We start from the raw sequence: 72,089 nt of genomic DNA on the forward strand, positions 1-72,089 counted from the left end.
GATATGTCTCCAAAGGCAAAGGAAACAAAAGCAAAAATGAACTTTTGAAACTTCATCAAGATCAAAAGCTTCTGCACAGCAAAGGAAACAGACAACAAAACAAAGAGGCAACCCACGAAATGGGAGAAGATATTTACATGACAGTACAGATAAAAGGTTGATATCCAGGATCTATAAAGAACTTCACAAACTCAACACACACAAAACAGATAATCATGTCAAAAAATGGGAAGAAGACATGAACAAGACACTTCTCCAATGAAGACATCCAAATGGCTATCAGACACATGAAAAAATGTTCATCATCACCAGCCATCAGGGGGATTCAAATTAAAGCCACAGTGAAATACCACTTTACACCAGTTAGAATGGCCAAAATTAGCAAGACAGGAAACAACATGTGTTGGAGAGGATGTGGAGAAAGGGGAACCCTCTTACACTGTTGGTGGGAATGCAAGTTGGTACAGCTACTTTGGAGAACAGTGTGGAGATTCCTCAAGAATTTAAAAATAGAGCTTCCCTATGACCCTGCAATTGCACTCCTGGGTATTTACTCCAAAGATACAGATGTAGTGAAAAGAAGGGTCATATGTACCCCAATGTTTATAGCAGCAATGGCCATGGTCACCAAACTGTGGAAAGAACCAAGGTGCCCTTCAATGGATGAATGGATAAGGAAGATGTGGTCCATATACACTATGGAGTATTATGCCTCCATCAGAAAGGATGAATGCCCACCTTTTGTAGCAACATGGACGGGACTGGAAGAGATTATGCTGAGTGAAATAAATCAAGCAGAGAGAGTCAATTATCATATGGTTTCACTTATTTGCGGAGCAGAAGAAATAACATGGAAGATGTGGGGAGATGGAAAGGAGAAGGGAGTTGGGGGAAATTGGAGGGGGAGATGAACCATGAGAAACTATGGAATGAAAAACAATCTGAGGGTTTTGAAGGGGTTGGGGGTGGGAGGTTGGGGGAACCAGGTGGTGGGTATTATGGAGAGCACCTATTGCATGGAGCACTGGGTGTGGTGCATCAACAATGAATTCTGTTATGCTGAGAAAAAAAAAGAAGAAAATAAAATGAAAACAGTAAAAAATAAATAAAGTGCATTTTAGTGATTAAAAAAAAAAGTATGTTTCAACCAAGATACTGAGAGGTCACAGATAAAGGATCAAGAACCCACACATGAGTGAACTGAAGTGAGAACATTTTCTTCAGGAAGGATTCTCTAACAATATCAATATCAATATCAACAATAATACCTAGTGCTTAAATATATTGGAATGGTGTTTTTCAGATTTTAAAGCACATAGATAAAAAACATAGTACATGAACTATATGTGTGTATATGTCGCATATTGTTTTTTTTTAAACCATAGGGAAACTTAGGGTAAGGTTAGGCAGGTATTTGACTCCATTTTTCATATGGAAGATAAATTTCAAGGCATTCAAGTCACTTGGCCAAGGATGGTACAAGTTCTGCCATGTTCAATCTTGGTAGGAATCAAAATTTTAAAGGATATTTAATTTTTATTCTTCAAATGCAAAGGTTTTTCAAATGCAGTTAGTTTCTGAATCTACAGATGGATCTGGGAAAGGCTTGGGCTTTTGCAGATTTACAGAAATTCACAGAGGATTAAAGGCAGCCGAGGTGGGGCGCCCGGGTGGCTCAGTGGGTCAAAGCCTCTGCCTTCGGCTCCGGTCATGATCTCAGGGTCTTGGGATTGAGCTCTGCATCAGGCTCTCTGCTCAGCGGGGAACCTGCTTCCTCCTCTCTCTGCCTGCTTCTCTGCCTACTTGTGATCTCTGTCTGCCAAATAAATAAATAAAAATCTTAAAAAAAAAAAGGCAGCTGGAGGTATCATAACATGGAACAAAAAGAAGGGTTTCTGAGGTCAGCCCACTAGTCTTCCCATGATGTCACGTCTTTTCTTCTCTTTGCAGATTAAACCCTTGTCAAGTGAACCTTACCTGCAGCCACTAGTAAGGTGATGAGTAACAGTCTGACTGAATTCATTCTGTTTGGGATGACACAGGATGCAGGAAAGCGGAAAGCAGTATTTGCGGTCTTCTTGATGTTTTACCTTATCACACTGTTGGGGATCTTTCTTATTATAGTGACCATTAAAACAAGCAGGACCCTTGGGAGTCCCATGTACTTCTTCGTATTCTATCTGTCCTTTGCTGATGCCTGCTTCTCTACAACCACAGCCCCCAGATTGATTGTGGATGCCCTTTCTCAGAAGAAGACCATTTCCTACAATGAGTGCATGACTCAGGTCTTTGCAGCCCACTTCCTTGGGTACATGGAAATCTTTTTTCGTTTTTGTTTCTTTTCTCTTTTCTTTTTTCTTTCTTTTTCTTTTTTTTTTTTTTTTTGATTTTATGTAGACGTGAAATCATCTGCAACAATGAAGACACATTCCATACCATTCTATACAGATCTAACTCCTAGTTTTTCTTGTACTAGGTAATACTGCCTTATAAAAATATACTGAAATTAATGCATGCATTTCTCTTTGGATTGTTGCTAAACTTTCAGTATGACAAAGAATTTTGCAATACATATATGTTTTTGAATAAGTGCAAAGATGAGTTCCTAGCAGTAGAGTTGTTGCTACATGTATTTGAGTCAATCAATGGTCAGACTGCTAAATCTCATTGTTCACAGTTATTGCCAAACTGCCATCATTGAGGTGGTACTTACAGCTGCACTGCGGCATCTGAGAGGCCTTCTATCCACATTCTCAAGAACGTGTACCTATACATATTTCAGGCATAGAACAATCTGATTAGAATTATTTTATTTTATTTTTATCCTCTAATCAAAATCCTTTTCTTCAAAATCCTTTACATATAACTGAGGTTGAATAATCTGAGTAACATTATTTTATTTTTTACACTTTAATCAAAATCCTTTTTTAAAAAATTCTTTTTGTATAATTGAGTTTCAGCATCTTGTCATATATTTAACTTGATTTGTATTTCTTTTTTCTGTAAATCATCCATTAAGGTCTATTTCAGGGGCACCTGGGTGGCTTAGTGGTTTGAGCCTCAGCCTTTGGCTCAGATCATGATTTCAGGGTCCTGTGATCGAGCCCCACAGAGGGCTCTCTGCTCAGCAGGGAGCTTTCTTCCTCCACCTCCTCTGTCTGCCTCGCTGCCTGCTTGTGATCTTTGTCTGTCAAATAAATAAATAAAAATTTTTAAAAAAATAAAGTCTATTTCATTCAATTGTTGATGTCTCCCATGCTGATTTTTATGATCCTTTCTACTATTGTATTTATAATTGTTATTTTTCTGACTTTTGATATTTTTAACTTTTTAATGCTAGGTATATGTGGTATTTTTGACTTTTGTATACTACTTCTTTTTTATTATATTCAGTTAGCCAACATGTAGTACATTATTATTTTTGATGTAGTGCTCAGTGATTCATGAGTTGTATATAACACTAGTGCTCATCACAACATATGCCCTCCTTAATACCCATCCCTGGGCTACCTCATCCTACCTGCCCCTTTTCTGTAACCATCAGTTTGTTTCCCAGAGTCCAGAGTCTGTATTTTGTCTTACATTTTACATTTAATGTTTTTTTTTTTTTTGCTTTGTATCTTGCTTAAAAAGACTTTCCTTACTTCATTCATGCCAAAATATTCTTCAGCTATTATTAGCACTTAATTTTTAAGTACTTCTTTTGGTCTTATATTAAAATTGTTGATTCATTGGGAATTTATTTTGATATAGGGATTATTTGGGGATTGAATTTTTTGTTTTTCTAAATTTTAGTTGTTTCTTTTTAATAGTTGCATAATTATCTTTTTACCCTTGACCTGAAATCATGACTATTATATTCTAATGTCCCATTGGTATTTGGATCCAATTTAGGACTATTCTGTTTTATTGATGTCTTTATTCAAGTCCCAATTGAGATACAATATATATTTCATATATATAACACATATTGATATGTGGTGAGCCTAGCAGTCTCTATTTCTGCTCTTTTCAGATTTATAATTAGTCTTGCACATTTATGTGTCAAATTCAAGTTTAAAATAATAAGTTTACATGTAAATAAGATAAATGTTTAACATTAAAAATATTGATAATTAAGTTAAAATAAGTTGAACATGGTTTAGTTACAAAACAAAGACAATTATTATGTTCCGGATGATTCAGCTTAAGATCAATTTAGGATGAGTTTACAGCTTTCCAGTACTGAGAACTGTTATCCATGAGCAGCTTTCTTCATTCAACAAGTCATCTTTCATGACTTTGGGTATTGCTTTCATTTTCTTCCTGTGTGACTTATGCCTTCTAGATATCTCCTGTTTTTCATCTATGACCCTGAAATGCTTTTTGGCAATTTAGCTTTAAGAAAAACCATCTTTTTCAGGAAGTGTGTGACTGATGTCTTTGCTGACTATTCATGTGGCCATCTGCAAACGCCTGTACTATGGAATCATTACAAGTGACAGGGATAGGGCTTCTTCTTTCAGGTGATATGTACTAGAGGCTTTGTCCTTGCTACCATTCAGGTCCTCCTCACAGTGTGGCTGCCTGTGTGTGGCTCCACTGTCATAGAACACTCGTGCATGGCATAAACCTTTGGCTGAAACTCATCTACATGGATGCTCACAACCTTGGTGTCTTTGTTGCTGTCAAAAGTGGGTTCATCTGCTTGAGAAAATTTTCCTCTTGATGGTCTCCTAGTTGGACATGATATGCTCACCGAGGACCTGTAGCTTGGAGTAGAGACACAAAGCCGTGTCCACCTGTGTCTCTCACATCACTGTGGTGGTCTTAGTACTGTGTCCTGAATATTTATATATTTGCAACCAGTCACCACCTTCTCCACTGATAAAGCTGTGGCTGTGTTGTATAGCATGGTAACTGCTTTGTTAGACTTAAACTTGCAGACTCAGAAATTTGGAGGTGAAAAATGGAATTAGGAGAAGTTCTTGGGTAAAAATGGTAAGTGTAAGAGTTATCCATAACTTTATAAGATAAATTTGTCTCTTAAATGGAACAGAGAAAAGATAATTTCTATGTTACAGAGGCACATGAGCACTATTTATCCAAAGTATATTTATTTTGACCTATGGACGCCAGGAACAATTTATTTCTTAATGTAAAAATATCCTATTTTGATATACATATTGTCCAATTGACTGTAAAAGTTCAATATACTGACAGAATTATATTTCTTATAAAATCCAGATTGTCAGGACACAGCTCTGGAGATTTTAATTTACCAGTTTTTACTTTTAGAAAAATTACTTGGGTATCTCTGTAGCCAGTATCTTTGCATATACTCTAGCTGTTATGCTATAATTAATGTTCACAACATGAACCTGTCAGTGATATCGACTTAGTTCTTTTTTTTCTGCTACTCTAATTTTTTCCCCTATTTTTTCTGTATTTTTGAATTTCCAGTATAATTAACATTTAGTGTCATATTAGTTTCAGGTGTACACTGTAGTGGTTCAACAATTCTATACAATACTCAGTGCTCATCACAATAAGTGTACTCTATATCTCCTTCATCTATTTCACCCTTCACACCACACACCTCCCCTTTGGTACCCACCAATTCTCTATATTTAAGAGTCTGTTTTGTTTATCTCTTTTTTCCCCATTGCTCATTTGTTTTCTTTCATAAATTCCACATGGGTGAAATCATATGGTCCTTGTCTTTCTCTGACTGCCTTATTTCACTTAGCATTATAACCTTTAGATTCATCTGTGTTGTTTCAAATGGCAAGATTTCATTTTTTTATGGCTGAATAATATCCCATTGTATATACACATACCACTTCTTTATCCATTCATCAATAAATGGACAGTTCCATAATTTGGGTATTGTAAATAATGTTGCAAAAAACTTAGGGGTGCATTTATCTTTTCAAACTCATGTTTTTGTTGAGATGCCTGGGTGGCTCAGTCAAGTTACCCATCTAACTTTGGCTCAGGTCATGATGCCAGGGGCCTGGTATCTAGCCTTGGGTCAAGTTCCTTGCTCAGCTGGGAGCCTGCTTCTCTCTCTCTCCCAGCTCATGCTCTTTTGTTATCTCTCCATCTGTCAAATAAATAAATAAATAAATCTTTAAAAAATTGTGTTTTCATATTATTTGGGTGAATACTCAGGAGTAGGAGTACTAGATCACATGACAATTCTATTTTTATTTGTTTAAAGAACTTCCATGCTATTTTCCACTATGGCCACACCAGTTTGCATTCTCACCAACAGTTCCCTTTTCTTCACATCCTTGCCAACACTTGTTATTTCTTATGTTTTGATGTTAGCCATTCTGACAGGTATGAGTTGATATATCACTGTATTTTTGATTTGCATTTCTCTGATGATGAACGACGTTAAGCATCTTTCCATGTGTCTGTTGGCCATCTTTATGTGTTCTTTGGAGTAATAGCTGTTCATGCTTTTGCTTATTTTTAGTTGGATTATTTGTGCTTTTCTGGCATTAAGTTGTATAAGTTCTTTACATATTTTCAATATTAACCCATTAATAGATATGTTATTTGCAAATATCTTTTCTCATTCCTAGGTTGTCTTTTAGTTTTGTTCATTATTTTTTTCACTGTGCAGATTTTTATTTCAATGTAGTACCAACAGTTTATGCTTTTCTTTCTCTTGCTTCAGCATGCTGGGGTTTCAGAATATAGGTGAAATTTGGTGGGGAGTTCTGGAGCTGTCAGCCAAGAAAGAAATCTTGAGATGTCTCTGGTGCAAAAAGGTGGTTTTATTAAAGCATATGGACAGGACCCATCTGGAGAAAAATCTGCCCAAGGTTTGTGAGGTGTGGCTGATTATGTACTTGGGAATTGGGGGAGGTAAGGAAAAAGGTGGTTTCAAAGGATTTTTGTATGTTAAAGAAGACTCACAGGATACCAGAGACCTTACCATTGTGAAATTAAAGTTGTTTTTCCTTCTAGTAAGTCATTAACATTAAAAGAGTTGGGAGCTTCCTGGAGGAACAAAAATTTCACTGTGCCTGCTTCAAGTATTTGTCAATGGGCTGCAGATTTTAAGGACCTTTAACTGTATTTACATTTCCTTCTTGAAGATAGGCCATTGATAGAAATGTTTTGTTGTTGTAAATAACTAAGATTTTTGTAAATTTAGGGAGACTCATGTCTTATAGGATTGTAATCTCTGTAAATTAATTTGTTTTTCCTTTAGGGCAGCCAGGAATGCTTGAGGACTGTCACATATATCCCATGGAAGGGTGGACTGTGGACTGTCAGCTTCTGCCTATCCTCAGTGAGTCTTCTGCTCCCTCATCAAGGAGACATATTTAGAAAAATGTAACTGTGGCTAATGCCAGAGACATTACTGCCATTACTCTGTTTTAAGGTTTTTACATTTTCAGGTTTCACATTTAGTTCTTTAATCTATTTTTAGTTTATTCTTGTGTATAGTGTAAGAAAGTGGTCCAGTTTCATTCTTTTGCATGTAGCTGCTGTCCAGATTTCCCAGCACCATTTACTGAGGAGACTGATTTTTTCTCACAACATATTCTTACCTCCTTTCTTCTACAAGAGTTTATGAGTTTATTTCTGGGTTCTCTATTCTGTTCTATTGATCTATGTGTTTATTTTTGTGCCAGTAACATACTGTTCTCATTGCTACAGCTTTGTAGTATATCTTCATAGCTGGGATTGTGATACCTCCAGTTTTGCTCCTCTTTTTCATCATTGCTTTTGTAATCTGGGTCTCTTGTGGTACCATGCACATTTTAGGTTACTTAGTCTAGTTCTGTAAAAATGCTGTTGGTATTTTGATAGGGATTGCTTTCAATCTGTAGAGTTTGTAGGGTTAGAATGGACTTTTTAGCAATATGTATTCTTCCCATCCATAAGCATCAAATATCTTTCCATTGTTTTTGTCATTTTGAATTTCTTTCATCAGTGTTTTACAGTGTATAGAACTTTCAGCTCCTTGGTTAAGTTTATCCCTAGGTATTTTATTATTTTTGGTGCAATTGTAAATGGGACTGTTATTTTCTCTTTCTGCTACTTCATTATTTGTGTAAAAAAATGCAACAGATTACTGTATATTGATTTTGTATCCTGTGGCTTTAGTGAATTCATTTATTAGTTCTAGTAGTTTTTTTTGTAGAGTCTTTAGGGCATTTTATATATATAGAATGATGGCATCTAGAAATAGTGAAACTTTTACTTTTTCCTTACAAATTTGAATATTTTTATTTCTTTTTGAGCTTTGACTTCTGTAACTAAGACTCTCAGTACTATGTTGAATAAAAATGGGGAGAGTGGGCAGCATGGTCTTGTTCATGATCTTAGGGGAAAAACTCTCAGTTTTTTACCATTGAGTATGATGTTTGCTGTGGGTTTTTCATATATGACCTTTATTATGTTAAGGTATGGACCCTTTAAACGTACTTTGTTGAAGGTTTTTATCATGAATGAATGTTGCACTTTGTCAAATGCTTTGTCTACATCTACTGAAAGGATTATGTGGTTTTTATCTGTTCTCCTATTGTTGCTATTTATCATTTTGATAGACTTAGGAATATTGAACAACTCTTTCAACCAAAGAATTAATCCCATTTGATCATGGTGAATTTTTTAAATAATTATTTAATTATTGTTGGATTAGGATTGCTAACACTTTGTTAAGGATTTTTTCATCTATGTTTATCAGAGATGTTGACCTGTGGATTGATCTCTCTCTCTCTCTCTCTTTTCTAGTGTCTTTATCTGTTTTTGGTATCAGGATACTGCTGGCCTCAACAAATGAATTTGGAAGTTCTCCTTCCTCTTTTCTTTGTTTGTTTGTTTTTTGTTTTTGTTTTTTTTGTTTCGAATAGTTTGAGAGGAATAAATATTAACTTTTCTTTAAATATTTGGTATGATTCATCTGTAAAGTCATCTGGTTCTGGACTTTTGTTTGCTAGGTTTTTTGATTACTGAGTCAATTTTATTGATGGATATTTGTTCAAATTTTTCTCAGAAAAGATGTATAATATGATTTCAGTCTTTCTGAATTTGTTGACTTGTTTTGTGGCCTAATAAGCAATCTCTTCTGGAGAATGTTCCATGTGCACTTGAAAAGAATGTATATTCTGCTGTTTTAGGATGGAATGTTCTGAATATGTCTGTTAGATCCATCTGGTCCAATGTGTCATTTAAAGCCACTGTTTTCTTGTTGACTTTCTCTTTGGACGATCGTGTTAAAGTCCCAACTCTAATTGTTGCATTATTTATTACTTCCTTTATGTTTGTTAATAGTTGCTTTATGCATCTGGACGCTCCCATGTTTGGTGCATAAATATTTACAACTGTTATGTGTTCTTGTTGGATTGTTCCCTTTGAGTATGTAGAGTTCTTTTTGTTTCTGTCAATAGTCTTTGTTTAAAAGTCAATTTTTTCTGATAGAAGTATTGCTGCCTGGCTTTCTTTTCACTTTCATTTGCACGGTAAATGTTTTTCTATCCCTTCACTTTCAGTCTGCCTGTGTCTTTAGGTCTGAGATTAGACTCATGTAGGCAGCATATAGATGGGTCTCACTTTTTTTTGTTTGTTCTTTCACTCTATGTCGTTTGATTGGAGCATTTAGTTCATTTATGTTCAAAGTGATTACTGAGAGGACGTACTTATTGTCATTTTGTTACTTGTTTTGTGGTTGCTTTAGTGGTTCTTTTCTATTCCTTTCTTCTCTTGCTCTCTTCTCTCATGGTTTGTTGGCTTTCTTTAGTGATATATGTGGATTCCCTTTTTATTTTTTCCATATTTATTACTGGATTTAGTTTTGTGTTATATATAAACCATTAGGTTTATATGTAATATCTTATGCCTGTAGCAACCTATATTAAAGCAATGGTTGCTTAAGCTAGAACCCCCTCTAGAATCATTACATTTTTACTCTCCTCCAGCCATGTTTTAGGTATATGGTATCAGACTTTATGTACTTTTATTTTGCAAATCCCTTGACTGATTTTTATAGATACTTAATTTATTGCTTATGGAAGTTATCTTAGTTTTCAAGTTTAGCTTTTAAATTGTGGTAAACTATATGTGGCAAATGTAAAATTTTAGCCATTTGTAAGATCACAGTTCAGGGGCATTAAATTTCTTCACTATGTTATAATAACATCACCACCATGTGTTTCTGGTACTTATTCATTTTCCCAGACTGAAACCAGACACCCATTAAATACTAATTGCCATTCCCTATCCCTGAGGCCTAGGCAACCACCTTTCTACATATGATCTGTGAATTTGATATGCTAAGTACATCTTGTAAGTGGGAACAGACAGTGCTTGTCCTTTTGAGACTGCCTTATTTCACTTAGCAGAATCTATTATAGGTTAGTATGTTTTGGCATGTGTCAGAATTTCCTTTATATTTCAGGGCTGAATAGTATTCCACTATGTGTATACACATCATTTTGTTTATACAGTTACCTGCCAGTAAGTGCTTTGGTTGCTTCTTCTTACTGGCTATTGTGAATACTGCCATGAAAATGAGTGTAGCAATATTTGTTTGAATTCCTAACTTCCATCACTTTGGTTATATACCCAGAAGTGAAATTGCCAGGTCATGTAATAATTCTTTAAGTGTTTGAGAACTACCATAACATTTTCCATAGAGCGATATCATTTGACATTCCCAACAGTAATGCACAGTTATTCCAGGTTTTCCACATTCTCTCCTACATTTATGTGTGTGTGTGTGTTCTTTAATAGTTACCTGTGTAAGTGGTGTTTCATTATGGTTTTTAAAATCCATTTTCTAATGATCAGTGATATTGAGATCTTTTCATGTGCCCACAAGCCATTTATACATTTTCTTCTGAGAAATGTCTATGCGAGTCCTTCATTTTAATCTGACTGTTTATTTTAATGTATTTATATTTTTATTTATTTATTTTTCCTTAAAGTCTTTTTATTTATTTGAGAGAGAGAGCGAGCACACAAGCTAGGGGAAGAGGCAGAGCAAGAAGCAGACTCACCACTGAGCAGGGAGCCTGAGGCAGGGCTCAATCCCAGGAGCCTGGGACCAGGATATGAGCCAAGCCTAAGGCAGATGCTCAAACAACTGACTCAACTCCTAGATGCCTTTCATTGTGTTGTAAGATGCAGAAATTCTTTATGTACTCTGGCTATCGATACCTTATCAAATATAATACTTGCAAATATTTTCTCCACTTGTGTGCATTGTTGTTTCACATTATTGGTGGTGTTGCTTGATGCATAAAAGTTCTTAATATTGATAGAGTACAAATTATCTATTTCTTTTTGCCAATGTTTTTGAAATCATTGCCAAATCCGAGGTCATGGTTTTTCTTCTATGTGTTCTTGTAAGAGTTTTATACTTTTAGCTAGATTTTAGGTCATGATCCATATTGAGTTAATTTTTGCATATGGTATGCATTAGGGGTTCAATTTCATTCCTCCTATATGGATATCCAATTTCACAGCACCATTTTTTGAACCACCTGTCTCTACCCCATGACTACTTTTGATATCTTTGTTGAAAATCATTGAGTATATATGCAAAGATTTATTTCTAGGCTTGAATTTTATTTCATTATGATGTCTGTTTTTTTGTCAATATCACACTCTTGATTATCATAACTTTGTAGTAAGTTTTAGAACCAGGAAGTTTTCCATTGTTGTTGTTGATGTTGTTGTTGTTTTCTTGCCAATATTATTTTCTCTGTTTGGGTTCCTTGACATTCCATGTGAATTTTTGGATGGATTTTTCTATTTCTCAAAAAATTTATTATTTTTTTTTGTATTTTTATAGGGTTTACACTGAATTTATAGATCAGATTAGGTAGCATTAACATCTTAATGACATGAACTATATAAGTTCATGATAGTCTTTCCATTTCTTTGTGTCTTTCAGATTATCTTTCAGCAACATTTTATAGTTTTGCACTATAGAAGACTTTTGTCTCCTTACTTATGTTTATTCTTAAATATTTATTTCTTTTAATATTGTTGTAAAAGGAATCATTTTCCTAATCCTCTCTGGTTTGTTCACTGGTAAGAGAGAAATTCTATGTATTTTCATGAAAAAAGTTACCTTTCAAAAATTGGGTAGAGAAGGAATGTACCTCAACATAAAGGGTCATATATGACAGATCCACATGTAACATCACACTCAGCAGGCAAAGGTTGAAAGCCTTCCCATCACAATCAGGAATAAGATGAGAGTGCCCAGTCTCACCCCTCCTTCTCCCAAAAGCATTGAAAAAAAAAATCCCCGTGATATTTTTAGCAATTTCTACTATAGATTAGGCCAATAATAACTTAAAGTTATTAGCTATGACAGTGTTTCTGATGGTAGCAACTATCTCAGTTTAAGCATCATCTTTGAAGAAAAGCCTTCACTGATCATATTCTTCCTAGTAGAATTCTCCCTGAGTACCTTGTTTGTCTTCTTATTAACACTGAAAAGATTATGATTCATATATTGAATTGTCCCTTTATTTATTGTCTGATTCTATTATGAGAATATAAGGTCCTTAGAGGAAGACACTTTTGCATATTTTTTGCCTATTTCATTAATTGCTGTGTCCTCACTCATAGCAGGGTTCTTGGCAGTAAATAAGCACTCCAAATGTAAAATTTTAAATTTAAAAATAAAAAAAAATTGGGTAACTATTATGTCTAAATCAGTGAATAAATATGCAGAACATCTAACCACACTGCAAGGTAACATAAATTGACTATTAAAAGAAAGGAAAGAAAAACTTGCTATGACAAGTGGGGAAATACATGATAAATTAATCTTCCTTAACACAACATGGCGGAGCTGAAATTTTATTCTTGACTGGTGGTAGTCTTACAATCGTTCTCATGATATATTTCTTTTTATGTAATATCTTGCTGACCCTAACTATGTGATCTGACCTAATACTTCTTCCTATAGATACTTTTAAAGTTTTCGTGGAAATTCCCATTGAATTTAATTAAGCAAGAATTAGTCCTGGACACTTCCCAATTCTAGAACTTAATGAGGTGTTTGGTTAGAAGGCATAAAATGCTCAGCAATCTTTGCTTGTGTTGGGAAGAAGATACTATGCTCCTAACAACTGATATATATTTTTTAGGGGAGTTCTGTTAGGCTTACAGCATTACCTAAAGAAAAGCACAAGAATGTCTCTTAAAATATCAAGTCAGCTAATCTGAGCAAACCGACAGGACAGAATGAAGTTGACTAATGAGTTGAACGGTATTTTTCTATTTAGACATTAGTAGGAAAGAAGTTACTTGAGAGAAGTCTTCCTCGGGAATGTCTGGTTGCTATCACCTTGTGTAAGGATAGGAATTCCTTGTCTTTTTGATGAATTCTCCTAATTTGCTAAATTTTTGATTTCTGTGTGGACCCTGGACGTCCTAGGAAGTAATTTACAGTACAAATAAAATCAACTTTATGAATAACCAGAAGACTCCACAGAAAGAATGGACAGGCAGTTGAGTGAAATAAAATATGTCCTCAAGTAATAATGCAGCTTTTTACCCTCTCTTGTCAGACTGGATGATAGAAGAAGTCCACATTCCTGTGAATGAGTAAAAAGTGTTCCTTTTCATAAGGTAAGAACAACAGTAAATAGTGGATACCAGGCTTTGCAATTGTGTATCTTTATTATGTTAAAGATTACTTTAGATAAAGCAAATTTGGATTGCAGTTCTAGATTTATCATAAAGATTTATCTTAAAAATGAATGACTTTGGAAAAATTAACTAGATGTTCTGAGTCTCCATTTTTCAACTATGAAATGAGGATTATAGTTCCTGTTACTGTAATAGAAATGTGATTCCTTAAATTGTGAGCCTGTGAATGGAATCCCCTGTAGTTGTTGTGAGCAGTGGAATGATCAGATCAGAATCAAATCTAAAAAGGATCATTTGGACTGCATCAGGGCCACAAACTGATGGAAGCCAGAATGAAAGGGGAGGGATGTTGTGGGAGGCTAGTGCAGTGGACCAGAAGTGGTGCGGGGAGGGGAATGATCAAGTTAGTGTTCTATTTTAGAGGGGGTTAATAAGATTTATTAAAGGTATCAGTAAGCGATACAAGAGCAAGAATGGCATGAAGGACATGGTGATATTTCTTGTCTGAGCAATGGTATGGGAGGTGGTACTATTTAATTAGATGGGAAACCTGTTTCTTGATGAACATTAAAAATTTCGTTTCAAAAGTACTGAATTAATATCCAACTGGAAAAGTTCAGAGTTGGAGATCATATATATATATATTTCAGTTTTCCTTTGCTACTCAGTTAAAGCGTTGCTTCCTCTGGGAAGCCTTCTCTGACTGCTGTTTGCTTGTGACCTTCACACTGTGCAACTATTTGTATAGTATCACTTAATACATTGGTGAGTATTACCTATGTTATCACTGAGTGTTGAAAACCATGGCTTATTCAACTTGGAAATCAGAATGTCTGTGATACATGTGACATAAACAGGTACTCCTGCCACAATCTTTTCATTGAATGAGTCAATAAAAGATTAATCTTATAATGCATTTAAAAGTTTTGCCCCTTGTTTTGTAGACCACTTACTTCTATTAGGAGACGTCAGCTCCTACGAAGGCTACATGGAACCAAGAAACAATGTAACTTACTTTGTCCTCTTGGGCCTCACCCAGGATCCAAAGGAACAGAAGATCCTTTTTGTTATGTTCTTGCTCTTCTATATTTTGACTGTGGTGGGAAACCTGCTCATTGTGGTGACTGTAACTGTCAGTAAGTCCCTGGACTCACCTATGTACTTTTTTCTTGCTAGCTTATCATTTATGGATGTCATTTATTCATCTTCCATTTCTCCCAGATTGATTTCAGACTTGTTGTTTGCAGAAAATACCATATCCTTCCAATCTTGTATGACTCAGCTATTAACAGGACATTTTTTTGGTGGCTCAGAGGTCTTCCTTCTGCTGGCAATGGCCTATGACCGCTATGTGGCCATCTGCAAGCCCTTGCATTATTTGGTGATCATGAGGCAGTGGGTGTGTGTTGTGCTGCTGGTAGTGTCCTGGGTGGGAGGTTTTTTGCATTCAATAACTCAAGTTATCACTATTTATAGGCTCCCATTTTGTGGCCCCAATGTCATGGATCATTTTTTGTGTGACATGTACCCCTTATTGAAGCTGGTCTGTACTGACACGTATGTCATTGGCCTGTTAGTGTTAGCCAATGGAGGGCTGATCTGCAGTATTGTGTTTATGCTCTTGCTCATATCTTATGGTGTCATCTTGAACTCTCTAAAACACCTTAGTCCAGAAAGGAGGTGGAAAGCCCTCCAGACCTGTGGTTCCCACATCACTGTGGTGGTCTTCTTCTTTGTTCCATGTATTTTCATGTATGTACGACCTGCTAAGACCTTCGCCATTGACAAATCATTGAGTGTGTTTTATACAGTCATAACTCCCATGCTGAACCCATTGATCTACACCCTGAGAAATTCTGAGATGTTAAATGCTATGAAGAAGCTTTGGGGAAGAAATTTTATATCTTTGAGTAGATAAATGTATCATTCACCATGAAGAGAAGTATTTGACATTAGGGTCCATATCTTTGGATTGCAGAAGTCCTCCTTTTATTTTTTTAAATATTTTATTTATTTATTTGAAATAGAGATCACAAGTAGGCAGAGAGGCAGGCAGAGAGAGGGAGAAGCAGACTCCCCACTGAGAAGAGAGCCTGATGGGGCCTTGATCCAGGACCCTGGGATCATGACCTGAGCCGAAGGCAGAGGCTTAACCCACTGAGCCACCCAGGCGCCCTTCAGAAGTCCTCTTAAGTTTGATCGGACTTCCTTTATTTGTAAGAATTTAAGTAAATTATAATTAAAGTATGAAGAGTTTCCCTTGTGGCTAGAATGTAAGGTCCATAATACCTTGTTAATCTCTTCACTTAGAAATGTGTAATGCCTCTATAGCAAAGAATCCATGCTATGTAATGAATCACTGAGGACATTTTTTTTTATGATTACATTAATTTTTAGTTATTTAAAAATTTTTTAAAAACATTTTTTCTGAGACAGTATTATTTTGTTAGAGTCTATCAGTTAAATTTATCCTTTTTGTTATATTATTTGTAATAATGCTATGTAGACTTTTCCTTATTAATTTTTGGTTGCTTTAGATAAACATATTTAGACTAATACTTTTAGCTTACATAAGAAAAATTGAAGTGTAATAGATAAAAATAATAATATTGAAAACCTTACAGAAAGAGATAAAGTATAGAATAAAGTTCTGTTTAACTCTCAGCATTGTTTCCAATTCTCTTACCCAGAGGCAGTTGCTTGATCTGTATCTTTAAGCTCCTCAGGGAATAATCTGTACAAATTCAAGAGTAAATATCTATGTGTGAGTCTTCTATGTGTATGCAAATGCCTTACTATAGAACTTTTATTAAAAGATTTTATTTATTTATTTGGCAGAGATCACAAGCAGTCAGAGAGGCAGGCAGAGAGAGAGAGGATGAAGCAGGCTCCCCGCTGAGCAAAGAGACTGATGCAGGACTCCATCCCAGGACCCTGGGATCATGACCTGAGCAGAAAGCAGAGGCTTAACCCCCTGAGCCACCCAGGCACCAGTATTGATTTATTTTTAATTGAAATATAGTTGACATAAAATATTACACTAGTTTCAGGTTTATATCTTCGTGATTCAACAGTTAAGTACACATGATAGTCGGTGGGATTAGGGAGGGAGAGAGGTCTTGAGCAATTCCTTGGAGAGCCCTCATTTTTCCAGACCCCTTGACTTGGGCTCCCTCTGTTTTTCATGGCAGGAAGCCTGGCCTCTGACTTGGCATTCTTGTATCCACAAGGGGATGGGGGTGAGGGATGGGTGGGAAAGCCTAGAGCACTACTGGGTTAAGCCTCTCACCTGGCTGACCATCCTTTATCCTCCTGGTGGGTCAGGAATAGAATCAGAGCTGTGGCCAGATGTGGAATTTTGGGGGATTTCCCTATGTCTCCCTGCCATATGAGTTCTGCAGAGGGACAGCATACCGTAGATATCAGGTTAGGGTGGAGCGAGTGCTCCTAGGCAGCCTCAAGACCTCTCAATGGGAGGGCAAGCTAGGAACTGAAGTGGAAAGCCAGCTCCAAGGATGCTTTTCTTGAGCAGAGGAAAAGCTGGAGATTAACCCTGCAGAGTCCCAGAACATCAAAGTTCTGCAGAAAGATCTGGAATGATTTGCCAAGCCCTGAGGCAGAAGAGGATCACTCTAAGATATACCCAGGCCCACGTGTGGCTCACCCTGAAGATTCTTTTGGGAAGGTGTTTCACCAAATAACCTTATCTGACCCTTTGAGCCTCAGTACCTCAGTTTCTACAACACATGTAAGCTTTGGCCCCTGCTACAAAAGTGGATAGTGGAAGCTGACAACAACGAAAATCTGCAGGAGATATACAAAGTAGGGATCCTTGTGCAGACCCGAAAGAGCAAGTGAACAAGTCTGGAGAACCCTGTGAAGTAACCTGGAGAACATGCTCCTGTAGTGCCTGAAACTCACCCACGTGCAGATCAGCCCCATTGCCCAGCAGCTGGGGCATGAGAAGAATGTGGTCTGACTGGACTTATGCAATGGTCATCAGCAGGGACTACTGGCCAGGAGAGGATTTTGAGGCTGCTGGGTCTCTTTTTTCAAGGGTACCAGTATCCTTTCTTCCAGGACCAGGGCCCAGCTAGGTACCCCTGCCTATGGGACTCACACTTCACTACCCTATACTCCTTGATTCATTTCCCTGAGGGTGGAGCCTTTCCCTCAGGGTCTGTCACCACTCTAGGCTCTCCCATGCTTTCAAACTGAGGTGTTGGCCCTTCCCAGGAATAGGGGTGGGGGACAGAGGAGAGGGGAGAGCTAGGGAACAGTACCTGGGGTTTGTCCCAGGGCTTTGGGATCAAGTTCTTCATTCACTGAGAAAGGATTTGGGAACACAAAAGATGTAGGGGCTAGGAGTTTGGGGGGATTAGTTGGAGGCAATTCAAAGTTCAAGGATCCTTTTTTTTTAATCCTTGAATCACTCATCACTTTGTTCTTAAAGAAGCCTGGGACACAATAAACCAAAAAGTCCATTACAGAATGCTGGTCATGAAAAGTGTAGCTTCCATCTGTTACCATCCATGACCAGCCAAAGTCCCCACAATATTATTGATTATTCCCGCTAGGCTGTACTTTTCATTCTTGTGAGTTATTTATTTTATTCGCCAGATATTGTACCTTTCAGCCCCTTCACCTACTTCCCTGATCCCTCCACTCCCTTCCCCCTGGAAGCAGGTATTTATCTCTGTATTTATGAGTCTGTTTTTGTTTTTTGTTTGTTTCAGTGTGTTGATTAAATTCCACATAAAAGTGAAATCTTTTGCAATGTCTTAAAGATATGCCATACTAGTCCATATAGATCTCTTTGTTTTTCTTATACTCCATGTACTCACTTAAATATATACTAAAATAAATATCTCCATTCCTCTTCATGTTATTACTTTTTTCTGTAATGAAGAAATTTATAATTGTGTGTTTGTGAATATGTGCAGGTATGAGTTGATAGGAGAGGAATTGTTAGGAATGTATTTGAGTCAATGGTCAGATAGCTAAATGTTGAATTTCATAGTTATTGCCAAATTGTTGTCCTTGAGATTGTACTAATAGCTACCCTGCTGCTCAGTCTGTGAAAGTACTTCTGTCCATATTCTCCACAACCACTCACAGATACATATTCATGGTATAAGGCAACCAGAAAAATTGCAATCTTTCTCATATTATTGAGTTTGGGTAACTTTTCATGTGTTTAAGGAATCATCTATTTTTTTTTTGTCTATTTTGGGTAATTGTTGATCTTTTCTATACTGTTATTAGTGAGTACTGTCCTTTACTGAAGAAATTATCTCCTCCACTGTTGTATAAGTATTTGATATTTTTCTGTTATTGAACTTGTGATGTGTTTTAATACTTGTATACATTATAGAATGCTTTTGGCATGTGAGTAATGTCCTTATTAATTTAATATTAAATTATTTTTGGCTTATATATCTTCCTTAAAAAGACTTTCCCCATTTCATTCATACCAAAATATTCTTCAATTGCTTTTATAGCTCTTAATTTTAAAGCTTTGTTAAGCTCATATAACTTACATTAAAACTTTTGATCCATCTAGAATTTATTTTTTTATAGGCATTAAAGAGGTATGGATTTTTTAGTTGGTTTTCAAAATTGCAGTGTTTTTAAAGTTTCATAATTTTCTTTTTGTCATTGACTTGAAGTCCTATTATATCTAAAGCTCCATATACACTAGGATCCCATCTAAGATTTAATTCTATTTCATTGATCTCTATTCCTGTCCCAGTTGGTACACAATAAAATTGCTTTCATATGTAAAACATTTTGTATATACCTCATTTTTTATTCAAATTTATGTCTATGCTTATATATTTACATTTCAAAGAAAAGTTTAAAATAAAAAATGGTTTTACGCTGAAATAAAATAAATAAGTTTAACATTAATGGAGGGCATGTATTGCATGGAGCACCAGGAGCGGTGTGTAAACAATAAATTCTGGAACACTGAAAAGAAAAAAAACATAATGGGAAATAATAAATTGACAAATTAAAGTAAGTTTAAATAAAATAATTTTAAAATAAGTTTAAAATAGTTTAGATACAAGACAGTATTATTTTAAATAAATAATATTTGCATGGGATCTTCTTAAAAATAATACTGTCTTGTATCTAAACTATTTTAAACTTATTTTAAAATTATTTTATTTAAACTTACTTTAATTTGTCAATTTATTATTTCCCATTATGTTTTTTTTCTTTTCAGTGTTCCAGAATTTATTGTTTACACACCGCTCCTGGTGCTCCATGCAATACATGCCCTCCATTAATGTTAAACTTATTTATTTTATTTCAGCGTAAAACCATTTTTTATTTTAAACTTTTCTTTGAAATGTAAATATATAAGCATAGACATAAATTTGAATAAAAAATGAGGTATATACAAAATGTTTTACATATGAAAGCAATTTTATTGTGTACCAACTGGGACAGGAATAGAGATCAATGAAATAGAATTAAATCTTAGATGGGATCCTAGTGTATATGGAGCTTTAGATATAATAGGACTTCAAGTCAATGACAAAAAGAAAATTATGAAACTTTAAAAACACTGCAATTTTGAAAACCAACTAAAAAATCCATACCTCTTTAATGCCTATAAAAAAATAAATTCTAGATGGATCAAAAGTTTTAATGTAAGTTATATGAGCTCAACAAAGCTTTAAAATTAAGAGCTATAAAAGCAATTGAAGAATATTTTGGTATGAATGAAATGGGGAAAGTCTTTTTAAGGAAGATATATAAGCCAAAAATAATTTAATATTAAATTAATAAGGACATTACTCCAACATGGGGGCTTAAGTGGGTAGGAGAAGAATAAATGAAACAAGATGGGATCGGGAGGGAGACAAACCATAAGTGACTCTTAATCTCACAAAACAAACTGAGGGGTGCTGGGGGGAGGGGGTTTGGGAGAAGGGGGTGGGATTATGGACATTGGGGAGGGTATGTGCTTTGGTGAGTGCTGTGAAGTGTGTAAACCTGGTGATTCACAGACCTGTACCCCTGGGGATAAAAATATATGTTTATAAAAAATAAAAAATTAATTAAAAAAAAAAAGATCCCATTTAAGAAGATTAATTTAGGAAGAGTTTACAGCTTTCTCGTACTGAGAACTGTTATCCATGAGTAGGTCTTTTCATTCAACAAGTCATCTTTCATGACCTTGGGTACCGCTTCCATTTTCTGCCCATGTGAGTTAATACTTCTAGGTATCTGCTGTTCTCCATCCATGGCCCCTGAATGCTGCTTTGCACTTTTGCTTTAAGGAAAACCATCTCTTTCAGGAAGTGTGTCTGAAGTCTTTGCTGAGCATCCATGTGTTCATGTGCAAACATCTGTACTATGAAATCATCACAACTGATGGGGATAAGGCTTCCTCTTTCAGTTGGCATGTGCTAGAGCCTTTGTCCTTGCAACCTTTCAGGTCCTCTTCACAGTGTGGCTGCCTTTGTGTGCTTCCACTGTCATAGACCACTCATGCTTGACATAAACCTTTGGCTGAAACTTATCTGCATAGACACTCATTCTCTTGGTCTCTTTGTTGGTGTCAACAGTAGGTTCGTACCCCAAATAGCCAAAAGAATGTTGAAAAAGAAAACCAAAACTGGAGGCATCACAATTCCAGACTTCAAGCTGCATTACAAAGCTGTAATCATCAGATCAGTTTGGTGCCTGCATAAAAACAGACAAACAGATCAATGGAAGAGAATAGAGAACCCAGAAATGGAGCTCAATGCTTTGGTCAACTAATCTTGGACAAAGCATGGAAGAATATCCAAGTGAAAAAAGACAGTCTCTTCAACAAATGCTGTTGGGGAAATTAGAGAGCCACGTGCAGAAGAATGAAACTTTCTTATACCATACACAAAAATAAACTCAAAATGGATGAAAGACCTAAACGTGAGGCAGGAATCCATCAAAATCCCACTGGGCAGCAATGACCATTGTTCATCATCCTTGGCCTCTGATACAGCAACTTCTTACTAGACATGTCTCAAGAGGCAAAGGAAACAAAAGCAAAAATGAACTATTAGGACTTCACCAAAAGCATCTGTAAGCTAAGGAAAAAATTGAAAAGGTAACCTCTGGAATGGGAAATGATATTTATATGTGACATATCTGATAAAGGGTTAATGTTGAAAATCTATAAAGAAGTTATCAAATTGAGCACACAGAAAATACTCCAGTCAAGAAATGGTGAGAAGACATCTAGATGGCTAACAGACATATGAAAAGATGTTCAACATCCCTCATCGTTAGGGAAATACAAATCAAAACCATGATGAGAAACCACCTCACACCTGTCAGAATGGCTAAAGTGAACAACAGGTGTTTGTGAGGATGGGAGAAAAGGAACTGTCTTACAGTGTTGGTGGAATGCAAAGTGGTGCAGTCACTCTGGAAAACAGTATGAAGTCTTCTCAGAAACTTAAAATGGAATTATCTTATGATACAGCAATTGCTCTACTAGGTATTTACCCAAAGGACACAAAAATACTGACTTGAAGGTACACATCCATCCTGATGTTTATAGAAGCATTATCAACAATAGCGAAATTATGGAATAAGCACAACTATTCATTGATTAATGAGTGGATAAAATAGATATGGTGTGTGTACACACACATACACAGACACAGACACACACACACACACACCCTGAAATATTACACAGCCACCAAAAAGAATGAAATATTGCCATTTGCAGTGAGGTGGTTAGATTTAGAGTGCATTATTCTAAGGGAAATAAGTCAGTCAGAGAAAGATAAATACCATATGATTCCACTCAAATGTGGATTTTAAGAAACAAAGCAGGTGAACATAGGGGAAGGGGAAAAGTAAGAGAAGGAGGCAAACCACAAGAGACTCTTAACTACAGAGAACAAAGGGTTGGGGAGGGGAGGAGGGTGGAGGATGGGTTAGATGAGATGAGTATTAAGTATTAGGATGAGTATTAAGGTGGGCATTTCTTGTCATGAGCACTGGCTGTTATATGTAAGTGATAAATCACTGATTTCTTCTCTTGAAACTAATACTACACTATATCTTAACTAACTAGAATTTAAATAAAAAAACTTAAAGAAGGAAATAAAATAAAAAAGAAAAAGGAAATTTCAATTTGCATAAAGAAATAGAGTCCACGAAGAGTCAAATTAAGGCAAAATAAAATATTTTATTTACCTTAAGAATAAATTGAAACTTTGAAAGAAATTTCAAAAATAATTTAAATTCTATATAATTTTTCCAGTAGTACAAGAAATTAGATGCTCTGTAAACATACTAAAATGTAAAATAAAAATCATTTAGAGAGTGAAATAAGAAAAAAACCCATCTTAACAAATTGGGTATAGAAGGAATTTACCTCAACATATAAAGGCCATATATGGCATATCCGTAGCTAACATCATACTCAACAGGGAAAGGTTGAAATCTTTCCCACTGTAATTGGGCACAAGATGAGTGAGCCCAGCTCCCACCTCCTTTTCACATAAAAATGGACTAAAAATCCCTGTGAAAACTGAGCCTTTTGTACATATAGGTCATGCCATCAGTGAAGTGAGAACAAATTACTTAGAATGTTTTCTTAATTTTACTACCTATAACAGTGTTTCTTATCAGAGTCACTATCTATCCTTGCATTGCAGCTTTAACCTTACCTTCAAAGGAAGACCTTCCCTGATCGACTTCTCCATGTAGAAATCTCCATGAGTACCCTGTTCACTTATTATTAGCCTTGAGAAGACTATGTTTAGTTTACTAAATTGTCCCCTTATTTACTGTCTGACTCTCTTATGAGAATATAAGGTCCACGTAGGAAGGACATTTTGCATAATTTTTTCCTCTTTTTCCTTAATTGCTATGTACTTACAGCAGGTTTCCTGGCAGTAAATAGGAACTCCAAATTAAAGAAATTATTAATTTAACAAATAGTTATTATGCCTAAATATGTGAGTAAATAAAATGTCTAACCACACTAAAATTGACTATTAAATAAAAGGAAAGAAAAAGTTGCTATGACAAGAGGGAAAATATGATGAATTAATCTTCCCTAACACAAAATGGCTGGATTGAAATTTTGTTCTTGACTTGGTAGTAGTTTTACAATGGTTGTAAATGTATGTTTTTTGTTTTTTTTGTTTATGTTACCTCTTTCTGACCCTAATCATGTGATTTGGCCTAATAGTATCATTTTTTAAAAATATTTTATTTATTTTTTTGGCAGAGATAGACCCAGAGAGAGAGAGGGAACACAAGCAGGGAGAGTGGGAGTGGGAAAAGCAGGCTTCTCGCTGAGCAGGGAGCATGATGCCAGCTCCCCAGGACCCTGAGATCATGATTTGAGCCCAAGGCAGACACTTAACCAACTGAGCCACCCACGCACCTGACCTAACAGTATCTTTATAGGGATATTTTTAAAAGTTTTTTATGGAAATTTCCAGTGAATTTAATTAAGCAAGAATCAGTCTTGGACACTTTCCAATTCTAGGACTTAATGAGGAATGTGGTTGGAAGGGATAAAATGCCCAGTGATCTTTGATTGTGTTGGGAAGAAGATACTATGCTCCTAAAAACTGATACTCATTTTTAGGAGGTTTCTGTTAGGCTTAAAGCATCATCCTAATGAAAAACAGAAGAAAGACTCTTAAAAATCTCAAATCAGCTAATCTGAGCAAGCCATCAGGACAGAATAAAGATGACTAAAGAGTTGAATGATATTTTCCTATTTATGCATTAGTAAGAAAGAAATTACTTGAGAGAAATCTCCCTGGGAAATGACTAGCTGTTCCCCTTCTTATGTAAGTATGGGGTTTTCTTGTCTTTTTGAGAAATTATCTTACTGTGCCAAATTTTTGTTTTTCTTTGTAGACCCTGGAATTCCTAGGAAGTAATCTACAATGTAAATAAAAGCAACCTTCTGAATAACCAGAAGGCTCCACGGAGGAAATAGTTAAATGAAATTAATATATCCTCAAGTAATAATGCAGTTTTTTTGCCCTCTCTTGTCAAACTGGATGACAAAAAAATTCCAGGTCCCTGTGAATGTGTAAAGTGTGTTCCTTCAGATTGTGGATATGCCTATACAAGGTAAGAGGAACAATAATAGCAGAGACAGTTTTTGCAATTGTATGACTTATCTTTATTATGTAAATTCAGATTACTTTGAGATAAAGCAAACTTGGATTCTAATCCTAGTTTTATCACTCAAAAATGTGTGACATTGGAGAAATTAATGGGGACTACAATTCCTATTACTGTAATATAAGATGTGATTCATTAAATTGTGAGTGAGTGGAATCCACTATAGTATTGTGAGCAGTGGAGCGATACATCAGAATCAGATTTAAAAAGGACCATTTGGCTGCATCAGGACAACAAACTGAGGGAAGACAATGCAAGGTGAGAGATGTGGCAAGACCCAGAGTGCAGTGAGAGAAAAGTGAGGGGAGAAGGGAAATGATTATGCTTGTGATATATTTTAAAGGGGGTTGAAAGGATTTGTTAAAGGTATCAGCATGTGATATGAGATCAAGAAATACATGAAGGACACTGTGATATTTCTTGTCTAAGCAAGGATGTGGAAAGTGGTACCATTTAGTGAGCTGAAAACTCCTATGTTTATCATGGAAAATTAAAATTTAATTTCATAAGTCCTGGAATGATATCCGTTTGGAGATATTCGTAGGTAGAGATATGATATATATGAAGTTCAAGAATTAAGGGAGAGGCACAACACTGGCATGCATTCCCATTTATTGGTCAGGAAAAGGAGGCATATCCAACCAAAGACCATAAGCAAGAGATCTCAGTGAGGGAAGAGACAGTCAAAGGCAGTAATCTTCCATTCCTAGTTTGATCCACTCACTTTGAGTATGTCAGTTACCCTAAATAGTTCTCAAGTACTTCATTTTTGTGACTTATATACTGTGCACCTTTGTGTGGAATTCCTTTGCCTTCTTTTCTTGTTTTTCCTCTTTTCTGTTGAAACTCAGCTAAAGCATTGCTTCTCTTGGAAGCCTTTCTTGACTGATGTTTGGTAATGTATTCCTACCCCTGATCTTTCCATTGTGTGACTATTTTTGTAATGGCACTCATTTCCTTGGTGTTGTCAGTGAGGGGAGGAAACCGTGGCTTGTTCGACTGGAAATTATAACATCCATTACACATTTGACAGAAACAGATACGCCTTCCACATTCTTTTAATTAAATGAGTCAATAGAAGATTAATCTTGTAATGCATTCAAAAGTTTTTCCCCTTGTTTTGTAGACCACTTCTTTCTATTAGGAAATGTCAGCTCCTACGAAGGCTACATGGAACCAAGAAACAATGTAACTTATTTTGTCCTCTTGGGCCTCACCCAGGATCCAAAGGAACAGAAGGTCCTTTTTGTTATGTTCTTGCTCTTCTATATTTTTTCTGTGGTAGGAAACCTGCTCATTGTGGTGACTGTAATTGTCAGTAAGACCTTGGGCTCACCTATGTATTTATTTCTTGCTAACTTATCATTTATGGATGTCATTTATTCATCTTCCATTTGCCCCAGATTGATTTCAGACTTATCGTCTGGAGAAAATACAATATCCTTCCAATCTTGTATGACTCAGCTATTTACAGAGCACTTTTTTGCTGCATCAGAGGTCTTTCTTCTGCTGGTGATGGCTTATGACCGCTATGTGGCCATCTGCAAGCCCTTGCATTATTTGGTGATCATGAGGCAGTGGGTATGTGTTGTGCTCCTGGTAGTGTCCTGGGTGGGAGGTTTTCTGCATTCAGTAATTCAAATTATCACTATTTATGGGCTCCCATTTTGTGGTCCCAATGTCATTGATCATTTTTTCTGTGACATGTACCCCTTATTGAAGCTCATCTGTACTGACACGTATGTCATTGGCCTGTTAGTGGTGGCCAATGGAGGGATGATCTGCACTATTGTGTTTGCGTTCTTGCTCATCTCTTATGGTGTCATCTTGCACTCTCTAAAGAACCTTAGTCCGGAAGGGAGGCGGAAAGCCCTCCAGACCTGTGGTTCCCACATCACTGTGGTGGTCTTCTTCTTTGTTCCTTGTATTTTCATGTATGCAAGACCTGCTAAGACCTTCCCCATTGACAAATCATTGAGTGTGTTTTATACAGTCATAACCCCAATGATGAACCCACTGATCTACACTCTGAGAAATTCTGAGATGACAAATGCTATAAAGAAGCTCTGGAGAAGAAATACCATGTCTTTTAGTCGATAAGTGTATTATCCACCATGAGGAGCATTATTTTACATTGGATCCCATTTTCTAAATAGGCAGAATTCTTCTTAAAATGATCCAGAGTCTCTTTGTTTAAAATTAATTGTTAATTAAAGAATTAACAGGATGATTGTGCTACAATAACATTTTCCTTCTTGCTATGTAAGGTCTACAGTGTCTTGTTGATCACTTTATTAGAAAGGTGTAATGCTTTTATCTCAAGGAGTTAATAATGGGTAATGAATTAGTGAGGAGATTTTTATATGATTACAATAATTTTAATTAAGTTATGTTTTAAAATTTGTTTTCTGAGATGTGTATTATTTTTATTTAGATTCTTGTTATTTAAGGTAATCTTTTTATTATAGTCTTTATATTATTTAATGATGTATAGACTGTCTTGTATATTAAATTTCTGCTGCCTTAGATATAAAATAAGCGTTTTCATAAGAAAAATTGAAGTGTGATGGACAATAGTAAGCAGTACAAGAGCAGATCCTGTACAACTGGAAACAATGTTGAATAAATTACCTACTTCTCTCTCAGTGTGGTCTCTACTCCTCTTGCCCAGAGTTAGTCTTGATCTGTTAAAGACTCATGAGGTAAAAACTTCGCAAATGCATTTTGATTTAAATACAAGTTTGTGTTTTTTTCTCTGTGTATTTAAATGTTTGCCTTTATTATGCAACTTCTTTTTAAAAAAATACACCTTTAAGTTGGCATAGTTTTGCTTATTTCTATGTTTTTAACTGAAGTATAGTTATCATTCAACATTACAGTAGTTTCAGGAATATAGCATAGTGAGTCAACAATCCTGTACATTAAGAGATGCTTTTAATGATAAGTGTCATTTTAATGTGTTACCATATAAAGTTGCTACATTGTTTTTGACTGTGTTTCCTGTGCTGTCCTTTTCATTCTTGTGACATATTTATTTTATCACTGAAACTGTGCTTTTCATCCCCTTCACCTATTTTTGCTTATCCCTTCATCCCCTTCTGTTCTGGCGATGACCAGTTTGTTCTCTGTATGTATGAGTACATTTCTGGGTTTTGTTTGTTTCACTGTTTTTTTTTTCTTTTTCTTTTCTTTTTTTGAATTCCACATATAAGTGAAATCTCTTGCAACATTTTGAAGATACTCCACACTAGTCCATAAGATCTCTTAGTTTTTCATGTACTCCATATTACTGATTTATAAACATTTACTAAAATAATAAATGTATTCATTTCTGTTCATGTTTTTACTAACCTTTTCCTACAAATTTTTTTTTGCAATAAGTATGTGTTTGTGAACATGTGCAAGTTTGAGTTCTTAGGAGTGGAATTGTTGATCTATGTATTTGAAACAATGATCAGATAGTTAAATATGAGTATTCATAGTTTTCGTCAAACTATCATGCTTGAGATTGTATTAGTAGCTAGGTTGGAGAAAGCCATGGATGACCAAATGGAATTGATTAGGGCAGAACTGAAAGCCACCAGGGATGATGTTCAAAATGCTCTCAATGAGTTCCAATCTAATCTAAATTCTCTAAAAGCTAGGGTAACTGAGACAGAAGATAGAATTAGTGATCTGGAGGACAAACAGATAGAGAGAAAGGATCAGGAGGAAGCCTGGAACAAACAGCTTAGAAGCCACGAAAACAGATTCAGGGAAATAAATGATGCCATGAAACATTTTAACGTCAGAATTATTGGAATCCCTGAAGAGTAGGAGAAAGAAAGATGTATAGAAGAGATACTGATACAAGTTCTCCATGAAAATTTTCCCAATCTCACGAATGGAACCAGCGTTCATGTACTAGAGGCAGAATGGTTTCCCCCCAAGATTATAGATTTTCAAAAGTCCTCGAGACACCTAATAGTAAGAATGAATAAATACAATTGTATGCAGACCCTCTTGAAAGCAGCTAGGACAAAGAAGCTCCTTATGTATAAAGGAAAGCCCATCAGAATAATGTCAGACCTTGTCCATCCACAGAGACCAGGCAAGCCAGAAAGGGCTGTCAAGATATATTCAGGGCACTAAATGAGAAGAACATGCAGCCAAGAATACTTTATCCAGCAAGACTGACATTCAAAATGGCTGGAGAGATAAAGAGTTTCCAAGACTGGCAAGGGTTAAAAGACTATATGACCAACAAGCTGACACTGCAGGAAATATTAAGGGGGGTTCCTTAAAAGAGAAAAAAATCCTAAAAATATCTTTGAACAGAAATATAGAGATAATCTACAGGAATAAAGACTTCAAAGGTAACATAATGTCAATAAAAACGTATCTATCAATAATCATTCTCAATGTGAATGGCCTAAAAGCATCCAGAAAATGACACAAGGTTGCAGATTGGGTAAAACAACAGGACCCATCCATATGTTGTCTACAAGAGACCTATTTTGAACCTGAAGATACATCCAGACTGAAAGTGAAGAGATGGAGAAGCATCTTTCATTCCAATGGGCCTCAAAAGATGGCCGGAGTAGTGATTCTCATATCAGATAAATTAGATTTTAAACTAGAGACTGTAGTCAGAAATACAGAAGGACACTACATAATTCTTAAAGATGATCTAACAATTGTAAGTATCTACACCCCCAATACGGGAGCAGCCAATTACATAAGAAAACTATTAATCAATCTAAAGAGTCATATTGATATGAATACATTAAAAATAGGAGATCTTAACATGCCTCTCTCAGTAATAGACAGATCATCCAAGCAGAAAATCAATAAAGAAATAAGAGCATTGAATAACACATTGGGCCAGATGGACCTCATAGATATATACAGAACCTTCTACCCTAAAACAACAGAATACTCATTCTTCTCAAGTGCACATGGAACCTTCTCCAGAATAGACCACATACTGGGTCACAAATCAGGACTCCACACATACCAAAAGACTGAGATTATTCCCTGCATATTCTCAGACCACAATGCTTTGAAACTAGAGCACAATCACAAGAAAAAGTTCAGAAGAAACCAAACACCTGGAAGCTGAATACCACCTTGCTTAAGAATGCTTGGATCAACCAGAATATCAAAGAAGAACTGAAACAATTTATGGAAACCAATGAGAATGAAGACACTTCAGTCCAAAACCTATGGGATACAGCAAAGGCGGTCCTAAGGGGAAATGCATAACCATCCAAACCTCCCTCAAAAAAACTGAAAAATCTAGAATACACCAGCTGTATCTACACCTGAAAGAGCTGGAGAACCAACAACAAATTAAACCAACTCCACACATAAGAAGGGAAATAATCAAGATAGGAGAGAATCAATAAGATTGAAAAACCATTGGCCACACTAATCCAAAAGAAAAGAGAGAAAGCCCAAATTAATGAAATTATGAATGAAAAGGGAGAGATCACCACTAACACCAAGGAAGTAGAAACAATCATCAGAAGTTATTATCAACAGTTATATGCCAATAAGTTAAGCAACCTAGATGAAATGGATGCATTCCTGGAAAACTATAACTGAAAAAATTGAACCAGGAAGAAATTGACAACCTGAATAGACTGATATCTAGTTATGAGATTGAAGCAGTGATCAAAAACCTCTCAAAAAACAAGAGCCCAGGACCTGACAGATTCCCTGAGGAATTCTACCAAACTTTCAAAGAATAAATAACACCCATTCTCCTGAAGCTGCTTCAGAAAATTGAAGCAGAAAGAAAACTTCCAGACTATTTTTATGAAGCCAGAATTACCCTGATCCCCAAACCAGGCAAAAATCCCACCAAAAAGGAGGATTTCAGACCAATATCACAGATGAATATGGATGCAAATATTCTCAACCAGATACTAGCAAACAGGATCCAACAGCACATTAAAAAGATTATCCACCATGACCAGGGGGATTCATCCCTGGGTTACAAGGATGGTTCAACATTTGCAAATCAATCAATGTGATAGAAGAAATCAATAAGAGAAGAGAGAAGAACCACATAGTCCTCTCAAATGATGAAGAAAAAGCATTTGACAAACTCCAGCATCCGTTCCTGATTAAAATGCTTCAGTGTATTATGGAATCAGAAGAGACCCTAAATTTCTAAGGAAATGTTGAAAAACAAAAATAAAACTGGGGCATTAAATTATCTGATTTCAAGATTTACTACAAAGCTGTGATCACCAAGACAGCATGGTACTGGCATAAAAACAGACACATAGACCAGTGGAACAGAGTAGAGAGCTCAGATATGGACCCTCAACTCTATGTTCAAATAATCTTTGACAAAGCAGGAAAAAATATACAGTGGAAAAAAGACAGTGTCTTCAGTAAATGGTGCTGAGAAAAATTAGACAACTATATGTAGAACAATGAAACTCTACCATTCTCTTACACCATACACAAAGATAAACTCAAAATGGATAAAAGACCTCAATATGAGACAGGAACCCATCAGAATCCTAGAGGAGAACATAGGCAGTAACCTCTTTGATATCAGCCACAGCAACATCTTTTAAGATATATCTCCAAAGGCAAAGGAAACAAAAGCTAAAATGAACTTTTGGGACTTTATCAAGATCAAAAGCTTCTGCACAGCAATGGAAAGAGTCAAGAAAACAAAGAGGCAACCCACGGAATGGGAGAAGATATTTGCAAATGACACTACAAACAAAAGGTTGATATCCAGGATCTATAAAGAACTTCACAAACTCAACACACACAAAACAGATAATCATGTCAAAAAATGGGAAGAAGATATGAACAGACACTTCTCCAATGAAGACATCCAAATGGCTATCAGACACATGAAAAAATGTTCATCATCACTAGTCATCAGGGAGATTCAAATGAAAACCACATTGAGATACCACCTTACACCACTTAGAATGGCCAAAATTAGCAAGACAGGAAACTACATGTGTTGGAGAGGATGTGGAAATAGGGAACCCTCTTCCACTGCTTGTGGGAATGCAAGTTGGTGCAGCCTCTTTGGAGAACAGTGTGGAGATTCCTCAAGAAATTAAAAATAGAACTTCCCTATGACCCTGCCATTGCACTACTGGGTATTTACCCTAAATATACAGATGTAGTGAAAGAAGGGCCATCTGTACCCCAATGTTTATAGGAGCAATGGCCACAGTTGCCAAACTGTGGAAAGAACCAAGATGCCCTTCAATGGACAAATGGATAAGGAAGATGTGGTCCATATATACTATGAGTATTATGCCTCCATCAGAAAGGATGAATACCCAACTTTTTTGGCAACATGGACGGGACTGGAAGAGATTATGCTGAGTGAAATAAGTCAAGCAGAGACAGTCAATTATCATATAGTTTCACTTATTTGTGGAGCATAAGAAATAACAGGGAGGACATGGGGAGATGGAGAGGAGAAGGGAGTTGATGGAAATTGGAAGGGGAGGTGAACAATGAGAGACTATGATCTTTAAAATACAACCTGAGGGTTTTGAAGGGGCGGGGGTGGGAGGTTGGGGGAACCAGGTGGTGGGTATTAGGGAGAGCACATATTGCATGGAGCACTGGGTGTGGTGCAAAAAACATTGAATACTGTTACGCTGAAAAGAAATAAGAAAAAAAAGAAAAAAAAAAGAAAGAGGAAAAATGCAAAGATTTAAATTAAAAAATATATATATATATAGCTATTTAGTGTTTCCAGTACTTGTCCTGTTTTCCTGAGTCTTTTTCTACGGTAAATAGCTTTGCAGTGAAGTTTTAGAGATTTTCTAATATGAGTTTTTAGCAGTGCAATTGTTTGATCAGTTGGTAGATGTATTTAAAATTTTTGATGTTCATAGTTATTGCCCAAGTGCCATCCATAAGCTTGTACCAACCCATGTTACTTCCCTCAGTTTAGAGTTTGTACACATTCTCAACAAGAAGTTCTTGATGAATATTTATAATATTTGTAATTCTGGGTTTTTTAAAGATTTTATTTATTTGATAGATAGATAGAGAGATCACAAGTAGGCAGAGAGAGAGGTAGAGAGAGTGGAAGGGAAGCAGGATCCTTGCCTAGCAGAGAGCTCAATGTGCGGTTGATCCCAGGACCCTGGGATCATGACCTGAGCTGAAGACAGAGGCTTTAACCCACTGAGCCACCCAGGTACCTCGAGATTCAGATTATTAAAAACATTGTATTTCATTTGTTTACTGTAATTGAAATTCAGTAAATATAATTGAATTTGATTCTCATGTTTAAAATTATTTGTGTTCATGTTTTATGAATTATTATTGAGTTTTACATGTTTTGTTTGATTGCTGCTCTTTTCCATATGAATTTTTATGACTTAAGCATGCACTAAAGACATTATCCTTTTCACCATTCTGTAAGTATTTTTCTAGCCTATGATTTAGTTTGGATGTTCTTGCTTTGTGCAGAATATCTTTAGTAAAATTTTACATATACATAATCTATTAATACCTTCTATTAATTAATGTATTGATTAATCTATTAATACTTTCTTTTACCTTTGTATCTTTCTCAGAAAGACTTTCCTATTTTGATGTTTAAAATACTCTTCCAGGGGCACCTGGGTGGCTCAGTGGGTTAAAGCCTCTGCCTTCGGCTTGGGTCATGATTCCAGGGTCCTGGGATCGAGCCCCACATCGGGCTCTCTGCTCAGCGGGGACCCTGCTTCCTCCTCTCTGTCCCTGCCTCCTCTGACTACTTGTGATCTTTGTCTGTCAAATAAATAAATAAATAAAATCTTAAAAAAATAATAAAACACCATTAAAAAAATACTCTTCCACATGATTTTCAACATTTAATTGTTTGTTTTGTGGTTTTACATTTTATGCTAAATAATTTTTTTTAAAGATTTTATTTATTTATTTGAGAGAGAGACAGTGAGAGAGAGCATGAGCAAGGAGAAGGTCAGAGGGAGAAGCAGACTCACCACGGAGCTGGGAGCCCAATGTGGGACTCTATCCCGGGACTCCGGGATCATGATCTGAGCCGAAGGCAATCGTCAAACCAACTGAGCCACCCAGGCGTCCCTTATGCTAAATTTTTGATCCATCTACACTTTGATGTAAATACTTAATTAGGGATTAAATATTATTTATTTTTCTAGGTGGTCATTTGTAGAGATCTATACTTATCTTTCCCTGCCATTTAAGACATAATGGAATTACACTTAATTTGTAAGACACTTAGATGTCTGATAAGCTTAGTTCTCCTTCTTACCATTCCTTATCAGAGCCATATTTATTCTGTAAACATATTTATGTTTAAAAATAAAATTTTAATAGGCCACTCTAATAAAAGTTATGTTTAGTTTGTGTTTTCAATATGAGTTGATTTGGGAATAGTTAATAGCTTTAGAGAATTAAGAATTCTCATCAAAACCTGGGTAGTTCTTTTCACCTAAAAAGCTTTCTTTGGTGTTCATATAGAAACAGTATGTTTCTTTGTAAATTTAGTCTTTTTGAGTTTTATGCTGTTTTGCAAATAGAATCTTATCTTCTACTTTCCAAGTGTCTGTTGTTTCAATGTAGAAAATCTGCTTTTTCCCAGTCTTATATAAGATGTAATCTTCATAGTACATCATTCATCCTTTTTAGTCTAAGTTCTGCACATGTTGACTATACAGTTATGTAACCACATCACAACCAATGTACAAGCGTTTCATCACCCCAAGTAATCCCCCATGCACCATTGTACTCCCCTTCTACCCTAGCCTCTAACCCTATGCTGACAAATGCTGATCCCTTTCTATTCCTATCATTCTATCTTTTCCAGAATGTTATATAAATTGAATCTACAATATAAAATTCTTTTTTATTTTAGCTTTTTGAGGTATAATTGACTAATCGAAATTGTATATATTTAAGATGCAATGTGTGATGATTTGATATATGTATTCATTGTGAAATGGTTACCATTACCAGCTAATGAGAACATCTATTACCTCACATATTTTTTTTTTCTTCATGAAGGCCACTTAAAATGTACTCTTAGCAAATTTCAAGTAAACAATACAGCATTATTAAGTGGAGCCACCATGCTGTATATTAGAGCCTTAGAACTTTTTCATCTTTTAAAAAATATTTTATTTATTTGAGAGAGTGGACACAAAAGGGGGGGGTAGGGGAGAGCAAGGGCAGAATGAGAGGGAGATGCAGGCTTTACCCTAAGCAGGGAGCTTGATGAGGGGCTCGATACCAGGACCCTGGGATTCTGACCGGAGGCAAAGGCAGAGGCTTAACTGACTGAGTCACCCAGGTGCCCCAGAACTTATTTTTCTTATAACTGAATGTTTGTAGTTTTTGAAAATTTCCCCAACCTCCAGTACCTGATAATCATCATTCTCTTCCCTGCTTCTATGAATTTGACTTTTTTTTTTTTAAACTACCACATATAACTGAGATCATGTAGTATTTGCCTTTCTGTATCTGGCTTATTTCACATAACATTCTCCTTCAACCATGTCTTAAAAAGCAGAATTTTCTTTTTTTTATAGCCAAATACTATTTCATTATTTATACATGCCCCATTTTTTGCCCATCCATCCATCAATAGAGTGTTTTTTTTTTTTTTATCTTGTCTATTCTTCAGTGTGGGCCTTGATACCAGGACCCTGAGAATGTGACCTGAGCCGAAGGCAGAGTCTTAACCCACTGAACCACTGAGGCACCCCTATTGTGAATAATACTTCAATAAACACTGGGTGCAGATATTTCTTCAAAATACTGATATTATTTCCTTTGGATAGATGCATAGATGTAGGATTGCTGTATCATAGGATAGTTTTACTTTTAACTATTTTAGGAATTTCCATACTGTTTTTCCTAGTGGTCACACCAGTTTATGTTCCCACCAACAGCATACAGAGTTTTAAATTCTTACGTCTTCACCAACACACTTCTTTTATAAGGGCATTTATTTCATGCCCTCATGATCTAATCACCTCCCAGAGGCACATCTCTTTATACCATTACATCAGACATTAGGATACGAAAATATGAATTTGTGGTACGCAAACATTCAAACAATAGCTCAGGTCCAATTTCATTCTTTTGCTAATTGATATCCGGGTTCCTAGCACAACAAAGTGGCTTTCCTTTCTCTATAGTGTATTCTTGGTGCCCTTTTCAGATATTAGTTGACTGCATATGCATGGGATTATTTCTGAGATGTCTAGTCTCTTCCATTTGTCTACATACCTGTTTTTATGTCAGAATCATAACCTTTTGATTACTCTACTTTTGAAATGTATTTTTGTGATGTTGCTAGTTTTGTTCTTTTTCAAGATTGTTTTGGCTATTTGGGGTCTTTTGTAGTTCCATATGAATTTTTTTTTTTTCAGTGCCATTAAAGTTTTGACAGGGGTTGTATTGAATCTATAGATACATTGGAGAGTATGAAAACTTTAGCAACTTTATTCTTTCAATCCATGAACACAGGATATCTTTCCCTTTATTCATATCTTTAATATCTTTCATCAATATCATATAATTTTAAGGGTGAAAATCTCTTACTCCCTTGGTTAAATTTATTCCTAAGTATTTTATTCCTATTGATGGAATTATAAATGAAATTATTTTCTTAACCTGTTTTTTGGATAGTTTGTTGTTATTATGTATAAATGCAACTGGTTTTTGTATGTTCATTTTGTATTTTGTAAGTTTGATAAGTTTTTTAAAAATTAATTATAGCAATTTTAGTGGAGACTTTAGGGATAATATATATTATATATAACATATATATAATATATATAATCATGTCTAGTATGTAGTATTTTAAATCTGGCTTCTTTCTTTTCCATAATGCATTGGAGACTTATGCATAATGTGTTTATCAATATTATTCCATCCTATGGCTGTGTGAGAGGTTTATTTATCCCTTTTTCAATTAATAGGTATTTTGGCTGTTTCCAGATATTTGAAATAATGAGAAAAACTACTATAAACATTCACTTAAAGGTTTGTTTTTTTTGTTTGTTTGTTTTTGGGGGGGGGTTGCATGAACATAAGTTCCAATTACAATTGAATAAATTCCTAGGCGTGGAAGAGATGGATTTTATGGTAGGTGTATGATTTCCTAAAACATCTTTAAACTGTTTTCTAAAGTGTAGCATATTACTTACAGAAAATGCCATTTCTAGGTTTTCTCTCTGTCAGAAAGTGGCATTATCAAGTTTTTAATTTTGCCTTTGAATAGTCAGTAGTGTTATCTTCTTGTGGTTTTAATTTGCATTTCCCAAATAGCTAATGATGTTGAACAATTTTCATGTGCTTTTTTTGCCAATTGATGTATCTGTTCTGGTGAAATGTCTGTTCAATTCCTTCGACCATCATATACTGAGTTGTTTATTATTATTGAAAGTTGAGAGTTATTTATGTGTTCTGAAACAAGTCCTTTATCAGATATATAATTTGCAAATATTTTCTCACAGTCAGTTTCTTATCTTTCATTTTCTTTAAAAAAAATATCCTTCAAAGAGAATAATTTTTGTGTTACGGAGTTCAAGATATCACTTTTTAAATTGACTATGCATTTATTGTTATACCTAGACAATCTTTGCCTAATTCAAGGTCACAAAGATCTATGAGCCATTTGGATTAACTTTTATTTATGGCTTGAGGTGCTGGTCAAGTTTCACTCTTTGCAAAAGATATCCTTTTGTTGCAACATCATTTGTTGAAAAGGTTATCATTTCTTTATTGAATTACCTCCATGCATTTATCACAAGTCATCAGATATGAGGGTCTGTCTCTAGGCTATTTGATTTCATTGACCTACATATGTACCCTTTCTCCAATACTATATATTAAGTCTAGATATCAGGTAGTCTAACTCCTTGAACTTGTTCTTTTCAAAATTAAATATGGCTATGCTATTATTTTACTTTTCTTTTTAAAAATATTTTATTTACACTGGGCTCTATTCTCAGCTCTTATGCAAATAACTTAATCTTTCTAGGCTTCAGTTTCTAAATATACTTAAATATAACTTAATGTACTTAATGTAACTTCTAAGGTTGCTTTTTAAATTTTTTTAAAATTTTTTAAATTTCTTTTCAGTGTACCAGAATTCATTGTTTATGTACCACACCTAGTATTCCATGCAATATGTGCTTTCCATAATACCCATCCCCCACCCCTTCAAAATCCTCGAAATTTTTTCATTGCATAGTCTCTCATGGTTTTTCTCCCCCTCCAATTTCCCTCAACTCCCTTCTCCTCTCCATCTCCCCATGTCCTCCATATTATTTCTTATGCTCCACAAATCAGTGAATCCATATGATAATTGACTCTCTCTGCTTAACTTATTTCACTCAACAATCTCTTCCAGTCCTGTCCATGTTAATACAAAAGTTGGGTATTCATCCTTTCTGATCGAGGCATAATACTCCATAGTGTATATGGACCATATTGTCCTTCTCCATTCATCCGTTGAAGGGTATTTTGGTTCTTTCCAAGTTTGGCAACCTTGGCCAATGGTGCTATGAACACTGGGATACAGATGGCCCTTCTTTTCACCACATTTCTAGCTTTGGGGTAAATACCCAGTAGTGTAATTGCAGGATCACAGGGAAGCTCTATTTGTATTTCCTGAGGAATCTCCACACTGTTCTCCAAAGTGGCTGCACCAACTTGCATTCCCACCAACAATGTAAGAGGGTTCCTCTTTCTCCACATCACCTCCAACACATATTATTTACTGTTTCATAAATTTTGGCCATTCTAACTGGTTTAAGGTGGTTTCTCAATGTGGTTTTCATTTGAATCTCCCTGATGGCTAGTGATGATGAACATATTTTCATGTGTCTGTTAGCCATTTGGATGTCTTCGTTGGAGAAGTGTCTGTTCATGCCTTCTGCCCACTTTTTGATATGATTATCTATTTTGTGCATGTTGAATTTGAGGAGTTCTTTATAGGTCCTGGATATCAGCCTTTTGTCTGTACTGTCATTTGCAAATATCTTCTCCCATTCTGTGTGTTGCCTCTATTGTTTCTATTTTGTTTTGTTGACTATTTCCTGTGCTGTGCAGAAGCTTTTGATCTTGGTGAAGTCCCAAAAGTTCATTTTCACTTTTATTTCCTTTGCCTTTGGAGACATATCTTGAAAGAAGTTGCTGTGGCTGATATCAAAGAGGTTACTGGCTTTGTTCTCCTCTAGAATTCTGATGGATTCCTACCTCACATTGAGGTCTTTTATTCATTCCAAGTTTATCTTTTTATATCATGTAAGGGAATGGTTGAGTTTCATTCTTCTACATATAGCTGTCCTGTTTTCCCAGCACCATTTATTGAAGAGACTGTCTTTTTTCCAATGTATATTTTTTCCTACTTTGTTGAAGATTATTTTCCCATAGAGTTGATGGTCCATATCTGGGCTCTCTACTCTGATCCACTGGTCTATGTGTCATGCTGGTACCATGCTGTCTTGGTGATAACAGCTTTGTAGTAAAGCTTGAAATCAGGTAATGTGATGCCCCCAGTTTTATTTTTGTTTTTCAACATTTCCTTAGCAATTCAGAGTCTCTTCTAATTCCATACAAATTTTAGGATTGTTTGCTCCATCTCTGAAAATTTTCGGTTCAATATTGATTGGAATGACATTGAAGGTATAGATTGCTCTAGGCAGTATAGACTTTTCAAGAATGTTTATTTTTCTGATCCGTGAGCATGGAATGGTAGTCCCATCTTTTTGTCTTTTTGGAGCTATCTTCTTTAATTACTCCCTTGACTTAAGAGTTAGTCATCATTAACCATTATGTCAATTTTATCTTCCTTGGAATGGAATCATAGTTTGTTCTTCAGAAGCATGCGTAACCAGTTTTGTCCCCCTTTCACAGCAGGGAGCCTTGGAATTGGAGGCAGTGGGTAAGCCTAAGTGCTAATAATGGGTAAACTGGCTTAGAAAAGGTGATTGAATAAACTCTGTCTCAGAGGAAACCAGACTAGTCTTTTCATGCCATCTACACCATAGAGACAGAAATCAATACAGTTTGTGTGAGCAGTTCCCAACCAGTTGTTCTTCATTGTTAGTTGGGTTACCTTTGATACTTAAAGATGCCATCCCAGTGTGTAAAAAAACGGTCAATACAAGTGTATGCTTAATAAAGGTCACAAAATATCAAATAAATTAGCAAAATATTCAAAATAAAAGTTATTTTATTTACTTATCTAATTGTGAGAGAGGGAGTATTTTAATTTCTCCTTATGCTTGAACATATTTCTGTGAGATTGATATTGTGCTTTGATTAATTTTTATATAAGATAATTGATAAATTTGTATGGGAGTGAAATTTTTACTTTGGGAAGGGAAACATTTTACATAATTAATAAAGGTATTAATTTATTTAACAGTATTAGATTATTCCAGTTCAAAAATAATAATAATAATATTATTATTATTATTATTATTTAAGTAATCTCTAGAACCAACATGAGGCTTGAACTCATGACACTAAGATCAAGAGTCACATGCTCTAATGATGAGCCAGCAGGCACCCCAGTTTATTTTAGTTTTTAATTATTTTTCTGTGTCTCTTTAGAAAGTTGTATCTTTCATAACAGAGCTCCACTTTCTTAGATGGCAGAAATTCATTTATGATGCTCTGTTGTTGTCATTTTCAGAGCAGCAGAATGGAGGGATGGAGCTTTCTTAATTCTTGATTCTTATCCTTTGGTTATGGTTCTATCCTAGCAATATGGGTCTATCCATTTTGCTAGGAACGTATCAGTTTTATGAATCTTTGAAAGAACAACTTCCTGGATTTACATATTTTATCTATTCTATGTTATATTCCAGTTTCTATTCAACTAATTTCTCTTTCTATGGTTTCTATATTTTATTTAGTATTTCCATTCTACCCCATGTTCTCTGGGTTTATTTTGGTTTTCCTTTGCTCAGGTTCTTAAGATAGAGGCTTGACTTCATTTCATGTCTCTTGGTTCCTAATACTTCTATTTACAGCTATCCATTTCTTTCTAAACACTCCTTTAACTTCACCCAGTATACACACACACACACACACACACACACACACACACACACACCTTTCATTATCATTCTGTTGAAACTTCATTTTAAAAACTATTCACTGAGATGTCAGGGTTCCTCAGTCAGTTAAGCACCTGCCTTTGGTTCAGGTCATGATCTCAGGGTGCTGGGATCTACTCCCTCACTGGGCTCCTTGTTCACTGGGGATTCTGCTTCTACTTCTACCTGCTGCTCCCTCTGTGCATGCTCTCTCTCTCTCTGGCAAATAAACAAATAAAATCTTACAAAAATAAAAATAATTAAAAAATATTTACTGATATTTCTTCTTTAATTCATGGTAACTTAAATTTATGTTGCTTAAATTGTAAATAATTGGGAAACAGTGTTATATTTCTGTTGAATTTCATTATATATATTCTGTATGATTTAAATCCTTTAAAATGCATTGCAATTTGTTTTTTGGCCAAGTGTAGTGTGTATTTTGGTGAACATTCTCTGAGCACTCTGACATAAGTGGAAACCTCCCACAGTGTTTTCTCCCTTCCCACTACCATAGTAACACAGGTTCTATCAACTTGTCTGTGTGCGCCTATGTGACAAACTCAAGACTCTTCCCCTTAGGGGAGAATCTTGCTTCATCCACATTTGAGACAACTTTTAAATAGGTCATACACAATTTACTTTTGTGATGCCCTGGAAGTCAGTTTAGGTGTCTGTGTGCAAAAACATAGCTTAAGTGTAACCAGAACAGGTATGCCTATTTTGAAAGTCATGCTTGAAAGAAGAGAGTCTTTACATATTTTATTTCTGTCCACACTGGACATTTCTCTTTTGGTGATTCAATCTCAAGTTGTTCTTTTGTGATTTCTCCCGAAGAGGAAAAGTTTAAGTCCTGTTGTACATGGTTATTATCCTCGTGGCATCTCTGGAGATGTAGGCTTACCCTCACAATTATGTTGAAGGTCCCAATGAATTTAATTAGGGAAGAAACAGTCTTGGAAATGTACCAGTTCAATGACTCAACAATCTGTGTTGCAGTTCAAATGCAGAGGAAGTGTTTACACACCATTGTCTTGATCTAGGAGTGTTTGGATCAGTGTTCAATGACCAGCTTTATCAAAAATTGAAAGAAAGGACTCAAAACATAATGAAGTATGTATATGAAATTATTTTCCATACAGGGAATCGAAGGTTTAACTATACTTTGTGAAGACAGAACAGTATAACTGACCACATAACCACATAAACTTTCCTAACAATTCACAACTTTCTCTCTTTTTTTAACCTGCAAAGTTAAACTTTTTATTTTTTAAAAAATATATTTTTTTAATTTGTTGGAGATGGAGCACCTGGATGGCTCAGTGGGTTAAAGCCTCTTCCTTCGGCTCAGGTCATGATCCCAAGATCCTTAGAATGAGCCCCACATCAGGCTCTCTGATCAGCAGAGAGCCTGCTTCCCCCACCTCTTCTCTCTGCCTGCCTCTCTGCCTACATGTGATCTCTAGCTGTCAAATAAATAAATAAATAAAATCTTAAAAAAAATTGTTTGAAAGAGAGCTAGTGAGTGAGTGAGACAGAGAACTCACAAGGAGGGAGAGAGGGCATAGGCAGAGGGAGGAAAACACACACACACACACACACACACACACACACACACACACACAAAACTCCCCTCTGAACCAGGAGCCCTACATAGAACTTCATCCCAGGACCATCGGATAATGACTTGAGCAAAAGGAAGACACATAACTGATTGAGCCACCCAGGTGCCCACTTGACAACCTTCTTCTTCTTCTTCTTCTTCTTCTCCTCCTCCTCGTCCTCCTCCTCCTCCTCCTCCTCCCCCTTCTTCTTCTTCTTCTTTAACCTCAAAATGTTGGTTTAACATTCTTTTGTTATTGAGACAAATCTGCTATCAATGAAGATTTTGGGTCTCTTTGTTCACAGCCATTATTCAGACTTGTTTAGGTTATAGGAACTTTGTATTCATTTGAAAATCCCAGAAATTTGAGGTAACCCTTTTCTGAAAGACTGAAATGAATAAGACTTTCTGCAAACATAGAAAGCATTATTCACATGGAAACAGTTCAAGATCCTGTGATGATGCATGTGTTTTCTTGATCTGTGTGCACAGAGATGGTATCAGTGCACAAAAGAGATGGGAGAAAGGACTGCAACCTTGAATTGAAAGGTGTTTCATCATGCAGGTAACCCAGAAATTGTAACTAGAAGTGAGATTTTAAAGTAGATTTTATGTTTTACATCTTGGTGGTGTTGGGATTCAGTCTTTTAAGACTTCTGCTGTGTGAATCTGATAATTATATTAGGTATCAACTATATTCTAATATAGCTATTAGAAAATATGGGAATTAGCTCAGTTCTGAAATACTCCTTTTGGCTAATTTTATGTATCAAGATACAGACTAAATATACTTTCCTAACAGTATTTTTAGAAACTAGTTTCAGGCTTAGGGATATTTTAATGGGCAAGATATTTCTAACTCTACAGATGGTTTCAATTGATGTGTTTTCTGGGCATTGTTTGCTGATCTTTTGAAATTTAGAGAATACTGTAGCATCCACAAACTTGAGTGAATGATTTTGAAGAATCCAAGGTCATACTTCCATAATCAAGCTCTTACTTCAGTTCCTATGTTTCTGTTTACAGATGAGTTTCAACATCATCGCATATGACTGTTGGCTATTCCTATAAATGCTTCTCTATATGACTTACCAACTTGCCATTGGTTTCTTTCTCTTCTATATTTTACTTGCCTAAAGCTCTGTGTATTTTGATATTAACTCTGTGTATGGCCTCCGAAATGGAATTCTTTCTCCCCATCTGTTTTTATCTATTGATGTCATGGTATCTTTTTAAAGTCCTTGAGATGTTTTGATACCATAAAATGTATCAATTTTATTTATGAATTAAGAGGATTCTGGAAGTTAGAAAACATCTCTTGTGTTAGCTGAGAAGTAAATACAAATCTTTCTATAGTATTTCATTAAATCAATTCAGTTGAAAATTTTTATATGAAGAATTCACTACATGTACAATTTTACTAGCTTCCAGTTGGAAAGTTGGTTGTGGCCTTCCATTTATATATTACTGTGTCCTTTTCCTACAATGTTTTTAGTGACTTATTTCTGCCTGAGTAAGCAATACTGGTGAGGTTAGGGAAAATATTTTCATCCACTTTGTATTTTGTAATTTCTGAAAGTGCTGGAACATAAGGAACTATAATGCCTATTAGGTAAATGAATAAATAGATTGTGTTAGATTTCAGGAAGTCATCAGTAATCATTACATTTATAGCTAATTTTTTCTTGAACTGTGAAATAAGGAGAAGCAAAAGAACATATGGAACACAGGAACAATGTGACTGAGTTTGTCCTCTTGGGGCTCACTCAGAGCCTCCAAGGTCAGAAAATACTGTTTGTTGTGTTCTTGATCATCTACATCCTGACAATGGTGGGCAACTTACTCATTGTGGTAACTGTGGTGGTCAGCCCATCCCTGGATACCCCTATGTACTTCTTCCTTGGTTACTTATCTTTTATGGATGCTGTTTATTCTACTACAATTACTCCAAATATGATTATAGACTTACTCTATGAGAAAAAAACCATTTCCTTACAAGCTTGCATGTCTCAGCTCTTTATAGAGCACTTATTTGGTGGTGCTGAGATTTTGCTCCTGGTGGTCATGGCCTATGACCGCTATGTGGCCATCTGCAAACCTTTGCATTATTTGACAATCATGAATCAACGGGTGTGTGTTCTGTTGTTGCTGTTGGCCTGGGTTGGAGGATTTCTGCATGCTGTTGTTCAACTTCTCTTTGCTTATAATCTTCCCTTCTGTGGTCCCAATGTCATTGACCATTTTATGTGTGACATGTATCCGTTATTAAAACTTGCCTGCACTGACACCTATGTTATTGGCTTCATTATAGTTGCCAATGATGGGGCAATCTGTGTGGTCATCTTTACGGTCTTACTCATTTCCTATGGGGTCATTCTGCAATCTCTGAAGACCCACAGTCAGGAAGGGAGGCGCAAAGCCTTATCCACTTGTGGCTCTCACATTACAGTGGTGGTTCTCTTCTTTGTCCCTTGCATTTTTACATATGTGAGACCTCCTTCTCCTTTACCCATTGATAAATCCTTGACTGTATTTTACACAGTTATCACCCCTATGTTAAACCCTCCGATCTATACTCTGAGAAATGGAGAGATGAAAAATGCTATGAAAAAGCTGTGGAAGAGAAGAAAATGATGCTGAAGAGAAATTATCACCTTTTTTCAATGAAGAGTAACTCCACCCAGGAAAGGATTATTAATTTGTAATGAATTTCTCCTCAGATTTAATGAACTTGGGTATGATGAAAGCATTTAAGGTGTAAATATTATAATGATCAAAAATGATTTCTAAGATTTTCATAAATTGTTAGTTAAGTAGGTTTGTGGCTTTTGGGCATTAAACGTTTTTTTTTTTTTTTTTTTTTTGAAGCTATATGTTTGTGTTCCATGTGATGAGTTATGCTAAAATTAGTTTTGTATCTTTATTTTCATTACTGGACAATTTTCATGGGCTTCTCTTTTGTTCAATTGTTCTTTTTCAGAATTAATAGTGATCATTATATATTTCAGGGAAACATTTTAAGAAATGGAACATAAACACTTGGTTCACTCCTCCAATACAAAGACAACTCATTCTTAATACTCGAAGTATATAACTTATTTTTATAACTGCAAGATGTTTAAGTATATAATTTAGTTTATATTACTTAGCTAATAGGATTGAAAAGGAATTCTGCTTCCAAATTGTAATATTAATGTTAAAGAAGTTAAGGCAAGAAAAATATCCAAACAAAAGGCTTAGATATGATAAGTAAGATTTATTTATTTTTCTAATTAGGGAATCCTTTTATTTCTTCATGTGGAGAAGCTTTGTTCGGTGTTGTATTTTCATTGAGATGATCCATTAATCTTCCCTTATAGCTTAAAACATTGGATAATATCTCTGCCATTTTAAAGTATCTCCATCTCTACTTTTGCTTATAGTGCTTCATCACTTTCTTTAGGGACCTTGGCCCTTCCTTTTATATGTGGAATTAACATAATCCATACTTCATGAGATTCAAGTATGCAATACAGAACCTGACACCAGATATTTTAGGTGATATCATTTGTAAGAAAGATGTTGACAGGGGTGCCTGGCATCGGGCTCTACACCCAGTAGAGAACCTTCTTCCTCCTCTCTCTCTCTGCCCGCCTCTTCCCCTATTTGTGATCTGTCAAATAAATAAATAAAAATCTTTAAAAAAATGTTGACAATATGGCATGCCACTTTTACCTCTTCTCTTAATGGAATGCAGATTATTGAGTAATAAAGAGGTCATAATATATATATTGATTTCTTTAACAGATATCTCTTTCATAAGTCTCCCTCTCTCTGAATGAGATTTGAAAGAAAAATGTAATATGGCTCTAATAGTGTAGGAAGCATGTGATCAAAGAAATTCATGTTTCTGCCTCCCTTATTTAGTCTGGATTCATGGGGTGTCCTGGCTATGGGGAATAGAGCCTTTTCACTGGTAAGTCACAGTGTATGAAAAACTTTATAGCCCAATTTATATCAATTATTACTACATGGAGATTTCTTTTGTCACCTCAAAGTCTTACCAAATAGGACACTATCATTAATAGTAAACAGAAGTTATATCATTAGGTCATCTACTTTTGGATGTTGCTATAGACTGAATATTTGTGTTCCCTCCAAAATTCATTAAATTCTTTATAATACATGATATTTGGAGGTGGGGTGTTTGGGAGCTGATTAGGTCATGAAGTTTGAGTGCTCATAAATGTAACTACTGTCTTTAAAAAGAGACACCAGTCAACAAAACAAAGAGGCAACCCATGGACTGGGAGAAGATATTCACAAATGACACTACATACAACGGGCTGATATCTAAGATCCAAGACGGGTCTGATGCCCTGTCCAAAAATGGGCAGAAAATATAAATAGACACTTCTCCAAAGAAGACATACAAATGGCTAGCAGACACATGAAAAAATGTTCATCATTAGCCATCAGGGAGATTCAAGTCAAAACCACATTGAGATACCACCTTACACCAGTTAGAATGGCCAAAAATTACAAAGCAGTAAACAACAAGTGTTGGAGAGGATGTGGAGAAAGGGAACCCTCTTACATTGTTGGTGGGAATGCCACTTGGTGCAGCCACTTTGGAAAACAGTGTGGAGATTACTCAAAAAACTAAAAATAGAGCTACCCTATGACCCTGCAATTGCACTACTGGATATTTACCCCAAAGATACAGATGTAGTGAATAGAAGGGCCATCTGTACCCCAGTGTTCATAGGAGTAATGGTCATAGTCACTAAACTGTGGAAAGAGCCAAGAAACCCTTCAAAAGATGAATGGATAAATAATATATGGTCCATATATACAATGGAGTATTATGCCTCCATCAGAAAGGATGAATACTCAACTTTTGTATCAACATGGACAGGACTGGAAGAAATTATACCAAGTGAAATAAGTCAAGCAGAAAGAGTCAATTATCATATGGTTTCACTTACTTACGGAGCATAAGGAATAAGATGAAGGACATCAGGAGGAGAGAAGGGAGTTGGGGGAAATCAGGGTGGATGGAGACAAAAATAAGAGACCGTGGACTCTGAGAAACAAACTGAGGGTTTTGGAGGGGAGGATGGGGAGTTGGGTGAGCCTGGTGGTGGGTACTATGGAGGGCACATATTGCATGGAGCTCTGGGTGTGGTGCATAAACAATAACTTCTGGAACACTGAAAAGAAATTAAGCAAAATGAAAAAAAAGAGAAAAATCTACAGTAATTTCAATTTAAGCATATACTATGAATGATAAAACAAATTCACTGTTAAGGAACTGTATGATTCATTCTTATTCTAAATAAGAGCAACATGAATTACCTAAGAGAGAGAGAGAGAGAAACCAGAGACCCCACTTACTTTTTCTCCAATGCGAGGACACAGTGAAGACAGTTATCTATGAACTAGGATACAAGCTCTCACCAGATATGGAATCTGTAAGTGTCCTAATCTTGGACTTCCCAGACCCCAGAACTGTGAGAAATAAATGACTTTTGTTGAAGCCAATCAGTCTGTGGTATTCTCTTAAAGTGACCCAAATGGACTTAGACATTTAGTTAATTTCCAAATTTGTGCCATTATTTCAAGTGATAAGATAAAAATCTTGATTAATTATTTATGTTAATTATTCTATAAGTTCCTTTAAGCCATGAAAAATTACTCAACTGTCTTATACTCTGTATTTGCACAATGTGTGACATAGAATCCACTCCATGAACTTTGATCAGTTACTTGCATTCTTGTATTCTTGATCTCTTGAAGAGTTTTTACTGATGAATTTTCAAGAACTATTTCTACATTAAATATGTGCATTTGCTACAATAGTCTTCTTTGATATTTGCTCAAAACATTTATCTTATTTATGTTGTAATTATGGGGGTTTTTCTATAATGATGTTCCCATATTCTTTAACTTCTGATTTCTTCTATCCCATCACTCTTGGAAAATTTCATTGACTTTCATTTGGTCGATTTATAAATTTCATCATCTTTTTAAAAAATAAATATAACTCTCCAAAATTTTTTTCTTTTATGTGACCTAGGATTTATTTTTGTTTGCAATAAGTACAAATCTAAGCCTGTTTTCCTTAAACAGGAAAAATAATCTTTCAAGGTTATTATTAATTTTTAGTGATAATTTAAAATTTTCTATTTAATATGTTAAATTTTATACAATTAGTGTTTTGGATTTGTGGTCAATTTCCCCTCCTCCTATGCTGCTCCCTCCCCCTCCTCCTCCTCCTGCTCCTCTTCCCCTTCCTCCTTTTCCTTTGGTGTATTTCCCTACCACTATCATTCTATGTCAGTAGTCAAGGATTTTAAGGTATATTTTATTTTGTAGGACTAATCTCCCTTAATTACTCAGCCTTTTCAAGTCTCTTGCAATTTCTAAATATTTATTTTTCCTGATAAACCTTAGGATTATTTTGTGAAGTTTGAAACCTTCCCATAAATCTATATTTAGAATTTCATGACCCTCCACATTGATTTTGAGGAAAATGGCATTTTTCATATCTTGTTTTCCCATCCAGAATGAGACATGTACTGTGAAGTCTTGATAAATGTCTCAGTAAATTTTTAAACATTTGTAAACGTTTCCATAGAATGTACATAAATCTTGAGTTTTGGTTTTATTAATTAAATACTAGCTTTTCTTATTTGCATTTGATTCACATTTTCTTTTTTAAAATTTAAATTCAATTAGTCAACAAGAAGTGCATCATTAGTTTCAGATATATTTATCAGTTGCATGTAACACCCAGTGCTTTTCACATCACATGACCTCCTTAATGCCCATCACACATTTACCACACCCCCCCACTGACCTTCCCTTCCATAACTCTCAGTTTGTTCACATTTCCAATGAGTTTTTCAGGAAGGGATCAGTGTCATTTGCTGGCATGAATTATAGCACAATATTCAAAGGCATGTGTGTATCTTTGCATGAAAAAGTTCATAGGACTACATTTGAAAAGACACAAGTAGGTATTCAACCACAGAGATCTCTATCTGATCTCATGTAGCTCTGTATAATCACAGGTTATATATAAGTACATTGTTCAATGATCTGTAGGTCTATAACTAATTTCATATATGTGTCTATACACGAACACAGAAAAGTCTGTTACCAACAACATATAGATAAGTATCTGACCACCCATATGAATGCTTATGTGTATATATAAGTATTTGATATGATCACACACAGTGTATCTGACTATATACAGGACTATATCTTGCCATACAGAAGTCTTTGTCTAACTACATGTGATTTTTGGGAGGGCTTGACTGAACCATTCTGTTCCTGGTGGCATGGACTAAAGTTCCTCTCTGGTATTCAGCTGATTAGGGGCTTTTAGGGTGTGTTTAGGATGACATTCTTCATGTGAGCTGTGCCTTGGCAGAGATGGCTAAAAGGTTGGAATATTCTGGGTCACTCTCCTTCTCCATGTAGCCTGTCACTCCAGTGAGTATATCAGACTTGTAAAATGGCAGTTCAGGGCTCCCAAAAGGATGACACAGAAGGGATTAGGCCAGTGAAGATCTCATCCCATCCTGACATGATCTTGAAGTTCAGGATTTCAAGTTGTAAATCCAGGCTACTTCGGCACCAAAAAAAAAAAGCAACCTATGGAATGAGATAAAATATTTGCAAGTCATATACCTCAAATAGATTAAATTTCAAAATCTATACAACTCAGTAGCAAATGCAAATCAAAACAAAAGTTGATTAAAAAATAAACAAATAATAAACAAATAAAATAAAAAATAGACATTTTCCAAAGAAGACTTATAAATGGCCAAGAAGATGGAAGGTTGCTCAACATTATTAATCATAAGGGAAATGCAAATTAAAACCACAATGAGATACCATATTACATCAGTCAAAATTTCTAAAATTAACTAGACAGAGAACAAAAATTGTTGACAAGGATGTGGAGAAAGGGCAACCCTCTGACCTTCTGCTCTGGGGCAACCTTCTGGGAAATAGAAACAAACAAAAAAAAAATTAGCACAACAGATCAACAAAAAAGGACCCAAATAAATAAAATCATGAATGAAAGAGGAGCAATCACAACCAACACCAAAGAAATACAAACAGGTATAAGAACATCTTATGAGTAGAGCTCAGAGATCTGCTGTGATCTTCCCTGTTTCTCTTCTGCTAGGTTTAGGCTTTCTTTTTTGTTCATTCTCCATCTCTTTAAGTGTAAGTTTAGGTTGTGTATTTGAGATCTTTCTTGTTTCTTGAGAAAGGTTTGTATTGCTATATACTTTCTTCTGAGGATTGCCTTTGGTGTATCCCAAAGATTTTAACAATTGTGTTTTCATTTTCATTTGTTTCCACAAAATTTTTAAATTATTCATTAATATCCTGGTTGACCCATTCCTTAATAGGATGCTCTTTAGCTTCCACGTATCTGAGTTCTTTCCAACTATCCTCTTGTGATTGAATTCTAGTTTCAAAGAATTGTGGTCTGAAAATATGCAGGGGATGATCCCAGTCCTTTGGTACTGGTTGAAACCTGATTTGTGACCCAGGATGTGATCTACTCTGGAGAATGTTCCATGTGCACTAGAGAAGAATGCATATTCTGTTCTTTGGGATGGGATGTTCTAAATATATATGTCCCTCTGGTCCAGTGTGTCATTCAAAACCTTTATTTCCTTGTTCTTTTTTTTTTTTTTTTTTAGATGATCTGTCCATTTCAGTGAGGGGTGTTTTAAAGTCCCCTACTCTTATTGTATTATTGTTGATGTGTTTCTTTGATTTGGTTATCAGTTGGTTTACATAATTGGCTGATCCCATATTAGGGGCATAGATATTTAAAATTGTTAGGTCTTCTTGTTGTACAGACCCTTTAAGTACGATATAGTGTCCTTCCTCATCTCTTATTATTGTCTTTATATTAAAATCTAATTTAGCTGATATAGGGATTGTTGCCTCAGCATTTTTTTTTTTTTGATGTCCATTAGCATGGTAAATTATTTTCCAAAAATGCCTCACTTAAAATCTAGAGGTGTCTTTGGGTCTGAAATCAGTTTCTTACAGACAACATATCAGTAGGTCTTATTTATTTATTTATTTATTTATTTAAATCCATTCTGATATCCAGTGTCTTTTGATTGGGGCATTTAGCCCATTTACATACATACATACATACAGAGTAACTATTGAAAGATATGAATTTAATGCCATTGTACTTCCAGTAAGGTGACTGTTACTGTATACTGTCTCTGTTCTTTCTGGTCCATGTTACTTTTAGTCTGTCTCCCTCTCAATATTTCACGTAGAGCTGCTTTTGTGTTTACAAATTATTTTATTATTTGTTTGTCTTGGAAGCTTTTTATCGCTTCATCTAATTTCAATGACAGCTGCATATTTTTCTTATTTAGTGCTCTAAATATATCATACCAGTCCTTTCTGACTTGCCAGGTCTCTGTGGATGGATCTGCTGTCAATCTAATATTACTACTGTTGTATATTACAGACCCCTTGTCCTGAGATATTTTCAGGATTTTCTCTTTGTCATTGAGAGTTGTAAGTTTTACTCTTAGAAGATGTGCTGATCTATTTTTACTGATTTTGAGGAAGGTTCTCTGAGCCTTCTGGATTTTGATGCCCACTTTCTTCCTGAAATTAAGGAAGTCCTCTGTTATAATTTGCTCCATTATACCTTCTGCCTCTGTCTCTCTTCTTCTTCTGGGATCCCAATGATTCTAATATTGCTTTGTCTTATGGTATTTCTTCTCTCTTGAATTCTCCTGTAGTGACCCAGTAGTTGTTTATCTCTCTTTTTCTCAGCCTCTTATTTTTTTTTTTTTTCCTTTTTGAGGTGAAGTTTTCCAATTCGTCATTTTGTCCAGAGAAGAATAGATGAGTGAGAGAAGAAAATGCTTAAAGTGTAAGAATGACCCAAGAAAAATATACAGTACACCAATCAGAAGACCCTGCAACTGTGGGGAAAAGGAAGGAGAAAATGAATATGATCAGACTGGTGAATAGAACAGAGCCACACACTAGATTTTTGGTGTATCTTGATCTGCTAGAAATAACTGCCTCCCAAAATTTTAAAGATAGAAACCTTGTGTGTATATACAAAAATAAGATTAAATATGATAAAGGGATCAAATATGACTATAAAGATGAAAATTTGCAAAACATTTTAAAGAAGAAATGGATGAGTTAAGAAGTTTGTTGAAAAAGAAGGAAAAAAATTAAAAATAAAATAAAGAGAGAATGTGATCAGGGTGGAGACTAGAAGAAAACTATATACTAGATTTGGGGTATACTTTGGTCTATTAGAAGAAACTGTTCCAAATTTGTGCTCTACTGCTTCATCACTTGCTGGTAGCTGACTCACAGAGGCTCCCTCCCCTGTTGCAGTCTATCTTCCCAAATATTGCCTTGGATTCACTTCTCCGCACATCCTACCTTCAACTGCATCTATTCCAACACAGAACTGCAGAACTGTGACTATGTATCATTTTATGAATTGCAACTTCAACCTCATTAACTTCCCTCATCCTAAGGCCTCTGCCTCTGAACTCCAGGATCTCTCACCAGAGATGCTAACAGCTAGAGATAGGACTTCCTTGGCTGAGGACATGATTGATAAGTGAAACTGAAACTGGTTATCCTTTCACTTTGGCTTAAATATGATTTCCTTTACTTAAATTGCTTTGCCATAAGAAACTCACAGTTTATCATTTAACATATTTTTTCTGTTCAAATTAGAGGTTTCTCACATATTTGGGTTTCTGCCACTCTTTCTTGGCAAGAGCCTAGTCTTTTTTTCTTTAGTCATTGTTCTAGGGGAGAACACTGTGCAGAGGAGGATACTTTATTTGAATCTGTTCAAAATATTCGAATCTAGTCTGTAATGGCCTTACAATTTCTTTCATTGAAAAACAGTAGTGGTGTGGAAAGCCATAGGCTGTGTCTGCACATATAAATGGAAGGATTATTTTCCTCATCCAATGGCCCAAGAGATTTCTGAGAATTCAAATGTCTGCCCAGTCTGGAGTTTCTCTTCACCCCCTAAATGTTTCCTTCATATATTTTCTTGGGTATAGACATCCCTCATTGCAATGCAAACATCTTCAGGGGCCTATTTCACTGAGATGAATCTGGAAAAAGTAGAAACATGCCTTTCATTAGAGAAGAAGTGGTCTTAGGGATACATTTTGAATGACTGAACAGGTGAAAAGTTCTCCTACTATTTTTATAAAGATTTTATTTATTTATTTATTTATTTATTTATAATTTTTAATTTTTTATAAACATATATTTTTATCCCCAGGGGTACAGGTCCGTGAATCGCCTGGTCCACATACCCCACAGCACTCACCAAATAACACACCTGCCAATGTCCATAACCCCTCCCCCCTTCCTCCCACCCCCCTCCTCCCAGCAACCCTCAGTTTGTTTTGTGAGATTAAGAGTCACTTATGGTTTGTCTCCCTCCCAATCCCATCTTGTTTGATTTATTCTTCTCCTACCCACTTAAGCCCCCATGTTGCATCACCACTTCCTTATATCAGAGAGATCATATGATAGTTGTCTTTCTCCACTTGACTTATTTCGCTAAGCTTGATATGCTCTAGTTCCATCCATGTTGTTGCAAATGGCAAGATTTCATTTCTTTTGATGGCTGCATAGTATTCCATTGTGTATATATACCACCTCTTCTTTATACATTCATCTGTTGATGGACATCTAGGTTCTTTCCATAGTTTAGCTATTGTGGAGATTGTTGCTATAAACATTCGGGTGCACATGTCCCTTCGGATCACTACGTTTGTCTCTTTAGGGTAAATACCCAGCAGTGCAATTGCTGGGTCATAGGGCAGTTCTATTTTCAACATTTTGAGGAACCTCCATGCTGTTTTCCAGAGTGGTTACACAAGCTTGTATTCCCAGCAACTGTGTAGGAGGGTTCCCCTTTCTCTGCATCCTCACCAGCATCTGTCGTTTCCTGACTTGTTGATTTTAGCCATTCTGACTGGTGTGAGGTGATATCTAATTGTGGTTTGATTTGTATTTCCCTGATGCCGAGTGATATGGAGCACTTTTTCATGTGTCTGTTGGACATCTGGATGTCTTCTTTGTAGAAATGTCTGTTCATGTCCTCTGCCCATTTCTTGATTGGATTATTTGTTCTTTGGGTGTTGAGTTTGCTAAGTTGTTTATAGATTTGGACACTAGTCCTTTATCTGATATGTCGTTTGCAAATATCTTCTCCCATTCTGTCAGTTGTCTTTTGATTTTGTTACCTGTTTCCTTTGCTGTTGAAAAGCTTTTGATCTTGATGAAATTCCAATCGTTCGTTTTTTCCCTTGCTTCCCTTGCCTTTGGCGATGTTCCTAGGAAGATGTTGCTGTGGCTGAGGTCGAAGAGGTTGCTGCCTGAATTCTCCTCAAGGATTTTGATGGAATCCTTTCTCACATTGAGGTCCTTCATCCATTTTGAGTCTATTTTTGTGTGTGAAGGAAATGGTCCAATTTTATTTTTCTGCATGTGGCTGTCCAATTTTCCCAACAACATTTATTGAAGAGGCTGTCTTTTTTCCATTAGACATTCTTTCCTGCTTTGTCGAAGATTAGTTCACCATAGAGTTGAGGGTCTATTTCTGGGCTCTTTATTCTATTCCATTGATCTATGTGTCTGTTTTTGTGCCAGTACCATGCTGTCTTGATGATGACAGCTTTGGAATAGAGCTTGAAGTCTAGAATTGTGATGCCACCAACTTTGGCTTTCTTTTTCAATATCCCTTTGGCTATTCGAGGTCTTTTCTGGTTCCATATAAATTTTAGAATTATTTGTTCTATTTATTTGTAAAAGATGGATGGTACTTTGATAGGAATTGCATTAAATGTGTAGATTGCTTTAGGTAGCATAGACATTTTCACAATGTTTATTCTTCCAATCCAGAAGCATGGAACTTTTTTCCATTTCTTTGTGTCTTCCTCAATTTCTTTCATGAGTACTTTATAGTTTTCTGAGTACAGATTCTTAGCCTCTTTGGTTAGGTTTATTCCTAGGTATCTTATGGTTTGGGGTGCAATTGTAAATGGGATTGACTCCTTAATTTCTCTTTCTTCTGTCTTGTTGTTGGTGTAGAGAAATGCAAATGATTTCTCTGCATTGATTTTATATCCTGACACTTTACTGAATTTCTATACAAGTTCTAGCAGTTTTGGAATGGAGTCTTTTGGGTTTTCCACATATAGTATCATATCATCTGTGAAGAATGATAATTTGACTTCTTCTTTGCCAATTTGGATGCCTTTAATTTCCTTTTGTTGTCTGATTGCTGAGGCTAGGGCTTCTAGTACTATGTTGAATAGCAGTCGTGATAATGGACATCCTTGCCGTGTTCCTGACCTTAGTGGAAAAGCCTTCAGTTTTTCTCCATTGAAAATGATATTTGCGGTGGGTTTTTCATAGATGGCTTTGATGATATTGAGGTATGTGCCCTCTATCCCTACACTTTGAAGAATTTTGACAGGAAGGGATGCTGTACTGTATCAAATGCATTTTCAGCATGTATTGAGAGTATCATATGTTTCTTGTTCTTTCTTTTATTGATGTGTTTTATCACATTGACAGATTTGTGGATGTTGAACCAACCTTGCAGCCCTGTAATAAATTCCACTTGGTCGTGGTGAATAATCCTTTTAATGTACTGTTGAATCCTATTGGCTAGTATTTTGGTGAGAATTTTCACATCTGTGTTCATCAAGGATATTGGTCTATAGCTCTCTTTTTTGGTGGGATCCTTGTCTGGTTTGGGGATCACGGTGATGCTGGCCTCATAAAATGAGTTTGGAAGTTTTCCTTCCATTTCTATTTTTTGGAACAGTTTCAGGAGAATAGGAATTAGTTCTTCTTTAAATGTTTGGTTGAATTCCCCCGGGAAGCCGTCTGGCCCTGGGCTTTTATTTGTTTGGAGATTTTTGATGACTGTTTCAATCTCCTTACTGGTTATGGGTCTGTTCAGGCTTTCTATTTCTTCCTGGTTCAGTTGTGGTAGTTTATATGTTTCTAGGAATGCATCCATTTCTTCCAGATTGTCAAATTTGTTGGCGTAGAGTTGCTCATAGTACGTTCTTATAATAGTTTGTATTTCTTTGGTGTTGTGATCTCTCCTCTTTCATTCATGATTTTATTTATTTGGGTCCTTTCTCTTTTCTTTTTGATAAGTCTGGCCAGGAGTTTATCAATTTTATTAATTCTTTCAAAGAACCAGCTCCTAGTTTCATTGATTTGCTCTATTGTTTTTTTTGGTTTCTATTTCATTGATTTCTGCTCTGATCTTTATGATTTCTCTTTGCCTGCTGGGCTTAGGGTTCCTTCATTGTTCTTTCTCCAGCCCCTTTAGGTGTAGGGTTAGGTTGTGTACCTGACCTTTCTTGTTTCTTGAGAAAGGCTTGTACAGCTATATATTTTCCTCTCAGGACTGCCTTTGTTGTGTCCCACAGATTTTGAACTGTTGTATTTTCATTATCATTTGTTTCCATGATTTTTTTCAATTCTTCTTTAATTTCCCGGTTGACCCATTCATTCTTTAGAAGGATGCTGTGTAGTCTCCATGTATTTGGGTTCTTTCCAAACTTCCTCTTGTGGTTGAGTTCTAGCTTCAGAGCATTGTGGTCTGAAAATATGCATGGAATGATCCCAATATTTTGATACCGGCTGAGTCCTGATTTAGGACTGAGGACATGATCTATTCTGGAGAATGTTCCATGTGCACCTGAGAAGAATGTGTATTCTGTTGCTTTGGGATGAAATGTTCTGAATATATCTGTGATGTCCATTTGGTCCAGTGTGCCGTTTAAGGCCTTTATTTCCTTGCTGATCTTTTGCTTGGATGATCTGTCCATTTCAGTGAGGGGAGTGTTAAAGTTCCCTACTATTATTGTATTATTGTTGATGTGTTTCTTTGTTTTTGTTATTAATTGGTTTATATAGTTGGCTGCTCCCACGTTGGGGGCATAGATATTTAAAATTGTTAGATCTTCTTCTTGGACAGATCCTTTGAGTATGATATAGTGTCCTTCCTCATCTCTTATTATGTCTTTGGCTTAAAATCTAATTGATCTGATATAGGGATTGCCACTCCTGCTTTCTTCTGATGTCCATTAGCATGGTAAATTTTTTTCCACCCCGTCACTTTAAATTTGGAGGTGTCTTCGGGCTTAAAATGAGTTTCTTGCAGGCAACATATAGACAGGGTTTGTTTTTTTATCCATTCTGATACCCTTGTCTTTTGATTGGGGCATTTAGCCCATTAACATTCAGGGTAACTATTGAGAGATATGAATTTAGTGCCATTGTATTGCCTGTAAGGTGACTGTTACTGTATATTTTCTCTGTTTCTTTTTGATCTTCCACTTGTAGGATCTCTCTTTGCTTAGAGGACCCCTTTCAATATTTCCTATAGAGTTGGTTTGGTGTTTACAAATTCTTTCAGTTTTTTTTTTTTTTTTTTTTTTTTTTTTTTGTCTTGGAAGCTTTTAATCTCTCCTTCTATTTTCAATGATAGCCTAGCTGGATATAGTATTCTTGGATGCATGTTTTTCTCGTTTAGTGCTCTGAAAATATCATGCCAGCTCTTTCTGGCCTTCCAGGTCTCTGTGGATAAGTCAGCTGCCAATCTAATATTTTTACCATTGTATGTAACAGACTTCTTATCCCGGGATGCTTTCAGGATTTTCTCTTTGTCACTAAGACTTGTAAATTTTACTATTAGGTGATGGGGTGTGGGCCTATTCTTATTGATTTTGAGGGGCATTCTCTGAACCTCCTGAACTTTGATTCTCGTTCCCTTTGCCATATTGGGGAAATTCTCCCCAATATTTCTTTCCTGTATACCTTCTGCTCCCCTCTCTCTTTCTTCTTCTTCTGGAATCCCAATTATTCTAATGTTGTTTCGTCTTATGGTGTCACTTATCTCTCGAATTCTCCCCTCGTGGTCCAGTAGCTGTTTGTCCCTCTTTTGCTCAGCTTCTTTATTCTCTGTCATTTGGTCTTCTATATCACTAATTCTTTCTTCTGCCTCATTTATCCTAGCAGTGAGAGCCTCCATTTTTGATTGCACCCCATTAATAGCTTTTTTTTTAATTTCAACTTTGTGCGATTTTAGTTCTTGTATTTCTCCAGAAAGGGCTTTTATATCTCCCAAGAGGGTTTCTCTAATATCTTTCATTCCTTTTCGAGCCCGGCTCGAACCTTGAGAATTATCATTCTGAACTCTAGATCTGACATATTACCAATGTCTGTATTGATTAGGTCCCTAGCCTTTGGTACTGCCTTTTGTTCTTTTTTTGTTTTGTGGTATATTTTTCCACCTTGTCATTTTGTCCAGATAAGAGTATATGAAGGAGCAAGTAAAATACTAAAAGGGTGACAACAACCCCAGGAAAATATGCTTAACCAAATCAGAAGAGATCCTAAATTGTGAGGGGGGAGAAAGGGGTTTTAAAAGAGCTTCAAAAAGAAAGAAAGAATGAAAAGAAAAAAAGAAAAGAAAAAAAGAAAAGAATTAAAAAAGAAAATGAATAAAGAAAGTGTAAAAAAGAAAAAAATATATATATTAGATAAACTAGTTAAAATGTTAAAAAAGGAAAGGGTAAAAGTTAAAAAAATTTTAGCAGAAAAAGAGAAAAGAAATGAAAAGGAAAAAATTAAATTAACTGCAAGACTAAAAAATCACAGGGAGAAAGCCATGTGTTCCGTGGTTTGCTTTCTCCACCTCTGGAATTCTGCTGCTCTCCTTGGTATTGAAACCACACCTCCTTGTTAGGTGAACTTGGTCTTGGCTGGATTTCTTGTTGATCTTCTGGGGGAGGGGCCTGGTGTAGGGATTTTCAAGTGTCTTTGCCCCAGGCGGCATTGCACCGCCCTTCAGGGGCCGGGCTGAATAATCCGCTCGGGTTTGCTTTCAGGAGTTTTTGTTCCCTGAGCACCTTCCGTAGAGCTCCAGATGACCGGAATACAAATGGGGGCCTCCTGGACTCCGGCCTGGAGGAGCCGAGAGCCCGGGGCCCCACTCCTCAGTGCACCCTCAGAGAACAGCGCCCAGTAACTCCTGTCTGCCTGAGCTCCAGCCGCGCTCCGAGCTCACCGAGCCTGCGGCTGGTTCAAGGTAACCCTGAGCTGTGATCTTACTGTCGGCTCTGTCTCTGTAGCCAGCTTTCCCGTGCTCGACACTCAGACACCCCCAATCCTTCTGTGACCCTGCGGGACCTGAGGCCATGCTGCCCCCGCATTGGCTTCGCCCCCGTTTAGCCTCTGGAGCAATGTCCCTTAGCAGAACAGACCTTTAAAAGTCCTGATTTTGGGCGCCTGGGTGGCTCAGTGGGTTAAGCCGCTGCCTTCGGCTCAGGTCATGATCTCAGGGTCCTGGGATCGAGTCCCACATCGGGCTCTCTGCTCAGCAGGGAGACTGCTTCTCTCTCTCTCTCTCTCTGCCTGCCTCTCTGCCTAACTGTGATCTCTCTCTGTCAAATAAATAAATAAAATCTTTAAAAATAAATAAATAAATAAATAAAAGTCCTGATTTTGTGTTCATTTCTCCGCCGCTTGTCAGGAGCTGGCCCCTCCCCTCGGGGTCTATCTTCCTGTCACTTTGGATTCACTTCTCCGCCAGTCCTACCTTTCAGAAAATGCTTGTTTTTCTGTTTCTAGAATTGCTGTTCTTCTCTTCGATCTGCCGATGGATTTGCAGGTGTTTGCAATCTTTAGATAAGCTATCTAGCTGATCTTCTGCTAGCTGAAGTAGTCTCAGCCTGCTACTTCTCCACCACCTTGACTCCTCCTCCCTCTGATTTCATCTTATCTTATTTCCCCTCCTTTCCCCTATAATCCTCTATTTTGTTTCTTAGATTCAATATGAGTGAAATAATATGGTAATTATCTTTCTCTGACTTACTCATTTTGCTTAGCATAATACCCTCTAGTTCCATCTACATCATGGCAAATGGCAAGATTTCATTTTGATGGCTGCATAATATTCCATTTATTTATATACCACATCTCCTGTACCTATTCATCTATCATTGGAAATCTGGGTTTTTCCCATGCTTTGGCTATGGTGGACATTGCTGCTATAAACGTTGGGGTCCGTGTGCCCTTTTGGATCACTATGTTTGTATCTTTTGGGTAAATACCTAGTAGCACATGTCAGAAAAAACAAACATTAGTGAGGATATGGAGAAAAGGAAATCCGCTTACCAAGCTGGTGGGAATGCAAGCTGGTACAGGCACTCTGGAAAACAGTATGGAGTTTCCTCAAAAAGTTAAAAATAGAGCTACTCTATGACTCAGAAGTTGCACTACTAGGGATACATATTGAATGACTGACCAGGTAAAGATTTGTACTACCTGAGAGATAACTTGATCATGGTCTTTCAGGAAATTGTATTCCAGCAATTATCTTAATAGGCAATGAGAAGGTTAATGTCCAGGACATGAATAGTATCCTAATACTCTAAGGAAAGGACATTGTAGTTTCCTAACTTTACTGAGTTTTATTTATAATATATTTAAGACAAATAATATATTAGTCCATGTATTTCTAATAATTCTACTAACCTAATTTCTACTAATTAGGTTAGTTCTTAACAGTCATCTGAAGATGACTATACTTATTTTACTAAATTGTTCTCTTATTTTTTCTGTGACTATATGAGAAATAAAGTCCATGAAGAAAGAACTTTACATGTGTTTTATCCCCTGTTTATTAATTGTTGTGCCCTCGCTCATAGCATGGTTCCTGACATTAAATATGTGCTTTAATATAAAAACAATAATTAATAATTTAATACTTATTACATCTATATTGGTAAATAAATATTTAAGATATCTATTCACACCTTAATGTTGATAATAAAATGAGTGTTAAGTAAAACGAAAGGAGACCTTGCTATGACAAGTGGGGAAATGCATGATGAATTAATTTTCATTGGAATAAAATGCTTTGGCTGGTATTTTATTCATGCCTGGCAATTGTATCATAATTGCTCCAAACCTATTTTTTTTTTTCATGCCACATCCATTAGACCTTAATTATGTGATTTGTTCTGGTAGTACTATTATATAGATGTTTTAAAAAAATATCTGTAGAAATTTTCAGTGAGTTTAATTAAGCAAGAATCAGCGTTGGGACACTTTCCAACTCTGACTTAATGACATATGTGGTCAGATGGGATGAAATGTCTCATGATCTCTTTCCCTATTGGGAAGAAGATGTTACCCTCTTAAAGGGTAAGCTGATAAATTTTTAGGAGGCTTTTGCTAGGCCGAAAGCACACCTCCCAAAAAAGCACAAGAATATCTCTTCTCAAATTTTCAACTCAACTGATGTGGTCATACCGATAGGATAGAATGAGAGAATGAACCAATTGAAAATCATTTTTCTATTTTGAAGTTAGTAGGAAAGAAGTTACCTGAGAACAATCTCCTTGGAAATGGCTGGTTGCTATCTTCTTATGTATAATTAGATTACTTGTCTTTTTGATAAATTATCCTAAGGTAGTAAAGTCTTCTTTTCTGTGTGGACCATGGAATTCTTTTTACATAATCTACAATGCAAATAAAAGCAATGTCCTGAATAATCGGGGGGAAATGGGCTGATAACCAAATGAAATAAAATGTACCCCAAGAGGAAAATGAATTAATAACCAAATGAAATAAAATATACTGTGAGATAGTAATGCAACTTTTTGCTTTCTCTTATCATACTGGATAAAGGAAAAATTCCAGTCCCAGGAATGAGTAAAAAGTCTTCCTTCAGCTTGTGGACATACCGTCACAAGGTAAGACTAACAGTAAATCTTGGGAATTAGGCTACTACATGTGTGCATTTTTTTTTAATCATATAAAAGTTAAATTACTTTGAAATAAGAGAAACTTAGATTTCTATCCCAGTTTAATCACTTAAAAATTGGTGACCTGGGAAAAAGAATTAGATGCTCTGAGCCTCAGTTTGTTCAACTATGAAATGAAGATTACAGTTCTTCTTACTATAAATATGAAATGTGATTCATTAAGGTGTGAGTGTGTGATTAGAATCCACTCTAGGCATTGTAAGCAGTGGAGTGATTCAAATCATCCTTATAAACAGATCATTTGAGCTGCTTTATGAGAATAAATTGATGGAATATTGAATTGGAAATGTTCAGAGTTAGAGATGTTGCATATGTGAAATTTAAAAATTAAGGGAAAGGCCCAACATTGGAAAGGTTCCACATTTTTGGTCAGAAAAAGGAGGCATATTCAGCCAGAGATCCCAAGAAAGAAGTCTCAGTGAAGGAAGACAATCCAGGGGGGTGATCTTTCATTCCTAATTTGAGCCACTCAGTTTGAAACCTGGCAGTTACCTTTAATCAGTCTCAAGTATTTCCTTTTTGTGACTTTATAAACTGTGGACCTTTTCATGGCATTCCCTTGTACTTTTTTCTTGTCTTTCCACTTTTTCTTTTAAAACTCAGTGGGAGCATTTCTTCCTCTGGGGAGACTTCTCTGATGTTTTTGTTTGGCATATTCCTACCTCTGAACTTTACATTTTTAACTGTTTTTGTAATGACACTTGTAACATTGGTGATTACTATGTATGCTATTGGTATTACTATGTATGCTATCACTGAAAGTAGGAAACCATGGCTTATTCAATTTGGGAATCCCCTCTATGAAACATCGGACAAAAACAGGTACTTCTATTGGTGGATATTAGGGAAGGCACATATTGCATGGAGCACTGGGTGTGGTGCATAAATAATGAATTCAGGAACACTGAAAAGAAATAAGATAAAATAAAATGAAAAACAAAATAAAATAAAAAAAACCAAAAAAACAAAAAACAAAACACAGGTACTCCTCCCACATTCTTTAATTGAATGAATCAATATAAAATTAGGCTTAAATGTATTTAAAAGTTTTCTCCCTTGTTTTGTAGACCAGCCTCCTTCTAACATGAGAAGTCATCTCCTATGCAGACTAGATGGAACCACCAAAAATTGTAACTTACTTTGCCCCCTTGGGCCTCACCCAGGATCCAAAGGAACAGAAGATCCTTTTTGTTATGTTCTTAGTCTTTTATATTTTCACAGTGGTGGGCAATTTGCTCATTGTGGTAACTTTAAGAGTCAGTAAGATCCTGGGCTCACCTATGTACTTCTTTCTTGCTAACTTACCTTTATGGATGTCATTTATTCCTCTTGTATTTCCCCCAAATTGATTTCAGAGGTTTTCATTGGGAAAAGTACCATATCCTTTCAATCTTGTATGACCCAGCTCTTTATAGATCACCTTTTTGGTGGCTCAGAGGTCTTTCTTCTGCTAGTGATGGCCTATGGCCACTATGTGGCCATCTGTAAGCCCTTGCATTATCTGGTGAGTGTGAGGCAATGGGTGTGTGTTGTGCTGCTGGTAGTGTCCAGGGTGGGAGGTTTTCTGCATTCAGTAATTCAGGTTAGCACTGTTTTTGGGCTCCCATTCTGTGGCCCCAATGTCATTGATCATTTTTTCTGTGACATGTACCCCTTACTGAAACTAGCCTGTACTGATACATATGTGGCCGGCCTGGTAGTGGTGGACAATGGTGGAGTGATCTGCAGTATTGCGTTTGTGCACTTGCTTATCTCCTATGGTGTCATCCTGTACTCTCTTAAGAACATTAATTCAGAAGGGAAGTGGAAAGCCCTCGAGACCTCTGTTTCCCACATCACTATGGTGGTCTTCTTCTTTGTTCCATGCATTTCCATTTATGCAGGACCTGCTAAGACCTTCCCTGTTGACAAATCATGGACTGTGTTTTATATAGTCATAACCCCATGTTAAATCCACTGATCTACACTCTGAGAAATTCTGAGATGACAAATGCCATGAAGAAGCTCTGTAAGAGAAATGTCATATCAAATAGCAAATAAATGCATCATCAAGATTATAGTTTATCATTAGAGCCAACCACCTCAAATGTTCAGATCCATTTTACTTTAAATGCCTTTATAGTCTGAGTGAATAATTTGTAATGAAGTGGTCAATGCAATGTTATAGTTTATTTATTTTTAATTTTTTCATTCTGGTAAAATTAATATACAGTGTTTTGCTATTGTCATATACACAGTAGCATGTTTTAACAATTCTATACATAGTGGTCATCATGAGTAAATGCTTACTCTTCATTAGTGCTGGATATTGATGAATTTTTATAGTTACCTTAATTTTAATTAATTGTTTCTTAAATTTCATAGGAGTGAAGTCATATGGTATTTGTCTTTCTCTGACTGACTTATTTTGCTTGGAATTATACTCATTAGTTCCAACCATGTTGCAAATGGCAAGATTTCCCTTTTTTTAAAATTTATTTTTTATATATTTCCAGCATAACAGTATTCATTATTTTTTCACCACACCCAGTGTTCCATGCAATCCGTGCCCTCTATAATACCACCACCTAGTACCCCGACCTCCCACCCCCCACCCCTTCAAAACCCTCAGATTGTTTTTCAGCGTCCATAATCTCTCATGGTTCACCTCCCCTTCCAATTTCCCCCCCCTTTTTTTTTTTGTTTTGTTTTTTTAATGTTGGAGTAACACACACACACACACTTGGAAGCTTTCATAATCTAGCTATTTTAAAGAAAGCTGGTACAAATGTCGGGGTGGATTTATCCTTTTAAATTAGTGTGTATTCTTTGGGTAAATGCCTACTAGTGCTATTGTTAGATTGTTGGCTAATTCTATTTATATGTTTTTGAGGGACCACCATACTGTTTCCCAAAAGGCTGTGGCAGTTTGCTTTCCCAGCAACAGTACACAAGTATTCCTATTTCTCTACATCCTTGCCAACGTGTGTTTCTTGTGTTTTTGATTTTAGCTACTCCAACAGGTGTGAGGTGATATCTAATTTGTAGTTTTGACTTGCATTTCCCTGAAGGTAAGTGATGGTGAACATCTTTTCATGCTGGACATCTGTATTTTTTTTTAGAGAAATGTTCATTTATGTAGTTTGCCCATCTTAAAACAGGGCATTTGTGTTTTGAGGGGTGTTAGGTTTTATAAGTTCTTTATATATTTTGGAAACGAGCCCTTTAGACTCCTGTTTTATCTTTGTTCTATTTACGGCACTAGTTAGCATCCTGAATGTTTTGTAGACTATTTTCTTTATTCTATTTTGTTTGCATGATATATGGAATTCTTAGTGTATTTTAATTTTAAATAAAGGAATTATAATAGGTTGTAGTAAATATTAAAAATTGAACCCATACAAAGTGAGAAACATTGTAGAATAAACTTTTACCCATCCCTCACCAGCGTCTCTGTTCTAAGATTGCTCAGTTAGTAATCTTTGGTAATAAAATATATGTGTGTTTTTGTCTACATGTATAACTTTTGCATTTACGACTCAGTCTCCTGAAGATCTTTCCATACTAGTCTATATAGATGTAAATCATTCTCAACTTACTCAAAGTCCATAAACCTTCTTTCTGAAGATACAGCAAAATTCATGTTCCTAGTCCTTTCCATGTTTTCCCCAATTTTATTTTGTTATAGCCAATAAGTACAAAAAAGTTATTTTGAAATTGTTAAAGCATGAGTTTTTAGAAGTGGAATTCTTGGATCAAATGTATTTAAAGGTTGATGTTTGTAGTTATTGGTGATATTTCAAAAAGTCAAGAATGGTGCTTTTTTGAACAGTTATTGAGCTGTTGACACTAATTTTTCTTAAATATATTAATGTGATTATTTATATTGCAGGATTCTATTGCATGGGATTATTGTAGAATTTATGCTTTGATATTCATAAATTAAAATAACCTATGGGTTCTGGTTATGGGCAAAACTTCTTAGGTTTTGATATCAGTTTATAAATGGAGACTTATGAAACCACCCTTTAGCATTCCCTACCCCTAACCATTTCTCATCTCTCTGTTAGACTTACTGTATCCTTTTATACCTAAGGTAGCCCTTTGACCAGCTAATACACTGTCCAATTCACTTAAAAAATTTTGTTTCATTATCTATTGTTCCACTAGAATGTACATTCATTGCTAGATCCTTAGCAGTTATGTTAGACAGACATTGTAAATAATTGAATAAATGCTTTATGGAGAGAATTAGGAATCTGATTTTTTAAAATAATGCATTTTCTTAATCAGCTTAAGTAGCATTGGGTGATATTTTATTTGAAAATTTGTGACTAAAATTACACTAGCATTTATTTTTTATTTTGTTCCTCATAGACACTATGAGGTTGATACTATACTTGGACCCAGTTTATGGTTGTACAGATGGAGATTCATGGGGATTAAGTAGCTTTCACATGGCCGCCACCCTGAGAGAGTGTCAATGCCAAAATCAGTCCCCAGACTTAAACATGTGTTACTAATCACATCTGTACAGCAGCAACTTGGGTGGAATTCTTCCACAAAGGCATCTCAGGTTGGTGTTTCCTTGATGGTTTGTTTTTCTTTTCTCTTATGTGATTTTATTTATTTATTTATTAACATGTAATGTATTATTTGCTTCAGGGGTACAGGTCTGTGATTCATCAGTCTACACAATTCACAGCACTCACCATAGAACATTCCCACCCCAATGGCCGTAACCCAGCCACCCTAAATAAACCTTCAGTTTATTACCTGAGATTAAGAGTCTCTTATGGTTTGTCTCCCTCCTGATCCTATCTTGTTTCATTTTTTTTTTCCCTACCCCCATGAACCCTTGCCCTGCCTCTCAAATTCCTCGTAGGAATTGCTTTGAATGTATAGATCACTTTAGCTAACACTGAAAACCTAGTAGCATGAACCATATAAATTCATGAATATTTTTCCTCCCTTTTATTTGTGTCTTCTAGAATATCTTTCAACAACACTGTGCAGTTTTTCAGCATAGAAGACTTTTGGGTCCTTGTTTAAGCTTATTCTTAAGTATTTTGTTCTTTTGATGCTCTAGTAATAGAAATTGTTTTTTTAATCCTCTCTGGATTATTAAATGGTGGCAAAGAAATTTAATATGTTTTCATGTAAAAAAAAAAAGCAAAACAAAACTTCTCAACAAATTTGGTATAGAAGGAATGTACTTCAATATAATAATGGCCATATATTACCAAGCCACAACTAACATCAAACTCAGCATGGAAAGGTTGAGAACTTTCCCACCATAGTCAGGAAAAAGATCAGCGTGTCCATGCTCACCACTCTATTTCACAATAGCACTGGAATAAAAATCCCTGTGAAAATTTTAACCTTTCTACATATAGATCATGGCATCAATGAAGTGAGAACACATTACTTAGAACGTTTACTTAATTTTGCTACCTAAAATAGTGTTTCTGTTGGTAGCTACTAGCTTTATATCTCAGCTTAAACATTACCTTTGAAGAAAGGCCTTCCCTGGTCACCTTTTTCTGCTTTTGCTGCTACCTTGTTTGCTGTATTATTAGCCATGGTGAAGATTATATTTAGTTTAGTAAATTGTCCCCATATTTGCTGTCTAACTCTATTATAAAAATATAAGGTCAATGCGGGAAGGAATTTTTGCATAATTTCCCCCACTATTCCTTTAATTACTGTGTCCCCATTCATAGCATGGTTTCTGGCAGTAGATTGGTGCTTCGAATTAAATAAATTAACAGTTTAATAGTTATTTTATATATAAACATATATCTAGAACATCTAACCACATTTTAAGGCAGGATAAATTTACTATTAAATGAAAGGAAAGAAAAACTTGCTATGACAAGTGGGGAAATACATGAAATTGTTTTTCCCTAATGCAGCCTGAATAGGCTAAAATTTTATTCTTGACTGGCAGTAGTCTTACAATGGTTCTAAAGCTATTATTTTATGTTATATCTTTCTGATCCTAATTATGTAATTTGGCCTCCTAGTATCTTTACAGAGACATTTTTAAAAGTTTTTTTTTTTTTTTTTTTTTTTTTTTTTTTTTTTTTTTTTTTTTTTGTGTGTGTGTGGAAATTCCCAGTGAATTTAATTAAGGAAGGATCACTCTTGGACACTTTCCAATTCTAGGACTTAATGAGGAATGTGGCCAGAAGGGATAATATGTCCAGTGTTCCTTGATCCTAAAAACTGATACACATTTTTGAGGTGGTTTCTGTTAGGTTTAAAGCATTAGCTAATGAAAAACACAAGAATCTTTCTTAAAAATACCAGGTAAGCCAATTTGAGTTAAGCAAAAGACAGAATGAAGATGAATAAAGAATGGAATGATATTTTCTATTCAGAAATTAACAGGAAAGAAATTACTTGAGAAAAATCTCCCTCGGAAATGTCTGGTTGCTCTCATTTTATGTAAGGATAGGATTTCCTTTTCTTTTAGATAAATTATCCTAATGTGCTAAATTTTTGTTTTTCTCTGTGGAACCTGGAATTCTTAGGAAGTAATCTACAATATAAATAAAAACAACCTTCTGAATAACCAGGGGACTCCACAGAGAGAATGGACAGAAAATTGAATGAAATAAAATATGTCCTCAAATAACAATGCAGCTTTTTGTCCACTCTTGTCAAACTGGATGACAGAAAGACTAGGTTCCTGTGAATGAGTAAAAAGTGTTCCTTGGGTGTGGACTTGTCTTCCAAAGGTAAGATTCACAGTAAATAGCAGAAACCAGGCTTTGCTATTGTGTGAGTATCTTTATTATATAAAAGTTAGATCACTTTGAGATAAAACAAAATTGGGTTCCAATTCTAGTTTTGTCACTTCAAAATAGGTGAACTTAGGAAAAATAGATGTTCAGAGTCTCAGTTTGTTCAACCGTGGAATGGGGATTATATTCTCTATTACTGTAAATATGAAATGTGATTCATTAAATTGTGAGTGAGTGAGTAGAAGCCACTGTAGATATTGTGAGCAGTGGACTGATCATATCACTATCAGATTTAAAAAGGGCCTCTTGGGCTGTGTTAGGAGAAAAAAAATTGGTGGAGGCCAGAATGAAAGGGAAGAGACAATGCAGATGTCTACTGTGGTGGGCCAGAAGTGGGGAGGGAAGTGAAATAACCACTTTGTGATCTATTTCAAATGGGTCTAATAAGATTTGTTAAAGGTATCAATATGAGATATGAGAGTAAGAAAGGCATGAAAGGCACAGTGATATTTCTTGTCTGGGAAGTGATTTGGAAGGTGGGACCATTTAGTCAGATGGCAAACACCTACATTTGTGGCTGAAAATTAAAAATTTAGTTTTATAATTTCTGAATTAGTATCCAATTGGAGATGTTCAGAGTTGAAGATGCTGCATATATGAAGTTTAAAAATTAAAGGAGAGACCCAACATTGGAAAGGTTCCATGTTTACTGGTCAAGGAAAGAGGGCATATTCAACCAAGGTCCCTAAGAAAGAAATCTCAGTGAGGGAAGAGACAATCCAGGGCAGTGACTTTCTATTCCTAATTTGCTCCACTCAATTGAAGTGTATCAGTTACTTTAAAGGGATCTTGAGTATTTCACTTTTGTGACTTTATAAACTCTGCACCTTTGCATGGAATCCCTTGCCTTCTTGTCCTTCCACTTCTTTAAATCCCAGGAAGGAGTGCTTCCTCTGGGAAGCCTTCTTTATTTGCCATTTGATTAATATATTCCTACCACTGAACTTGCATTGTGTGACTCTCTTTATATTGGCACTTATTTCACTGAATACTGTTATGTAGAAAACCTTGAGTGTAGTGTAGAAAACTGAGTGTAGTGTAGAAAGTATAGAAAACCTTGACTTGTTCAACTTGGAAATCACAATGTCTGTGACACAAATAGGTACTCCTGCCACAATCTTTTACACAATCTTTTAATTGAATGAATCAATAAAAGATTAACCTTATAATGCATTTAAAGGCTTTCTCTCCTGTTTTGTAGATCACCTGGCTCTAATAGGAGAAGTCACTCCCATCTGGACTAGATGGACCCAAGAAACAATGTAACTTACTTTGTCCTCTTGGGCCTCACCCAAGATCCAAAGGAACAGAAGGTCCTTCTTGTTATGTTCTTGCTCTTCTATATTTTGACTGTGGTGGGCAACGTGCTCATTGTGGTGACTATAGCAGTCAGTAAGTCCTTGGGCTCACCTATGTACTTGTTTCTTGCTAACTTGTCTTTTATGGATGTCACTTATTCCTCTTGCATTTGCCCCAGGTTGATTTCAGATTTGTTGTTTGCAGAAAATACCATATCCTTCCAATCTTGTATGATTCAGCTATTTACAGAGCACTTTTTTGGTGGCTCAGAGGTGTTTCTTCTACTAGTGATGGCCTATGACCGTTATGTGGCCATCTGTAAGCCCTTGCATTATTTGGTAATCATGAGGCAGTGGGTGTGTGTTGTGCTGCTGGTAGTGTCCTGGTTGGGAGGTTTTCTGCATTCAGTAATTCAAGTTAGCACTATTTATGGACTCCCATTCTGTGGTCCCAATATCATTGACCATTTTTCCTGTGATATGTACCCCTTAATGAAATTGGTTTGTACTGACACATATGTCATTGGCCTGTTAGTGGTGGCCAATGGAGGGATGATGTGCACTATTGTGTTTGTGTTCTTGCTCATTTCTTATGTTGTCATCTTGTACTCTCTAAAGAACTTTAGTTCAGAAGGGAGACGGAAAGCCCTCCAGACCTGTGGTTCCCACATCCTTGTGGTGATTTTATTCTTTGTTCCATGTATTTTCATGTATGTAAGACCTGTTAAAACCTTCCCCATTGACAAGTCATTGGGTGTGTTTTTTACAGTCATAACCCCCATGCTGAACCCACTGATCTACACTCTGAGAAATTCTGAGATGACAAATGCTATGAAGAATCTCTGGAATAGAAATATTATATCTTTTAGTTGATAAGTGTATTATCTACCACAAGGAAAATTCCTTTACATTGGACCCATTTTCTGAGAGTGCAGAAGTATTCCTAAAATGATTGTGAGTTCCATTTTTTTCCAAAGAATTTAAGTTAATTATAACTGAAGATGACCTAGATGATTGTGTTATTATAACAGTTTCCCTTCCTGCCAGAATGTAAGGTTCATAACACCTATAAGACTTCATTTAAAGGCATTGTAATGCCTTTATAGCAAGGATTCAAAAATAGATAAAAATCAGTGGAGAAATTTTTATATGATTTTACTAAGCTTTAATAAGTCTGTATTTTCAAGTTTCTTCTGATAACTAGCATTATTTTCATTATATTCTTGTCATTTGAGGTAATTCTTTTTGGGGCACCAAGGTGGTTCAGTTGGTTAAATCATTTGCCTCTTGGTTTGGATTCAGGTTATGATCTCAGGGTCATGATCCATGGGTCAGGCTCCCTGCTCAATGTCGAGTCTGCTCGTCTCTCTCCCTCTGCTCCTTACCCTGCTTTCCCTCTGATTTTCTCAAATAAAGAATTAAAAAAACTTAAAATAATAAAGTAATTATATTTATTATATTATTTGTGATATTTAATGATTCAGGGAATGTTTTGCTCATTAAATTTCTCTTGCCTTAGATATAAAATAAAAAGTGTAACACTTCTGTTTTTATAAGGAAGATTGATGTGTAATAGATAAAAGTTAATAAAGAAGCAAACCTTAAACAGTGGGATAAAATACTCAAATAGTTTTGGT

General features: G+C 35.8%; 4 protein-coding genes and 2 pseudogenes across 4 annotated transcripts; all 6 read left to right on the forward strand.

Annotated features, from left to right (window-relative positions):
- Positions 1–14,605: 14,605 nt before the first annotated feature.
- LOC101689819 (olfactory receptor 4A47-like) lies at positions 14,606–15,535 on the forward strand. Its single transcript, XM_004781641.1, has one exon. The coding sequence runs from the start codon at positions 14,606–14,608 to the stop codon at positions 15,533–15,535; it is 930 nt and encodes a 309-aa protein (XP_004781698.1).
- Positions 15,536–15,549: 14 nt separating this feature from the next.
- LOC101693472 lies at positions 15,550–17,835 on the forward strand (annotated as a pseudogene).
- Positions 17,836–25,953: 8,118 nt separating this feature from the next.
- Positions 25,954–26,883, forward strand: LOC101689520 (olfactory receptor 4A47-like). Its single transcript, XM_004781640.1, has one exon. The coding sequence runs from the start codon at positions 25,954–25,956 to the stop codon at positions 26,881–26,883; it is 930 nt and encodes a 309-aa protein (XP_004781697.1).
- Positions 26,884–44,175: 17,292 nt separating this feature from the next.
- Positions 44,176–45,090, forward strand: LOC101693220 (olfactory receptor 4A15-like). The gene has a single exon (XM_004781647.1). It carries the CDS (start codon positions 44,176–44,178, stop codon positions 45,088–45,090), a length of 915 nt encoding a protein of 304 aa, XP_004781704.1.
- An 18,388-nt stretch (positions 45,091–63,478) lies between these two features.
- On the forward strand, positions 63,479–64,406 carry LOC101689237 (annotated as a pseudogene).
- A 5,989-nt stretch (positions 64,407–70,395) lies between these two features.
- On the forward strand, positions 70,396–71,325 carry LOC101688962 (olfactory receptor 4A47-like). The gene has a single exon (XM_004781639.2). It carries the CDS (start codon positions 70,399–70,401, stop codon positions 71,323–71,325), a length of 927 nt encoding a protein of 308 aa, XP_004781696.1. The 5' UTR covers positions 70,396–70,398.
- The last annotated feature ends 764 nt before the right edge of the window (positions 71,326–72,089 follow it).

Source organism: Mustela putorius, unplaced genomic scaffold (genome assembly GCF_011764305.1).
Source record: "Mustela putorius furo isolate JIRA1106 unplaced genomic scaffold, ASM1176430v1.1 tig00000127_pilon_pilon_pilon, whole genome shotgun sequence".
Lineage (NCBI taxonomy): Eukaryota > Metazoa > Chordata > Mammalia > Carnivora > Mustelidae > Mustela > Mustela putorius.

Coding starts and splice junctions, on each gene's coding strand:
- LOC101689520 (XM_004781640.1), top strand. CDS start 25,954: ATGGAACCAAGAAACAATGTAACTTATTTTGTCCTCTTGGGCCTCACC.
- LOC101689819 (XM_004781641.1), top strand. CDS start 14,606: ATGGAACCAAGAAACAATGTAACTTACTTTGTCCTCTTGGGCCTCACC.
- LOC101693220 (XM_004781647.1), top strand. CDS start 44,176: ATGGAACACAGGAACAATGTGACTGAGTTTGTCCTCTTGGGGCTCACT.
- LOC101688962 (XM_004781639.2), top strand. CDS start 70,399: ATGGACCCAAGAAACAATGTAACTTACTTTGTCCTCTTGGGCCTCACC.